A 50,626-nucleotide genomic window follows, 5' to 3' on the forward strand; every position below is an offset into this window, starting at 1 on the left:
CGTACTAGAGATCCCTCTGAGGCAATTCTTGTGCGTTTGGTCTCCACACCGCATGCACGCCCGCACGGGGGACATTTGTCGCTCTAGACACACAGTTCAGTGTGTATACCTCATTGCCAATTCACATTGAGGTCAATGAGGGCTCGTGAACATTTTCTGCCTTTCTCCCCTCTTCCCATCCTAAGATTCCTTTTCCTTCCCTAGATACACCTTTCCAACTTTCCTCCAGGCCCTTGCACTCTCCAAGTCGGGACTATTACATAGATACGTTGTCGGAGCTGAATACTGGCAAGACGAAAGTAAGGTAATTGTCTGACTTGACGGCCAATGAGCGTGCGGCACTAACGTTGTTACGTAACTGTCGATGTATATATATCCTTTTCTAACGAATGTATGCATCTTTTGATTCCTTCTTCGAGCCAATTTGTAATTATATGTACAGGCATGTGACTATAGTAAATACTGCGCTGTTTTTATGTGCCATTTTGTTAGTGTATGACGTGTCTATTTGTAAAATATCATTGATTCCAGTATCCATTTGCAGGCTCCCGTTGTTGACCGCAGGGTTCTATACAAAAAATCGTACTAGAGTTATAATGACTGGCTTATTGACATAGTTGTATTGCCGTAGAACTGCTTTCCTGAGGTCTAGAGTTTTATCCCGATTCAGAAAAGATTTGGGTTTTCTTCTCAATATGAGCGCAAAGGTGGAATTTTACTCCAAAAATATCGAAAAAATGTAGCCTAAACTTAACAAGAGGATAAAAACAAACCTCACGCCGTTATGCGGAAGGGTAGGCAGAGGTGCAACTAGGGCACCTATTTCTCGCCATAGGGGTCGAGCCGACGCCATATCGGGAAAAACTCGTCACTGCCCGACTCAAGATTCGAACTCCGAACTTCAAAGCGGTGTCACCGCACATTACAAACTACGCCATCGATATGCATGATAAAATTTGTGATCGCGAAAATGAAAGGCGCGGGTAAAAACTAATCCATAATTATAATCTATAGATATGAAATCGTATATGTTTGGAATTATCATCGGCCAGTTATTAATCGTTATGTGTGCGACGGGTCGCTTGTGTACAATGTTTCTCATTATATTTTTAGGTAAGTAAAAAGTATTTTTGTGAATTTGTGATTTTCTTACGTCGTGTTTTTACTTATATTGTTAAATATTTGTGTGAATGTAGTGTGAAATAAGGAAAAAGGCTTTGGTTCCTTTGCATCAAAGAATTTACGTTAGTTTTTTGACATATCGTTTAGTTAAGGTTTAGGTTATATTTACAGTGAAGATATTAAATATATGTATGCAAGTTAAAAGGACATAAATTATTTCCTTTTCTGTTAATTTAGTTTTAGGATACAATAAGGCTGGTATAATCTTGTGGATTTAAAACCTCTAAGCTAATTCATTAAATAAATATTGTAAAAAAAAGGTTATATTTTATATGTAAATTATTCATTATTACATGTTTCTAAGTGTTTTTCAGTTAATATTTCCGATAATCCCGATATAAATAAAGAAGGGATCATGATTTTTCGTTCTTTTTAATTAGTACCAACAATTTTTAAAATTTTGTTTTTAAAACTTAAGTAATTAACATATGACCTTGTAATACTGAGCCAGCGGTATGTAATGCTAAAATTATGTTTTAATTATTCAATTATATATGTAGATTCATATATGTATTTATGTTGGCACAAAAATGAACTAAAAGTAACCTTCATTATTGTTCTGCGTACCCTTTGTAATTGCGCATAATGATTCATTACTACGTCGCACATTGTTAAAAAAAAAAAGAATTTCGCGGGCTACATTTAAATAGAGAACACGTGCGCCATAGATTTGAAGTTATTATGTACGTAACAATTACATATAGACAAACTTGTGTCCGTATTAACAATTGTTAAAATAAATTTCAAAGGTTTTAATTAATTATAGAAAAAAAAATATTATATATATTTCGTTTAAATGTGTGGAAGTTTTTTGAAGTTTTTAATTTGTTCAGATATTTTTGTGGCTGTATATTTAAATTTCAAGTTTCGCCTCTCGGTGTTAAAACCTCACCCTGGCTCACAGGAATGGTGAGGATGGGAGTCTTCTAAAGCCGTCGTACTGTCTAATTTTGATAAGATCTGTGTATTTAACGCGATTTAACGTTTAGTTTGATATTTCAAATCATTGCTTAAGGCTATAATATTTTGTATTATAGGTATATCTTAACCATAGCGGTTAGCAATTAAGTATTGCTTCGCTTATGGAATATTAACTACATTACAAAAATGCTAAAACAATATAGTATTATTCAAATAATTCGTTTTTAATAACTTTTAATTCTGCTAAGTACCTTATACCTAAGGTATGCTATACACTTTGATTATATACCTACTTGTTTAGTATCAAAAATTATACGTACCGGTTGTCACGGAATTATAGACCTAATCGACACATCGCGTGGTAGGTAGATAATTGTTTACAATTAAACTGGTTTTGTGGATGTTGTACATTTTGTCACATTCAAGATTGTATTCTCTTTACAAAATAAAGGAGTGCAATATACCTATTGGTCAGTATAAAACTAGTTTGAAACAGATATGAATATAGCTTATTAACATCGTTTTAAAATCAAACACGTGATATTCACAACATTCTTTTTTTTAAATATTGCCAAGAGTTCAATGCGGTTCAATGACTAAGGTTTTTTTTTCAATCGGTTATTGAAGCTACGGTCATAATAATTATTATGCCTTAGCATAAAGTCAAATATATACATAAGTAAATAACAAATTACTGGCTTACTTTTACAAAATTAAAATCTATAAATTTGTAATCAAGCTAAAAGAGACAGAAAAAGGTTTCCTTTTCTTGTTAGATTTGTTTTGGGATACGATGAAGCTGGCATAATCTTGTGGATTAAAAGCCGTTAAGATTGTACAATTAAATAAATAAAAAAAGGAATTCCAACATAATCTTTTTAAATTTCTTTTTATGGATTGTAGAGTCCTTTGATATAGATTTTAGAAAATAGTCTGAACTATATCTGTGAAGGTCATATCTTTCTCACACATTTCTAAAAGTATTGTACTTTTTAAAGCCTTATAAAGCGTTAACTGTTATAATTAAGGCATTGAAAAATATATACAATTTAGTATATTTAGTAATATGTCCTCCTCCTTCTTGCATCGATTCCCCAATGCTGGGGGTCGTGAGTCATCAGGGAAACAGTCCTTCGCGCACGATGTTTTGCCATCTGGTTCGGTTTTTGGCGACACGAACCGCTTTAGCCACATTCATGTTGAGTGTGGTGCGGACCTGATCGGTCCAGCGCATTGGATTCCTGCCTCTCGACCTCTTGCCCTCCATTCGTCCAGTGATTATCAATTTTTGGAGGTTATCACCTGGTTTGCGGGCGATATGGCCAAAAAACTCAAGGATTTTCCTCAGGCAAATTTTGGAGAGCCTCGGTTTCTTGTCAAGCTTGAGTTCTTCTAAGATAGAGAGGTTGGTCCTGAATGCCGTCCACGGAATTTGGAGCATCTTCCTCCAGCACCACATTTCAAAGGCATCTACACGCCGGCGGTCTCTAGCTTTTAGTGTCCATGTCTCTGCCCCGTATATGAAGATAGAGAAGACTAGAGCACTCACCAGTGCCACTTTTGTCTTGTTGCTGATGCTCCGGTCCCTCCATATCCTGTCGAGCTGAGACATTGCAGCTTTAGCCATTCCAATTCTCCTGCGGACTTCACCTTCGCTAGATCCATTGTTACTAATGCTAGAGCCCAGGTAAATGAGGTGGTCAACGGTTTCTAGTTTGAGTAGCCCATTAAATTCCAGTTTAGAAGCACGATCCACTACCATGATCTTTGTTTTTGAGCGATTTATAGTCAGTCCCATCTCCAAGCTATGTTGCTCCATTTTATTCAACAGGTTGTACATTTCAGTTTCGTTGGATGCGAAAAGAACAGTGTCGTCGGCGTAGCGTAAATTTTGTATTTTTGTGCCGTTAACAGTTATTCCACCATTCCAATCTTCACAGATCTGACGTATGATATATTCTCCATAGATATTAAAAAGAATAGGGGACACGATGCATCCTTGGCGAACACCTTTGCCAAACGGGAAGGTTTTCGAAGTTTAATAACATGTAGCCAAGTTAATAATTAATTATGATAACTCCTATAGAATTCTTGTAAAAAAAATATTATAGAACACTGTTTAACACGTTGAAAAAGCGTTCGATGTGACCCCAAAGAATCCTACAATAATGTTATTTTTGAAAACCGAATACAGTATAGAGCACCTATCTACATTTTTTATTCAAATATTAAATATTTTGCTAGTGCTAGGATATATTTTATATCCGCCCGGATAGCGACCGTACACAAGGTATTAAAACCCGTCATAGTTGCCCAAGTGTGTCGCGTTCCGGGATCAGCCTGTATATATCCGGCTCTAACCGGCATAATTGTGTCGAGTGAGGGGTAATCATCTCTCGTCAGTCGACATTCTATTGGACTCAACTCGACTTACTATCGAGTGCAGTAAAGTCAATTTTTTTATTTTTTTTTTATTTATTTATTTGCATCATCACTTTTTACCGTGTACATATAAAAATAAAACATTTGGCCTCATTATAAGAAACTTAGAATTTGTATTCCAGTGCAAAACATTTCCTGAGTCTCAAAACATTAAAAAAAGTGTAAAAAATCAAATTCAAAACTGGTTCCATTGTTATATTTTTTTTACACGTAATTATGTTAATTGCAATGTTAATGTTTCTTTTTGCGTGTCGAAACTCACCATAAATGTTGATAAACAAAATCTTTAGTATTTTAAGTATTGCTAGCGGTTTCGACTTTGTTAGAACCATTTTCCAGTATAAAAGTCACCGTGTATATCCGGTTAATTTTGAAGTTTTCTACGTGTATTTTAAGTAGATACACAAGCAAATTTACATGAATTGGATCAGAACACATGCCTTGGATTATAGTCTAGTATATTTTTGAATTTGTATTTTTATGTTTTTCTTGGCTGTATTCTGTTTTTTCTTTAGTAGTAAATAATTAAATATGTACGAGCAGGAGCCTAGCTACCGTCGTATCAGTCGTATCAGTGGTACGTAGCCCCCGAGCTTTGGGACCCCTCTTGGCCCATACCTACTTTAAACTACGCGGGCGAACAAAACTTCGCACTGTCCCGAAGAGCCCCCAACAAATATAGATAGGGGCCTTCTATGGTAAGCTACGCTACTATGTACGAGCTTGATTTGTAAAAAAAATGTACGGCAGCTGGGACATATAGTAACTTATGTGTAATCCAGGTTATAAGCTGTCTGTGTGACAAATATCATCCAAATCCGTGCAGTTGTTTATGCGTTTACTTCTAACAAACATCCAAATATTTAAAGCACTTTCGTATTTATATTAGAAGTAGGGTACGATAGAAGACTAACACGATAGTCTAGTTGGAAGTGGAACGAGACGAATGTCCGCTGTTTGTATTCAAAGTCCAAACACAACTGACTCCGATGTTCCTTAGGTATCAATAATCGTTCGCTTTAACGGTGAAGGGAAACATGGTGAGGAAATCTACATACCAAATAATTCTTCTGGGGTGTAGGCCACTAATTGGCAAGCGCAGCGACGGACGTCCGCGGCGACAGATGACCTCATAAAAGACACAGGAAGCTGGATGGGGGCCGCTTCCAATAGGTTGATCTGGAGATCTTTGGGAGAGGCCCATGTTTAGTAGACATCCTGCGGCTGATGATGATGAAATAATTCTTCATAAGAGTTTTGAGGGTATATGAAGTCCTTACATTACAGCGTGGTGAACTAATTAACCGTTCACAGTAGAAGAGGCCCAGCAGTGAGACAGTATATAATATAGGGCTGATATTAAGATAAGAAGTCCAAGAGTCCGTCCCGTGACGATACTGTTAGCTCATTCTGCAAAGGTCGGACAATAGCAAAAAAATATTTTTTTTTGTAATTGTAAAATGTAGATAAACATTGCAAATGATTTTTCGGGTGACTAACACCCCAGTCCCCCGTGACCATGGAGGCTGTAGTCTTCGAAACCTCGGAAGAAAATATAAATAACCGCGATGAAATACTTCATCATAGGAATCCAAAGATTTCCAGACGGACGTGTCGAAAGCGGGCTGCATCCGTGTTTCTACGACCTTTATCCGTCTGTCCAACTTGCAGGTGGATGTCCAACGATAAAATACTTAAAATAGTTTCAATATCTAACATTCCGGTAAACATAATCATTAAGATAAAAAGATTAATAGGTATAATTGGTACTGACGAAGCGTTGATTCCTACTGGCTTCCCTTTTAAGTTAACATTTGTCCTTTTCTTTTTCTCTTTATTTATTTATAGAGGATTAAATCTTTACAGATTATGCCACCCTCATTATAACAGAAAGAAAGAAACACAGCTAACTAAGACTACTTCTTCGCTTTATACCTAAATTAACGAGTTTGTACAGTATCCTAGCGTTTCCGAAATAGGATTCGCAAGAATACTTACATTCTCCACTCTCATAAAATTTATTATGAATTCTTGTTTTCTGTCAAATTGGCCGCGATGTCAAAGGCAATTTTTAACGTCGAGTTTACGTAGTATTTGTATTCTCTTTGGTCGAGTTACCTTTTGAAAATATTCACCCTTCACCACTGTTAATTGGATAATCATTTAATTTCCAGGATGTCTCTTGCACACTCATTCTGTGTCAGCTTTATGGTCCTGCTCCCAAGACGCTGACTGCTCAAGCCTCGCTGGAAGCATCTGCAGTGATGGCAACTGTCTCTGCCCGCCCGGTACAGAATCTGTTCTTGGAGGAACATTGTGTGCTGAAGGTAAATATAAGTCTCTATAAGTCCTCTGCAAAGTCTTCGAAACGTCGGGAGACAACTAAAATATAAAAAACCGCGATAAAGTTCGAAAAATAGTTTTAATGTCTAACATTCGCGTAAACATAAGAAATCATTATACAATCCTATATATTTAAAAAACAAGGACTTTAAGGTTTAAAAGACTTACAATAGCACTTAACAAAGATTTTTACTTAAGAGGTTTATTTCAAAAGGACTTAAAATGAGGCTGACCATCTCATGTCTCAGGCGAGCGCAGTATACCAAACAATACTTTGTGATTCAAGGTTGGTGTTTCTACTGTTTATGAATCGTATCGCTTACTATCAGGTGAACGGCAAGCTCGTCTCCTCATTCAAAGCAATAAAAAATAATGAATCCTAGGATTACTTTATTGTCCGCCTGTCCGTCAAGACCCTTTTTCTCAGTTACATGCAGAGGTATCAAGTTGAAATTTATATCAAATACTCAAGACTACGGTCTCTTTCAGCTGTGAAAATATCAAACTTATAAATCAATGCTGTCAAAAGATATTACCGTTTATGTCACATATTTTGCGATTGCACAAAGAATCAAGACCTAGGGTACCTACTTCCCGTTGACTTAAAATCATGAAATTTGGCAAGTAGCAATGTCTTACAGCACCTGAGAAATCTTAAATCGTAAATATGTACTTTAATAACAAAAAAACGAAATATTTACGGTTGGTGTAATAACCGTGACCAGGGATTGAACGCCATTATTGTCAAGTTTGAGCTTATATACTACGTTTGAATTTCGAGTGTGTGTGAAGTCTGCCCGCACTACAGCGTGGCGGACTAAGGACTAATCCCTCTCAGTAGTAGAGGAGACCCGTGCAGCTGTAGAACAGTATATAATAGACTGATATTATCTATACTATCATATAAAGTTGTAGAGTTTTTACTAGTAGGAAGTTTCAAGATTTTTTCACTAATAGAAAGCTACTTTACTAAATAACTTTTCAGCCTTGCAGAAACGTAGACTGAAGCTAGTATACCGGGTCAGTTTGACATTGCGTCACTAAATGAAACCACATACTCGTCTTCACCTTTGCTGACATTGTGCCGAAAATCATCCAATAATAACTAATGTTTTCACCAAAGATTCTGGATTTAGTTTTCTGGTTTTTTTATCATTTTGTAGTATAGAGCGAATATGGCGTGTGTGCGAGTGTATTTCTGACTAAAAGTGTGATGTTGCCGCTGCAACGAATTCACTTAATATAGTAGTAGTGGCATTAGGGCGCGTAAAATTAAAATTACTTTTATTAATATTTATTTTGATTGTAACTTACACTTTTTTATTCTACATCTACGGCTCAAGTAACTTATTGTAGAATTATTTCGGCTCGTCGCCGCTGGCCGCAATGTCAAAATGAACCTGTATAGGTATACCTATTCAGAATATTCGTCCGAAATAGCGAATTAAAGTCCTTATTAATCGTATTCGGCTATTTCTAATTCCACACCTGCTTGATAAGATATGTTGTATCGGATTTACATTGTTTCATAAACGAGATAAGCATTTCATTGAATCATGGTTGCGTTTACTTTTCTTAGAACAATTTTGTTTCTCCCTCTCTCCTAGTGTATCGCGATGATACATAGGGACATAAACGTATGTTCGCGTGACGATGGAAATGCGTGCAAGTACTCACATCTGCCACTGCCACACGACGTCAGGAACCCGCCTTGGTTATGCTGTTGCACTCCGTCACGTTTGTCAGGACACACACACAGTACACACAATGTAAAGATTATGGGTCCTGGGAGATCTATACTTTCACAGTTATTGCATTAATTATGAAGCGCGCCGGGGAACGTGCCGCCATCGATGCACCGAACTTTCGTTACTGGCGTCATCTGCTGGATGGCGCGGGCGTGTGGCCTCCCAATGGCCAGCGGTATTGGTCGATTTAGTTGGCAGCAAATGCGTGCGAATTTGAATACCTTTCGCTCTCACACACATACCACCATCACGCGAATAATTATAGAATTAGTTTATTATTATAAACAACGGTTACGAAACACCTAGGTTGCCGTACCCTACAGAGTCCACGATTATGTAATATATAATTTGTAAAACCTATTTTAACAATTGTGGAGTGCTATAAATTGAATTGAGTATTATACGTTGTCACCACACCGTTTTTCCGGTGTAAAGTAACCTGTAAAACTTAGTAATGTAGCTTTTATTACTGAAAAAAAAAAAAAAAAACAAAAACTTCCTACTAGTAAAAACTCTTCAGCTTTATATAATTGTATAGATAATATCAGTCCTGCCGCGGTGGCGTAGTTGTATTGCATGACCGGTACAATAGCGCTCTGAGGTCCTGGGTTCGAATCCCGGGTCAGGCAAAGTGATATTTGGATTTTTTTGCTCTGTATCATCCCAGAGTTTGGAATTTGTGCCCGATATGGCGATAGGCTCGCCCCCTATCACATCATGGGATGTAACACACTTGGCGAAAAGTGGGTGTCCTGGTTATGCCTCTGCATACCCCTTCGGGGATTAATGCGTGATGTTATGTATGATATATATGTATGTAATATCAGTCCTATATTATATACTGTCCCACTGCACGGGCCTCCTCTACTACTGAGAGGGATTAGGCCTTAGTCCACCACGCTCCAGTGCGGGTAGATTTCACACACACTCAAAATTCTTTTTGAGAATTTCTCAGATATTCAGGTTTCCTAACGATGCCTTCCTTCATCCTTTCTCCTTCAAACCCTCGGCACAGTTATTTCACCAACCGTAAATAATTCGTTGTTTCTTGTTATTAAAGTACATATTTGTGGGTATATTTATATGACGTATCTTTTATATTTTTAATTGATTTCAGTCTTGTTTGTTAATGTTCTCTCCACTACCTTCTCTCGTTGTCTACATCTACCTCTTTAGTCTCTGCACCATCTAAAGGTTGACTGGTAGAGAATGCCTTCGGCACTAAGTCCGCATTTATTCTCTTTGTATATAAAGTTTAATAAATAAAATAAAATATTTACGATTTTTGGATTTTCTCATGAGCTGTAAGACATTTCTTCTTGACAAATTTCATGATTTTAGGTCAATAAGTAGTACCCTATAGGTTTTGATTTTGCTGTGAAATCCAATAGGATGTCGCCTGACGAGAGATGATTAGCCCTCGACAGTCGACACAATTATGCCTGTTGGGACCAGATATACACAGGCTGACCTCGGAACGCGACACTTACGTGGGTCACTATAATACCGTGCTAAGCACAAAAGCGGTATCTCAAAAAAAATCTAAATCTTGATTTTTATGTCGTCAGACAGCTTAAAGAAATACCCATCCAATGAACTTACCTAAATAACGGTATCTTGTTTAGAACTTGTTAAAACAAACCCTAAAATAGTTTCTCTATCTCAGTTTTACATAAAACTATATTTACAAAACTTCGATTATCTCGAAATAAGGTTGCCCTGACATACCGCTTTTGCGCTTAGCACGGCAGCATAGCAGTAAAAAACATATTTATTAAAATAATATTCATTAATAAACTTTTTTATTTCCAGTGGCCCCATACCACACGTCATTCTGTTTAGAAGATCACCAGTGTTCGAGGCTGATCACTTCGTTTGAATGCAGAAGAAGCGGGTTTGAAGGTAAGTTTTCAATAGGGTACCGGACTCATTTTTGTTCTTTACTATTATCAAATATTTACATAATGTAAATTATAACACAGAAGGAATTATTAAAATCCGGTAAAAAATCAACAAGTTATAAGTCTTTGAATTTCGATGGAACGAGTTAACAAGAAACAGAAAAGAGACAAAATATCCTATTGGCTAGGAAACAATTGAAAATTAACTTTAATTCCTCCATACAGTCAACAATTTTATATTTCTGCCGCCAAGCAGTGTGTATTCACCGTTGTGTTCCGGTTTGAGCATTGAAGCCAGTGTAACTATTGAACATAATAAGACTTCACATCTCATGTCTCAGGATAAACATATTTGTCATTCAAGGTGTTGATGTTTCTACTGTTTAGGGGTGGTCGTTTCGCTTACCATCTAGGTATTGCAATCCCGCAGCTCATTCAATCCCGTGGGATTGATATGCCGGACCGATCGATCCCGCGCGGATCCCGTGGGATCCTTAAGTTTTAAAACCGAAATAAATGAAACTCTAGGTTTTCTTTAAAAATCAACTTTTATTCAAAATGTATTACATTATGCAACATGGCATATTTCTTTCCTAACAAAAAAATAATAATTCAGTTCAAGTAATCAGTCTTCAATCAACGTTGCCATTAAAACTTTAATTTGCCCTTATTTCTATTCTAACAACAGTTTTATGATATTTTTAATTCACTCTTATTTATATGACTAATAAACAAATCACAATCTAGATGTTTTACTACCATGAGTAACCTATGGTGATAACTTATGAAAATACGCTCTAAAGAAACAAATGGCATTTATAGTCTCATCTCCTGCTTCTGAGTGAACTGCAAATATATCCTGATGCTGAAAATGCTCTCTCAGATTCTACGCTAGTAGGCTGAATCGTCACGATATATTCATAGGCGAGCGTCGGGTACTCTCCTCTAATACCATCGTAATCAAATGCCGCCATTTCTTTCTTAAAAAAAATCTCAAAATCCTTATTCTTGTTGTCTAGCTTTTTTAAATATTTCTTTTTCTTGTCGAAGCTGATTTTCTAATTCTTCTTTAAGCGTGAGCGTGAACCTATAATATTTGCTGGATCCGCGTTTTGAAGGTGCGGGATCTGGCAGACTAGTAAGTGCAGCGGGATCCCGCGGGATTGCGGGATTGCAATCCCTATTACTATCAGGCGAACGGCAAGCTCGTCCTGGAGTGTTTTAATTATAATTAAATACTCTCATGTACCTTGACTTATCATAAGTGAAACTATGTTCGCCTACGTGATGAATAAAGGAATTTAATTTCATTAACCGGCTTTAAAAAAGGAGGTACTCAATTCGACTGTATTTTTGTATGTATCATACCTCAGAACTCTTGACAGGTTGAACCGATTTTGATACTATTTTTATTTATTGATACTTAGCACTGATAAATATTAAAAATATTTTATTTATTTATTTATAACTAGCTTTAGCTCGCGGCTTCGCCCGCGTGAAGGAGTTTTCCGGGATAAAAGTCCCACTATATATTTTCCCGGGATAGTAGCCTATAACCTTCCCACGGTCTTATACTATCTCCATACCAAATTTTGCTTTCTTATACCAAGTCTTATGTCACGTCCCGTTCCTGTGGGAACGGGATAAAAAGTATCCTATGTCCGTCTCCTGGTTCTAAGCTTAGGTACCAATTTTCAGCTAAATCGGTTCAGCCGTTCTTGAGTTATAAATAGTGTAACTAACACAATTTTCTTTTTTATATATAGAATAGGACAACCAGAAGTTGTTACATTATAACTAGCTCCAATAAAAATATGACACTAATAATAGGCTTAAATGCACAACATTTTAAGGAGTCACAGCATGCATTGAGAAAAAAAATATAACATCTGTATTAATATTAACTATACATAAACTATTAAAGCTTTTTTTTCCTTCTAGGAGGCAACTGTTTCTGCCAACAAGGTTTCCATTACTACCGGGGTAGATGTTGGAACTCCATCGACTTCGGCGAAACGTGTTCGAGGAGTGAAGAGTGCATGTCGGTCCTCCGGAACCCTCACAGCCTCGTCTGTAATAGTACTTGCGAGTGTGCTGAGGGATACTACTTGAGACAGAGAGGAGAGTGCAGGAAGATTGGGTTCGGTGAGTAATTCTTTCTATTATTATTTAATTAAAATGCAAAGTTCGTTACGGTGCGAGGCTATATTTCTCAAAGGAAGAGACAAGAGGAAGACACAGATAAAAAAATCATAGACTTTAACAGATACAATTAAAATTCGATATCAACAGATTACACTTTCCTCTGGAAATCTCTAGTGGATTTTTTATTTTTTATGAGTAATTTTTCATCTGATATTGTCGATTAGCTGATGATTAGTTAACGATAGCCTAGTTGGGTGTGGAATGGACTGCTGAGACGAATGTCTGTAGGTTCAAAACTAAAACACACATCTGACTTTTATAAAATTATGTGTATACTTTGGGACTATGATATCATTTGTCTTTATTAAGATTACATAAATCTTTTTTATTTTTTGTTTCATGCCAGCGCGAGCTGGTTACTTTGTTTACTTTGAAGTGTTTCATTTATTTTATGTACAATATAAAATGTCTTTACTTATATAAGCGACTTCATTTAAGTAATTATTATATTCTCATGTTCCTTATCATAAGTGCAACTATGTTCGCCTACGTGATGAATAAAGCATTTTCTTTATTTTTTTATTAAATACGCCATTATTTATTTATTTATTTATTTGCACTTTATATACATAATAAGTATATCGGCGGACTTAATGCCAAAGACATTCTCTCCCAGTCAACCTAAGGGAGGTGCAGAGATAAATAAGGTAGGTGCATAAGGATATTTAATAATACATAAACATATATAAAATACAGATTATAAATACATAAATATATAATATGTACTCGTATATACTAATAATATAAAGTTTAGAATTAAAGTGACAACTCTTCTGCTTCTTTTAACAAAAGCTGCCGTACTCTCCTTTTGAAGGCAAGCCGAGAAGTATATTAATAATTTAATTCTTGAAAAAATGTCGTTTAGTCAAATTTGTCGGTTAATACATACTTCATTCCTCTCAGTAGTAGAGGAGGCTCGTGCTCAGCAGTGGGCAAGTATATCATACAGGGCTGATATTATTATTATTATATATTATACATACTTCATTGTTCATTGTTGCAGCTGTCGGTGATGGTTGCGTCCTGAATCAAGACTGCCAGTTCCCGAACGCTGCCTGCGACATCACCACGTTCAGATGCTACGACACTACTGCTGGTAAGGTCTATTTAGTCCTATAGTATTTTTTTTGGTTACAGACTAATCAGTGGCCGTCCTGAGCCGCCATGAGCCTTTAGAGGGTATATAAGGAAATACATAACTCCTAAGAAGAAAATTTATAAATTATTGGTAATATTATTTCATGACTAGTATATAATCAAAAAGATACAATTTATTAATTAAATTGAAGTAAGCCAGTGGTACTATAGTCGAGAGAGCTTCATCAACCGGTCGACAGCGCATCTTACCTTGTTCAAATATTAATAGGGTTGCTTTAGCATGGACATGAATTGCCTCTTCCTGTAGGATTATCAAGGAGGGATAAAGCCAGCACCCTAAGAATAGGCCACGAAAAACACGACAATGACGTCCATGTCTATTAAGAGGCCGTACAAGTATTACGTATTTACTAAAGGAGAGGGAAAAGTAGTGGGAGGCGAATTCTGTATTAAGGTTATAGCTTAAGGTCCATTTTTCATACATTTTGTTTCACCTTTAATCTGGGTAACTAAACAAGTATTGACAAGTAAAGAATTTAAATTCACGTCTAGTTAGTGATTAGTTCTCGCAGTTGAAAGAAAAACGTAAAAATAATTAATATGCATGGATATTTCGGCCTTTAAAATTTCGTCGTATTAAATTTCAATACTTGTTTAGTTATCCAGATTAAAGGTGAAACAAAATGTATGAAAAATGCACCTTAAGCTATAACCTTAAATAGCGGAACATCGCACGCCCTTTCACCCAATGCGACCCAAGTGTAACTTAAATATAGCGAAATTGTAACACCAATTATACAATCATTAGTAAAAGGATGAAAAAGAAAAAAGGAAGGCGGGTAAGGTAAGGGTGGGTGGCTTTAATCTTAAACACGTCTGTCCATTCTAGAAAAAGCCTTGCGTTTATAGAGGCTTTGGGTGATGCAGGCTTTGCGTTGAATTTGTGACTTTGCCACCATGTGCCCTTAAAAAATCAGTAGTAACGCAAAAAATGATCCACGCGATAGGATATTTGACTTCTTTTTTTTTTATTATTTAACAAAGGGCATAACACAGAACACAATCATTATAAAGAATACTTAAGCACTAAATTACATACAAGACTAGATTATATTCCTTAAACCTATGCCCTAATGGAAGAATGAAGAAATCATTGAAATTTGGTGAAAAATCCACAAGTTATAAGCTATTAAAATTAGGTAGTAGGGGTGAGTGTCAAAAAACAGAAAAGGGACGAAATACTTGCATGTGACGTCAGCTTGCATTACGATGCGTGAGAGAGAAAGAGATGGAGCGATATCCCCACTTCGCGTCCATCCTGCACGTAGCAATATTTGAAATTTGAACTACTGCCTCATTTCTTATTTAATTTTAATGATGTTTTCACAGATGGATTTCTTGTTTGAACGATTTGTTATTATTAAAAAAATGCATAAAATCAAACATAGTCAAATATTTTTCATATTCCAGGAACCCCAGCACCTGTAGCAGAGCCGTCTCTGATACTCCTTGCGGAGTTGGAGTCTTCATCACGGCAGCACGGCGCGGCGTGCTCAGGACAGTATCCTTGCCCGGCGCCGTTCGTGTGCAATGCTGGAGCTTGTATCTGCCCCGTGGGTTATTATGCAAGCCCTAATGGCACAGTGTGTTTTGCTGGTGAGTCATAAATGAAACTTTAAGTCGCTTGACTCATAGGATTTCTGAATAGTTATAGATTTTTTTTAAAAAACTTTATGTCGCTTGACTCAAAAAATTTTTGGTTAGTTAAGTATAGACTTTTATTAAAAACTTTAAGTCGCTTGACTCCATAGATTGTTGATTGTCGCTTAGACATGATTCAAGCGACGATATTTTGTTTTATGCATGCGTAATTTTTTCCTCCGTTCAACGGTTCGTTCGTTGTCAGGAGGGGGGACTAAATGATATCCAGTGACTTCCTATGACAGTTTATATCTATATCAATTTACTTTATTTATTTTATAATTTTTATTTTATAATCGGTCCGTCAATAACTAAAACAAATTTTAAATTTTGTATAATGTAAAATGTAGGTAGATAGTAACTTTGACTTCGTGGATGAGCAACATCTCAGTCCCTCTTTGACCAAGAAGGCTGCAGTCTTCGAAACATCAGGAAACAATTATAATATACTAGCGACCCGCCTCGGCTTCGCACGGGTGCAATGCTGACTATTTAATGGATGTTATTATTATACATATAAACCTTCTTCTTGAATCACTCTATTAAAAAAAACCGCATCAAAATCCGTTGCGTAGTTTTAAAGATTTAAGCACATATAGGGACAGAGAAAGCAACTTTGTTTTATACTATGTAGTGAAAAAAACCGCGAGAAAATACGTAAAATACTTTTATTTCAATAAAGCAAACCGTTTACAGTTAATTTTATTGAAAAAATATTAATAAGGATACAAAAGATTGAAGTCGATTTGAAATTGTGAATTATAACTCTTTTCTAGAACTGGGTTCCCCCTCCAGGCCGGAGCAGTGCGTGGGGCTGTTCGCAGAAGTGAGAGACGGCATCTGCACCTGCATGGCGAACTTCTTCTTTGAAGAGGATATGAGGAACTGTGTTAAAGGTAATACACTTTTTTTTTCTTTTTTTAATCTTCATTTATTTCATTTTATTCAGTATGGATATGCCAACCCCATTAGTAACTTATAACCTAAATATCGCTTATACTTTTTTATCTCACTTAATACACTTTCTATTTGATTAATTTCGTTGCGGTATAATGACAAGTGTTCCCTGAGACTTGAGCTTCACCGCTCTGTCATGCATGCCACTGCTGATCCTCACAGGAGTTGTAGTGTGAGGACGGGAAAGTCTCTAATACACTTTAAGTTTATAGTATTTTTTTTTATTTTTCCTTTATAATTTGAAGGCAAAGGATTCTGGCCCATGCAGCCTCGTCATCAATATGCTTTGAATGAGATTCAGTACAAGGCCTAAGCCAAGTCGTCATATTATTTCCTTGTTAATGTTATTTAAATAAGGCAGGTTATAGTTAAGTTGTTTATATTTATTTTTCTTTATCTTCTAGTATTGTCTATGTTTTATTTGAATTATAAGTTTTATTTATTTTTAACAAAAAGCGGTATCCTAGTTTTTGTGGAACGGACTGCCAAGATGAATGTCTGCAGGTTCAAAACCTAAACACACATCTGATTTTTCTAAGATTGTGTGTATTTGTGAATGCTTGCTTTAACGGTGAAGGAAAACATCGTGAGGAAACCAGCAACCTGAGACTTTCTCTATTGGAATTTTGAGGGTAAAGTCTGCCCGTACTATAGCGTGGTGGACTAAGGCCTAATCCCTCTCAGTAGTAGAGAAAGCCCGAACCCAGTATATAATAAAAGGCTGATATTATCTTCACTATTATATAAATCTGAAGAGATTTTATTAGTAGGAAGTTTCAAGATTTTTTTCACTAATTGAAGCTACATTATTGAACGGTATAAGCTACTTCCTCTCAGCAGTAGAGGCCCGTGCCGTAGGACAGTATAATACAGGGCTGATATTATTATATTATTAACTACTCTTATGTTTCTTCTCTATCAATTCCACCAACCCTGAATTCGTGTGTATTATTAACTACTCTTACGTTTTTTATTTCTATCAACCCATCTATTCCAACGATCACTTCGTGTGTTTTTTCAGCTGCGTTTATTTTTAATAACCCCCCCCCCCCTACAAATTATCATATTTTTTTATTTATAATTTCCCCCCCCCCAAATATTTTTTTGTTTTTTTTTTATTTTTTTAGCCACCCGTCGCATCACAGACTCGTGCGTGACGGACTCTAACTGCTTCACGTTCGGCGCGGCGGCTCGCTGCGGCGCCCCGCAGGAGCCCTGGTTCCTGAGGAACTGCGAGTGCGACCCCGAGCTTGCTGTGTGGGACGCGGCGAGGAACATGTGCCGTCTGTTTGTGGGTACGTTGTTTCTACTCGGGCCTATATGTTATTTTGCTAGTTTGTAATGAATCCCTCCTAGCCGAATTTCGGCCACGCCGGCTGATCTCAACGGAGATCACGCAGGAGATATTATAGTGCACAAGTGTGTGCGCAATACACAAGCACTCTCTGTTCCTTCACTCTCATAGTTCGGTGAAACGACAAGCCGATATGACCGGAGAGAGATCAGGCGCAGGACCAACAGCTTTACGTGCTTTCAAAGGCATGGGGGTATCACACCGCCAACTTCCTGACTCCGACCTGCGACTGAGTATTTTTTTAAGATGGAAAAACCCAGTCACAATTATTTTGGCCCGACCCGGGATTCGAACCCAGGACCTCAGCGCGGTAGTCGTACTTGTACCGTGTACACTTACAACTGCGCCACCGAGACAGTCACAGTTTATAATAAGCAAGTTACGTCACCAAAAAAAGTTGCTGAACTAAATAAAAGTTTGTTGATGTTAGTCATATGTGGAACTCCGCCTGGATAGGTACCACCGCAATGTCTATATCTGCCACCAAGCAGTGTGTAGTCACTGTTGAACTCCGGTTTGATTATAGCCAGTGTAACTACTGGACATAATAAGACTTAACATCTCATGTCTCAAGATGGCGAGCGCAGTGGAATACCAAACACTTTGTGATTCCAAGGTGTTGATGTTTCTACTGTTTATAGGTATCGCTTACCATCAGGCGAACGGCAAACTCGTCTCGTCATTTAAAGCAATAATAATCTTGTGTAATGTTTTTATCAGCTGTTGTAAGTATGTAAAACAAATTCCTATCATATCAACAGCTGATAAAAACAAAATCGAAGTTCAATTAAAGATTATAAATAAGTTATGTTGTCAAGGATGATTGCTTCGAAAGCGTTTTTGTGTGTGCATGACTACCACTCTAACATCTCGTGTTTGAGAATTGATAACAACCGCATTTTTTATAGCTTTGAATAGGGTAGTTTCCTATGTATGATTTAGTTTATTATTTTATATGTAATAGAAAATAATATGAAAAATAAATGCTGTGAAAAAACCATGAAAATTGGTTGAAAAATGAAACAGTTATGCGTATTTGAAATATTGTTGTGAGTAAAAGTGGTGTCGTGGTGGGGTTATCGCACTGTCCTTATCTCACTCACGCAGCGTTATGTCCGGTCGCACTGTGACGTCACATTTCACTATTACTGTAATTTGGCAGCTTCGTTTGCCACCAAATTTCAAATCTTTATAACTAACTTATTTATTATTGCATGGATTTTGAATTTTTTTTCCCGATAGATTTTGTATGAAATAGATTCTTGATAAATGTCTTTTAAAAAAAGTAGTCAACTACCTTATTATTAGGTGAACTTGCCGTTCGCCTGATAGTAAGATACGACCGTCCATAAACAGTAGAAACACAAACAAAGCACCTTGAATCACAAATTATTGTTTGATATTCCACTGCGCTCGCCAGCCTAAGACATGTCAAGCCTTATTATGTCCATTGCTGCCTTTTTTGAAGTCGGTTAATAATTAAAATTAAACTAACTTTCGGAATTTATCGGGGTTTATATATCATAATTGTCTCCCGACGTTCCGAAGACGCAGCCGTGGTTACGGAAGGACTGAGGTGTTGGTTATCCACAAAGTTGGTTAATAACAAAATATATTTCTAGGTATTGGTGAAGGATGCACTGCGGATTCCGACTGCCTGGCGGGTGGTATGGAGATCTTGTGCGTGAAGAACGCTCAGGGGGAGGGGATCTGCACGTGTCCCGAGGGACTGACGCCTGTGGACGGACTCTGTCTTACTACTGGACTGGGTGAGTGTAAAACCGGGGTTTAATTTTATTTTTATTTAAGTGGCGATAGCCTAGTTGGGTGTGGAACGGACTGTTAAGACGAATGTCCGCAGGTTCAAATCCCAAGGGCACACACCTCTGACTTCTCTGAAATCACGTGTGTATTCTTTATGAATTTATCGTTCGCTTTAACGGTGAAGGAAAACATCGTGAGGAAACCTGCACATCTGAGAAGTTGTCTATAGGAATTTCGAAGGTGTGTGAAGTCTACCAATCCGCACTACAGCGTGGTGGACTAAGGCCTAATCCCTCTCAGTAGTAGAGGAGGCCCGTGCCCAACAGTAGGATAGTATATAATACAGGGCTGATATTATTATTATTATTATTTGAGCAGCCAACAAAATATACACCATACATATTTATTTGTTACATGAAACAATAAGTAGTGGCTGCAGTGCTGTTTTAATTACAGTCTGTCACAGCATGAACATGTTATTACATAACAATAAATTAGCTGCACCATAAGTGCAGTATATTCTAAATATAAGACTGAATATAAAACTAGATTTTCAACAAGCGAGTTCAATATTTTCTTTTTGAAGATAGGAAGCGAGTAATTAATATATGTCAATACAATCAAATTTTTCTATAATTCGGTTATATAATCTGGATAAGCGAGGTTTGAAGTTGAGTTTGAAGGTCCTTCTCTGGTCTGTATAGCATCTTCAGAAATAACTAAACATAATTCAATGTCAAAGTCCTCTTTTCTGTCTGTCTGTATGTTATCAATTTTATCAAAATGTACTGCACGAATTTTTATGAAATTTGGTATGGAGATTGTTTAAGACCCTGGGAAGGTTATAAGCTTTCTGTCCCGGGGTAATATATAGCGGGACTTTTATCCCATAAAAATCCTTCACGCGGGCCCAACTGCCTCTTAGCCTATTTATTTACAAAATACCATTTCGATGCTTGAAAGGCAATCATGTCTAAGCGACAATCAGTAAATTTTTGAGTAGAGTGCTTTAAAGTTTTGATTTTAATATACAAATTCATAACAATTTAACTTTTTATTTTATAAAGATATAGTCTAATGTTGTTAAAATTGTTCTAGAACAAAACCCAGATCAAATGATGCACAAAAAAAAGGACTATTCAACATATTTACAAAAGTTAATTCATTTTATGTATGTTTGTCGCTTAGATATAATTGTCTGTCAAGCGTCCATTTATAATGCTGAAGTGACAATTGTAAACAATTTCGCATATTTCGTAGCTAAATAAATATTAATAAGTCGTTTGTCCCCAGCGCTGAACGACACGTGCCAAGCGACGCGCGAGTGTACCGCGACGCCGCACACCGTGTGTGCGGACGGGCGCTGCTCCTGCGAGCCGCGGTACGCACCCCTCAGCCGCGTCTGCGCACCGCGTGAGTACACGGGGCGGAGTACTGAACACTGGGGGGGGGGGGGGGGGGCTTTATACTATTATATAAAGCTGAAGAGTTTGTTTGTTTGTTTGAACGCGCTAATCTCAGGAACTACCGGTTCAAACTGAAAAATTCTTTTTGTGTTGGATAGCCGTTTGTTCGTGGAGTGCTATAAGCTATATATTATCACGCTATACCCAATAGGAGCGGAGCAGTAATGGAACATGTTGCAAAAACGGTGAAAATTTATTAGTTTTCAGAGCTTCCGTTGCGTGCGCTGCGTAAACGGTTAAAGTTTTGCAACAATGATGTATGACGAGATTGTTCCTCTTAAAAAGTTCTACAAAAATATACTATAAAACAAAGTCCCCCGCTGGATCTGTCTGCCTGAACATGTTAAACTCGAAAACTACCCAACGTATTAGGATAAAATTTGGTATGGAGACAGTTTGAGACCCTGTGAAGAACATAGGCTCCCGGGAAACTACTACTTTTATAACGGAAAACTTTAGCCTGAAAAACTTTATAACGCGGGCGGAGCCGCGGGCAAAAGCTAATTATTTAATATAAAGACAATTAAAGAGTATTTTTCAACATTATACCTATGTAAGTATGGCAGTGGAGGGTAAAAACTTTGCTTTTGCTGACAAGGAGGACTGGGAGGGGAAGGGGGATTGAAATATTATTAGGGAGGGGGGCCGTAATACTAAAATTCCGCTTAACTAATAATTGAACAGCTCTCAACACCTCGCCATTTTTTTTTAAATGTAAACTTCATCGGTAAGTGTACCCAAAGGGAGTAGCTAGCGGGAAACAAATATGTCAAATTTTACGAAATAAAACAATAATTTCACGCGCACGGTGCCGCGAGCAAAACCTAGTAGTTATCTACACTATAATAATATCGATGATTATATAATTAACTTTGTGACTAAGGCTTCCTTTAAGTCTTTGGGAGAGGACGTCACGAGGACAGATAATCTATTAAAAGTCGCAGATCACTGGATGCAGGCTTCCTCTACGTCTTTTGGGAGGCCCATGTTCAGCAGGAGACATCCTGATTGTAATGTTAGAGCAATAAAACAAAACTTGTAATTATAACACACAGTTTCTTTGGACATGGACGCTCAAGTGACAGCTTCACTTTACACAGTTATGCTTTGTGGTTTATAACAAATATGTTCACCATAGACACAACAGATGGCGCTATTAATTATTTTGGTACTGATCTAACACCCGCACTTACCAAAATAATATGGGCATACAACAATTAACAGTTTCTCAAAAAAAAATATTAAACATTTTTTACATTCTGTATACCTAACAACTGCATAAAATAATAATGCTTAGTGTTACCCAATCCCTTTGTAAAAAGGTCCGCTGGCATTTCAGCAGTTTCTAAATACTTAAGTTCTACAAACTTTCTAGTAACACATTCTTTACAAAAATGGTAGCGGACATCTATATGTTTAGTTCTTTTATTGAAGCAATTATTTGAGGTCAACTTAATTGCACCCTGATTATCATTAAATAAACTAATGGTGTATGACTCAACAGTTATTTCTTTTAACAAATTAATCAAATAAATTGCTTCCCTGCAAGCATCAGTTATGCCCATGTATTCAGCTTCTGTACTTGAGAGGGCAACTGTTTTTTGTTTCTTTGCCTCCCATGAAACTACACTACCTGCTAACATAAAACATAAACCTGTATAAATATATATATGATTAATATAATTATTCCTGATATAATTTTCTTGGCTTAATGTAACTGTGCCTTTAACTTTATCAATATTAACAGTCATTCCTAAACAATTTTTAACCTGACCTAAATCTTTTATTTTGAACTTTGAAGCCAATACCTTTTTTAAATTATTACATTCACTAATATCATTTGTAAACACAAAAAAGTCATCTACATACAAGGTTACTATTGTCTTTTTATGATCATTATTTTTTGTGTACAAACATGGTTCTAATTTAGATCGCTTATAACCAAGGCTAACAAGATAATCATCCACTTTCCTATACCAGGCCCTTGAGGACTGCTTAAGACCATATATAGCTCGGTTCAATTTAACTACCTTTTATTACAGTTATCTTTAGATTCTAGCAAACATTCAGGTGCTTCCATATAGATTGTTTCCTCAAGGTCCCCATTTAGGAATGCTGTAGTGACATCAAGGTGCATAACTTCTAACCCAAGTTTCACAGATAATGCAAACAATAACCTTAAGGTTGAATGCCTAACCACAGGTGAAAAAGTTTCTACATAGTCTACATTTTGCTTCTGCATATAGCCTTTGGCTACCAAACGAGCACGGTATCTAATGTTATTATCATTGTCTAGTTTTTTACGTAGCACCCACTTACACTTCACTACAGTTTCACCATTCTTTGGCTTATCCACTAGCTCCCATGCATTGCTGTCCTCAAAAGACTGAAGTTCATCCTTGACTGCCAATAGCCAATTTTCCTTTTCTGCTCCCTGTAATGCTTCTTCTAGGGATAGTCCATTTGCATCATCAAATGCTTCCTCAGATATACACATATTAGTCATTCGATACCGCTCTGGCTTCCTCTTGGTTCGGATGGGTCTTACCCGCTTCTCAGGTAAGTCATAACCATCTTCATGTTCACTGGGAACAAAGGGGTCATCTGGGTAATCTGATGGTTTACATACTGTATCACCTCCAATCACATCTTCTGATCTTGATGTGTCCTTGTCAGATATCTCCCGCACTGAAGATGAATTTTCTATATTTTCAATAATGGGTAAGCTAACATCAAGATTCTTCTCTTCTTCCATGACAATAACATCCCTGCTTATTATCACACGTTTTGTTCTAGGGTTGAATATTCGATAACCTTTGATGTCATCTGGATAGCCCACAAGAATGTGCTTTTCCGATTTTCTGTCCCATTTATGGCGCCTCTCTTTAGCAACATGGGCCATGACGGTGCTACCAAATATTCTGAGGTGACTTATATCAGGCTTACAGCCAGTCCAGACTTCATAAGGAGTTCTTTCATTTAAAGCAGGAAGCACAGTACGATTTTGTAAGTAAACAGCAGTATTAGTGGCTTCTGCCCAGAACTCTTTACCCATACCTGCATCAAACAGCAGACACCTGGCTTTCTCTACAATAGTACGATTATTGCGCTCTGATAAGCCATTTTGTTCAGGGGTATATGGGGTAGTTCTTTGATGAATTATACCCTCCTCTTTGAGAAATGAATCAAATTCCTTATTACAGTACTCACATCCATTGTCACTTCTTAGAATCTTTATTTTCTTATTACTTTGTTTTTCAACTTTAGCTTTAAATTCCTTGAAACATCTTAAAGCTTCATTTCTGTGTTTAATGAAATAAACAAACAACATACGACTATAGTCATCAATAAATAGTATAAAGTATCTGGAACCAGCAAGTGATTCATGCTCCATAGGTCCACAAATATCAGTATGGACTAAATGAAGCAATTCTTTGCTTCTGGAACCTTCATTTCCAAATGGTAAACGACACTGTTTGCCTTCACAACAGATTGTACATGTTGCCTTACCAAAATCTGCCTTTTCTTGAAGATTCATACCTTCAACAGCTATTTTCATCTTACTAAGATATTTGTCATTAAGATGTCCTAATGTGCGATGCCATATATTACTTGACACTGACAAATTTGCTGCAAAATTTTCAGGCACTTTTAATTTGTATACACCATTATTCAACATAGCTGTAGCGACCAGTTCGCCTTTTTTGTTGAAGACTTCACAACCATTCTTGGTAAATTTTACTGTATTACCGGTCTTTATTAACTGGCTCACTGACAGTAAGTTAGTAGTCAAACCTGGAGCACACAATACGTTCTTGACTGTAACTTCAAATTCACATTGATCAGTCTTTGTAACAATAGTCACATCGCCAGTACACAATACTTGCAATCTCTCACTGTTAGCGATACAAATGTCCTTTATCTTATGATACTTTGCATTCTCTACCCACTCTTCATTCGCCGTCAAATGCATACTTGCTCCTGAGTCAATATACCAGTCATATTTATTAAACTGAGCACTTAAAAACACTGTACTGAATACGTTACTGGGTTTGCGTTGCACTTCCATTTTAGATATGTTGATGTTAACATTATTTGGACACTGATTCTTATAATGTCCTGGTTCTTTGCAACGGTAACATTTGACATGACTCTTGGCGCCAACATTGACGTTTGGTTGCGATTGAGTTCTTTGCGCGGTGGCCATAGGTAATTTATTTTTCTTATGTTGCCATTTCTGCGTTCTACTTGCGAATGCACTGCTAACGTCGTTAGATTGGTTACTTCCACTCACTTCCGTTTCCATGTCCATGAGCTTGGTTCTAATGGCGTCCGTTGTAATTTGTATGCCGGAATGCTCGATCGCCATTATCATCGGCTTAAAATTCTCTGTCAATCCAGCCAACAACAAGCAACCGATCCATTCATCACTGATATTAAAACCTGTCCCACTCAGTTTCTGCCCCGTTTCGACTATTTGCGTTACGTATGACTGCATCGAGACACAATTTTCCAAACGAATTGAGATTAAATTACGTAAAAGTGATATTCTTCGTGTAAATCCCGAGTCATCAAATAATGTCTTTAGCTTATTCCATAGTTCCAAAGTACTTTTAACTTCTTTTATATGGACATATAACGCAGTATCTATAGTCATCACTAACTTTGCCTTAGTTCTCGCGTCATCTGCGGCTTCTATCTTTTTCCCGGTTTCTGGTCTGATGCAGTGCAGCATATCTTCCAGGACTAGAAAATTTTCCGCGGCGACCAGCCATTCGTTGTAGTTTTCCCGGCCTTTTAACTTGGGAACATTTACAATATAATTCAATGCCATTCTTGCAACTATTATTGTATAAAGTAACTAACATTTAACTATTATTGTATCAATGTTTCACCACTTATTAACTGAGAAACACAACTATTTAAAAGACAAACTAAGGATTCTGGGTCTGGGCCCATAACCTGTAATGTTAGAGCAATAAAACAAAACTTGTAATTATAACACACAGTTTCTTTGGACATGGACGCTCAAGTGACAGCTTCACTTTACACAGTTATGCTTTGTGGTTTATAACAAATATGTTCACCATAGACACAACAGATGGCGCTATTAATTATTTTGGTACTGATCTAACACTGATGATGTATGTTTGTTCCAGTTCTAAGCGGCACATGTCTCGAAGACTCGAATTGTGTAGTCGAAAACAGCGTGTGCCTGAACAACACTGATGGTCTCACATGCCAGTGCAGGGAGAACTTCATAGAGGAGAAGGACGCTTGCTGGCCAGGTCAGTATGAGCTGTCAGGATGCTCTCCAGCAATGTTTAACCGCATTTTCAGAAGCTATATACTCGAAATTTAAGCGATACGACCTATAAACAGTAGAAACACCAACACCTTGAATTACAAAGTGTTTGGTATTCCACTGCGCTCGCCATCTTGAGACATTTGATGTCACATTATGTCCAGTAGTTACACTGGCTGTAATCAAACCGGAACACAACAGTGACTACACAGCGCTGTAGAAATAGACATTGCGGTGGTACCTACCCAGGCGGACTCTGAGATATGAGAGAGCTACCACCAGTAGTTTACTGCATGCGCGGTACGGCAGCGCTCTGAGGTCCTGGGTTTGAATCCCGGGTCGATATTTGAGTTTTTCTGCTCAGTGTCAGTCTGGAGTCTGGAATAAGTGTCCAATATGGCGATAGACCCCTATCACATCATGGGTCGAAACACACTTGGCGAAAAGTTGATGCCATAGTTGCGTCTCTGTATACCCCTTCGGAGATAAATCGCACTCTTAATGAAATAATGACCCATTCCAAAATTGCGAATTTGTGGGAATCGTCAAACAACCAATTTATGTTTGCGACCTTTTAGTTTTTTCCCTTTTTTTCATGCTGTAGGTATCATTATTTACCTATCTTTAATAAGGTCTATTTTTTAGCAACTAGAGAAAAAAAGGTAGCAAACAAAAATTAGTTTTTCGACGACTGCCACAAATTAGCAATTTTGAAATAGGTCATTATTTTATCAAGTGCGGTATATGTGATGTAGTTTTGTTTGTTTGTATTATCTTAACTTTGGTATAATGATTTCTTATGTTTACGCGAATGTTAGACATTGAAATTAAACTAATTTTCGGATTCTATCGCGGTAATTAGTGTTTTATTTTTCTCCCGACGTTTCGAAGACTTTGCAGTCTTCATGGTCACGGGGGGGACTGAGGTGTTGTTCATCCGTAAAGTCAAAGTTACAATATCTACCTACATTTTACAATTATACAACTTTTTAAAATTTAGCTGTTGGTGGTCCGATCTACGCAGAATGAGCTCACAGTGTCTTGAAGTCTGGCAGCCGGTCTTTTGGGTTCCGATTTAATTAAATGTAGAACTGGATCCCATGCTTGTGCAAGCTTCCAACCATCTTCCCTATTGAAATTAGGATGTTTTTTTAATTTCAATAGCCTCGCGAATCATCCTGGGCAGGAATCGGTGTTCTTTGGCGAGGATTTGTGGCTTGTCTAGTCGCAGATAATGATGAGTGTCACATACCTCTACAAGAACCGGGAGTATACAAAATAGATTGCAACTGTGGCCTCTCTTATATCGGGCAAACAAAAAGAAATATAGGGACCCGCGTAAAAGAACATATAGCTGACGTGAAACACCGACGCTCGACGAAGTCTGCAGTCGCTGAACACTCTGAAGGAGGCACCAATCATTATCTGCGACTAGACAAGCCACAAATCCTCGCCAAAGAACACCGATTCCTGCCCAGGATGATTCGCGAGGCTATTGAATTTAAAAAACATCCTAATTTCAATAGGGAAGATGGTTGGAAGCTTGCACAAGCATGGGATCTACATTTAATTAAATCGGAACCCAAAAGACCGGCTGCAAGACTTCAAGACACTGTGAGCTCATTCTGCGTAGATCGGACCACCAACAGCTAAAAATTAAAAAAAAGTTGTATAATTGTAAAATGTAGGTAGATATTGTAACTTTGACTTTGCGGATGAACAACACCCCAGTCCCCCCCGTGACCATGAAGGCTGCAAAGTCTTCGAAACGTCGGGAGAAAATAAAACACTAATTACCGCGATAGAATCCGAAAATTAGTTTAATTTTAACTTTGGTAGTTAACATTTTTATAATGTGGATATTGCGGTCTGTTGGAACAAGATACACAGGCTCATCCCGGAACGCGACACACGTAGGCCTATGGCGTTAACACCCTGTTATCGCTATCCGAGATATAAATATATCCAAATATACCAGCAAAGGACGGTTACCGTCTGGCTACACTCGCGACGCGAATTGCGATACAATTTGGAAAACAAATGTAAAATGTAGGAAATTGTATAAAGCATGCCATTGTAGCCAGTGTAACTACTGGACATAATACTTAACATATGTCTCAGGATGGCGAGCGCAGTGGAATACCAAACACTTTGTTATTCAAGGTGTTGGTATTTCTACTGTTTATAAGTATCGTTTACCATCATAACGGCAAGCTCGTCTCGTCATTCAAAGCAATAAAAAAAATAAAGCCACAGCTACCGGCGACGCGGCGAGCACCGAGCGAACGAAGCAAAATATATTGTTTTCATGCGTTCCTAGTGAATTCATTCAGTAAAGCTGTAGCATAGCATCACATAGCGTTGCAACACCACGCCGCACGTCGCGCCGTGATTGTGACAGGGCCCTTAAAGGATATCTTTTCCAGAGGTATCTGGTTTCGAGTCGGAGTGTGTCGTCTCGGCGCAGTGCACGGAGGCTCTCGGAGTCAACAGCGTTTGCTTCAACGGCAGCTGCACGTGTGCGGACTCCTTCCACCATCGAGATGAAGGCTGCTGGCCGATGACAGGTGAGATGTAAATACATTTAAATTTGTCCCTTTTTAACTTTGATTTTCCGCTTTGCTGTGGAGGGAAGTGGACAATTAATGTTTCCAACTCCTTTTCTATTTGATTAATTTCGTTGATAATGCCAAGCGTTCCCTGAGACTTGAGCTTCACCGCTCTGTCATGCATGCCACTGCTGATCCTCACAGGAGTTGTGGTGGTGTGAGAGCGGGAAAGTGTCTTATTAACTTTCATTTTGCTAAAGTTATGGGGGACGTTCGTTAGTCTGAGATCACGAAATATCACTTGGGTGGTAATGAGATATCACGGTATTTATTTTTTGTTGATAGCTCGATTTTTAAACTAAAAAGCAGCGCGTGGGCTTTGCATCACTGTTGCCAAGCAACGATTTCCTCGTGCATCGCGACAACATTCATGTAGAATACGTGTTTACACCTTACTGTATTCTTTTTATGCGTCTAAAACAACCTGCAACGTGTTAATGTCTGAACATTTTTGTCAAGATTCTTAATTTTCGAAAATTTTATCGGATTATACTTGTATTTAAAGATTATTCTAAAAATTTCAATATACTTTGTACCGAAACCACGTGATTTTGGATAGAGGGGAGCGGTAGTCTAAAACCTCATCACGTATCACCAGGGGGGAAAAAAGTTACTAAAAACATCACATGATTAATGGACGAACCCCTGTGAGTATTTCTAATTATCGCTTGCTTTGACGATGAAAGCGGCGGCGATAGCCTAGTTGGTTGTGGAACGGACTGCCAAGACGAATGTCTGCAGGTTCAAATCCCAAACACACCTCGTGACTTTTCTAAAATCATGTGTGTGTTCTTTGTGAATTTATCGTTCGCTTTAACGGTGAAGGAAAACATCGTGAGGAAACCTGCACGTCTGAGAAGTTCTCTATAGGAGTTTCAAAGGTGTGTGAAGTCTACCAACCCGCACTAGGCCAGCGTGGTGGAGTCCTAGTCCCTCTCAGTAGTAGAGGGGGCCCGTGCAGCAGTGGGACAGTATTTTTTTCCACACGGGCAGTAAATACATGGGCTTATATTACATAAAGTACAATAGAGTACGAATTAATATAGTTGCTCTAATTTTACAGGATTATTTCAAGCTTGCACGCGTAGAAGCCAGTGTTATCTGTCCGACATATCGGAGCGAGTGACTTGCAGGAACAGCATATGTCAGTGCGACTTCAACTTCCCCTACTCTGAGGAATTAAACACGTGCGGTAAGTAGATTGAAAACAGCGCCCTCTGTTATCGTTAAATGCGAAATTTCATTGTTTTTAATGAATGTATTGACACTACAGCTGTTCAGCCAAAGGAATTTGAATTTAGAATTTTTGTGTAATTTTGAAAGCTGTCAGATTTCCCGCCTTATTTTTGCTCGTTTTAGTAGACTTGCAAAGGAATCTATAAACATACAGCTCGTTTTTTGTATTTTTATTTCGTTGTTTTGTCTATTATGCAAAAAGTAACTCAACACTTAATTTGCAAGAATCCTACGCAATAGCTTTTTTTCGATTCAATGTGTTTAAAGAAATATAGTCTTATAAAAATTTCGCAAAGCTATGCTTAATTAAAACACAAAATTACCCGATCAGCTGTAAGTCAAATTCCGCCATGTTGCCTCTTAAGTTTAAACTAAGTGATGTTTTTGTCAGCTATTTAAGCAATTCTTGACCACCTCTTAACGTTAAATGAAGTTTATAAGTGAGACAGACAATATCCTCAATTGATTTTATTAATATGTAAAAATATTGAGGGTCATTTAAGTAAGAAAGCAGTTAATTAACTTCTACTGTTATTTTCCAGTATCATCGGCCGGCTCGCTCCTGGCCAGTGCATCGATTCTGACAACCGCTTTAATATATTTGTACTCATTATGAACGTGATATTATTTATTTATTTATAGTAATAAAAATAATTTAATTAATTTGTGTTTTTATTTTTACAATATATTACCTATTGTCCCTCCATTCTTCTGATATTTTGATCGATTAATATTCCTGAGTTTGGAACAGATTTTTTTAGAAAATGTTATAAAAAATACCCTACAATGTGATGGCTGCATAGACATTTTGATGGAGCCACAAACTACTTTTTTTTTTTTATACTTGCAAGGCAAAGTGTACTCACTGCACCTGATGGTAAGAGTGGTGTCCAATAGAATGTCGACTGACGAGAGATGATTACCCCTCAGTCGACACAATTATGTCTGTTGGCACTGGATATACACAGGCTGATCCCGGAACGCGACTTACGTGGGCCACTATGGCGGGTTTTAATATTTGTGTACGGTCGCTATCCGGGCGAATATAAAATATGTATGTACTTCCAAATTAAATTAAATATGACCATGAATATTATAAATGAACAGAACATTTACAAACTATTTTATACAGGTATACCTGATCGGGAAAATAAAATTCCTCGCCATATATTTAGTAGTAAAATATGAAAAAAAAATATATATATTGACAACGTTAACTTTAAAACGAAAAGCAAACGCGGCGCCCCAACATAGTATTATGTTTTTATTTTCCTATTCAGACTATAAACTATTTTAAGCTGGTGCAGTCTTACTAAAATTTAAATCAGGCCAAGGTAATAAACCATTCTGCCTAAATTATATTTCTTATAGATTTTTTATGAAAATGAATTTAATAAAAACATTTGCATTGATTAATGGTCATTGAATGAAATTATCGGAATATTAGCATCTCTTAATTGATTTATAATTCACTTTTTTATTTAATGTTTTATGTTTGAGATTTTACTTGTGTATTGAATCTCTGCTAGCCCAATTTTGGTCATGGCGGCCATTCTCATCGGAGAACAGCCACAACATATTATAGTGCACAAGTGTGTGCAATACACAAGCATTCTCTGTTCCTTCTCATAATCCGGTGAGACGACATGACCGGAGAGAGATCAGCAGGAGATATTATAGTGCACGAGTGTGTGCAATACAGAAGCATTCTCTGTTCCTTCTTATAGTCCGGTGAGACGACATGACCTGAGAGATCAGCAGGACCAACGGCTTTACGTGCTTTCCGACGCACAGTAAGGCGTGGCACAAATTATACCGTACAAAACGTTAAAGTTTTGCTTTCTTTCGCCTTTCAATAATGAGATTAGCTCCACAGGTTTTTTATGAATGTTGCTGAATATCGCATTTCTAAACTCTTCATTTAAATAAAAATAAAAGGTAGGTATATAAATTTAATTTATTTTCCATCGATATATATGTACTGCGTACTAGATTTGGCGTTCCGAACATTCACTGTGTTCGACTGAATTGAACTGTTATCCATTCAAATTGTCTTAGTATAGTCAATATTGATGCTTGTGGTTGTGTACGGAGTGGCGCTTTAAAATAAAAACGCTAGTCTAAATGCAAACTTGGATGTGAATAAAAAATGATAGTCAAATAAGTAAAATTATTTGTTGTTCAAGTGAATAAATAGGTTATAACAGTGACGTTTTGCCATTTTATTTCAGATTTTGAACAAATAGTTTATATGGACGTTCGTGTCTATAGAATATACGTCGATGGTATTTTTTAAACCTATATATTTTGTAAATTTTCACAAGTATCTATTTTTCAATAAATACCGAATCACTAAAGATTATTATCTATCGCCGCTTTACTAAGGTTGGTACTTTTACAATACTCACAGCAACACTATTTAACACAGTACACAACAAAAAAAAATACTATTATATAAAGCTGAAGAGTGTTTGTTTGAACGCGCTAATCTCAGAAACTACTGGTTCGAATGGCAAAATCCTTTTAGTGTTGGATAGCCTATTTATCGAGGAAGGCTACGTAACCTCAAGCTATGACCAATAAACACCGGAGTATTTATGAAAATATTATGGGAAAGTGGAAAAAATATTCCTATTGGGAAATTCTGTTGAACTGCGAAAACATTTGCAAGCTATTTAACAATTAAGTATGATAGAATTGTTTCTCTTAAAAAATATTTTAGGTATAAAAGAAAATCCCCGTCGAATTGACAAGTTAGAGGTGTGTTTGGGTTTTGAACCTGCGGACATACGTCTCGGCAGTCCGTTCCACTCCTTTGGCGCACTTATATCTATACTATTATATAAAGCTGAAGAGTTTGTTTGTTTGTTTGTTTGTTTGTTTGAACGCGCTAATCTCAGGAACTACCGGTCCAAACTGAAAAATTCTTTTTGCGTTGGATAGCCCTATGTTCGTGGAGTGCTATAGGCTATATATCATCACGCTATACCCAATAGGAGCGGAGCAGTAATGCCTAATCTCAGGAACTACCGGTCCAAACTGAAAAATTCTTTTTGCGTTGGATAGCCCTATGTTCGTGGAGTGCTATAGGCTATATATCATCACGCTATACCCAATAGGAGCGGAGCAGTAATGCCTAATCTTAGGAACTATCGGTCCAAACTGAAAAATTCTTTTTGCGTTGGATAGCCCTATGTTTGTGGAGTGCTATAGGCTATATATCATCACGCTATACCTAATAGGAGCGGAGCAGTAATGCCTAATCTCAGGAACTACCGGTCCGAACTGAAAAATTCTTTTTGCGTTGGATAGCCCTTTGTTCGTGGAGTGCTATAGGCTATATATCATCACGCTATACCCAATAGGAGCGGAGCAGTAATGGCTAATCTCAGGAACTACCGGACCAAACTGAAAAATTCTTTTTGCATTGGATAGCCTTTTGTTGGTGGAGTGCTATAGGCTATATATCATCACGCTATACCCAATAGGAGCAGAGCAGTAATGGCTAATCTCAGGAACTACCGGTTCGAACTAAAAAATTCATTTTGTATTGGATAGCCCTTTGTTCGTGAAGTGCTATAGGCTATATATCATCACGCTATGGCCAATAGGAGCAGAGCAGTAATGGCTAATCTCAGAAACTAGGAGTTTGAACTGAATAATTATTTTTGTGTTGGGTAGCCCTTTGTTCCTGGAATGCTATAGGCTATATATATCATCACGCTATGACCAATAGGAGCGGAGCAGTAATCGCTAATCTCAGGAACTACCGGTTCGAACTGAAAAAATAATTTTGTGTTGGATAGCCCTTTGTTCCTGGAGTGCTATAGGTTATATATTGTCACGCTATGACCAATAGGAGCGGAGCAGTAATGAAACATGATGCAAAAACGGGGACAATTTATTAGTTTTGAGAGCTTCTGTTGCGTGCGCTGCGTAAACGGTTAAAGTTATGCAACAATAATGTATGACGGGATTGTTCCTCTTAAAAGTTCTACAAAAATATATCATAAAACAAAAGTCCCCCGCTGCATCGGTCTGCCCGAACGTGTTAAACTCAAAAACTACCCAACGTATTAGGATAAAATTTGGTATGGAGACAGTTTGAGACCCTGTGAAGAACATAGGCTCCCGGGAAAATATATAGCGTGACTTTTATAACGGAAAACTTTAGCCCGAAAAACTTTATAACGCGGGCGGAGCCGCGGGCAAAAGCTATATCACTATAAAATTAACAAATTCTTACAAAACAAAAGTGCCTACGTAGTACTTTAATATTTAATTTCTATGCAGTAAATATTCAACAATTTCACGTTAATGCAAAATATAAATTATTTAAATTCACAGCTAATAGATTTTTGATGGGTTGAATTTAAATTTATGAACATTTGTTCATGGCGCTTTAATTGACTTTTTATTATGAAAGTAGAAAATTGATTGAACACAGAGTTTTAAGAGTATATAGAGCGGACATTGGGAAGATTGTCATACAAAAATATTGCGCTTTTTAGAGACTTTCCCGCCCTCACACCCACCACTACAACTTCTGTAAGCCAGGATCAGCAGTGGCACGCATTTTATGACAACGAGCACTGAAGCTCGGCGAGTCTCAGGGAAAACAAATTTGTCAGTATCCCGCAACGAAATTAATCAAAAAGAAAGATAGGGAGGATTTGGAAATATTAATTGTCCACTTCCCTCCAGAGCAATGCGGGTGACAAAATCATGATGTAAGGAGGCGATTTAACCTCAAGGATAGGGACGTTTACAACTAGATAAGCTAGTTATAAGGCACCATGGGTAAAATTAAAAGAAAGGGTCCTATCACATGAGCTGTTAGATTTGATTACAATAGGCAAAAACGCCGGAAAGCACGGAAATTCTGTCTAGTCTCTAGAAGGTCCATGTAGTATATTGTAATATTGCGCTAATGTGATGGTTCAATCTACTGTGAAATAGCAAAACACCAATGTAAAATACTTAATTGTTTCCATATCATGATTTGTACGTTTTTAATACGAATATTAGCATATTTTCTGTAAATATGTTTTGTATTAATATCTAAGGACGCTGTGACATCTTGTCACAGGGGCATTTCAAATCCAATTAGTAATAACTTTTGGAGCAAAGTTTTGGCCCTGATGTCCAGTCTATAATTAACTATACAGTTTAATGTGTTTGACTGAACGTAATAATTTGTAAAGTTCCGTACCCTAGAAACCTTTATAGAAATCCAATAGCGGACCCTGCTCCCCCACCTCACTCTTTAGTAATCACTAAAAGAAACCACTATTGAAACACAAATAAATATAAGAGAAACACAAAAAAGAAAAAAAAACCTTTATAGCAAGGCTGTCTAATCTCAGGCCTGCGGATCACGCTGTGGCCCTCCAACGCATTTGCCAGCTAAGAGTAGTCTGCTGTTCTTCTGTTCTTAACCTTATTTCGAGATAATCGAAGTTTTGTAAATATACTTAGTTTTGTGTAAAACTGAGATAGAGAGACGCTTTTAAGGTTTTTCAGAAGTTCTAAACAAGATACCGTTATTTAGGTACGTTCATAGGATGGGTATTTCTTTAAGCTATCTGACGTCTGAAAATCATGATTTTGTTTTTTTTTGAGATACCGCTTTTGAACTTAGCACGGCAATATAAAGGTCTCCCTAGTTAACATTTTTGTTATCAAATTAATCAAGCTGTGTGGATTAAAGCATATATAGTTCAAAATATATTTTATTTCATACCATTATGACAATAAATATACCCACTGAAATAGCCCGCAGGCGGTCTTGGCTGCAAAATTTGTGCCCACTTCCAATATTGGTTGTACAGCTTTGCTTTATATGATCATTTTGTTGGCTGTTTGTCAAGAACCCTTTGCTTGCAGCGACGATTTCGCAGCTACCGTTCACCGGTCTGTGACAGTGAAGGAACAGAGAGTGCTCTGTATTGCTCTCTTGTTCACTATAATATCTCTTGATTTGCTGATCTCTGTTGAGATTGGCAGCCGTGGTCGAAAATTCGGCTAGAAGCATTCCCTCATTTATTCATTCATACCATTTAAGAATAGGAACCGTCGGAATGCCGCGGCTGGTCAAGCAAGCATCTGCTTTGATGATTTTCTCCTTTCATAAAGAAACGCAACCATTTCCTTTACAGCGGCGTCTATCTACTAGCCGATACAAAAAATTCGTTGTTTCTATATTTCTGAGTTAGAAACAGACTTCGTTATAAATTTTGTAGCGTGGTTTTGATTCGTGCGACGTACCAATAAAAAGGTCCATTGTTTTAGATTTAATTTGTGTTATGATTTACAAATGTAACTTACACCAAATCTATGTTTGTAAGGAATTATAGGTTTAGAATTCTTGGATAAATAAAAAGTTCTAAGATTATATAGAGGGGACATTGGGAAAATTGTTATACAAAAAATTTGCGCTCATGCGATGAATCAATCTACTGTGAAATAGCAAAACATCAATATAAAACACATCATTTTTCCATATCATTGCACGTTTTTACTGCGCATATAAGCATATTTTCTGTAAATTTGTTTTGTATTAATATCTAAGGACGCTGTGACATCTTGACGGACATTTCAAATAAGACAGCGACTTATTACCAATTGCTAATAACATTTGGAGCACAGGTCCTGATGTCCAGTCTATAATTAACTATAATGTTTAATGTCTTTGGATAAATATGAAGAGCTATGGAGGTATAGATTTAAGTGGTCTACAAAATTTCGTCATATTAAATTTTAAAGGCCGAAATATCCATGCATATTAATTATTTTTACGTTTTTATTTCAACTGCGAGAACTAATCACTAACTATACGAGAATTTAAATTCTTTACTTGTCAATACTTGTTTAGTTACCCAGATTAAAGGTGAAACAAAATGTATGAAAATGGACCTTAAGCTATAACCTTAAGTAAACTTGCCACTAAATTTTTTTTTAACTCCTTTGAGGATAGGCTATAAGTCTTTCGACCAAACTGCCTAGTTTTAGGTATAACTTTTATTTTTTAAAATCATAAGGTTTCCTTTTTTCCCTGATGGAATAGACAAAAGAATCGATGAACATTCTGCCAGACTACTTTTATTAACACAAAACAAAACAGTCTTGTGAACAAATTATTCAGGTTTGTTTTTCTCGTTAAGTATTTAAAAAGAGCACTGGCTGATTGGCGTCGGCACCGAATTCCAAATTCAAATTAACAGCAAAGGGCGAACACGCACGTAACAAGGCCGATAAAAAAATAAGGAATATATCTTTACGATCACCTTTACTTAATATTCAACCTTAACACTATAGAGAAAAAGATTAGTTTAAATTTGTTACATCCGATTTGAAAATACAAGGAAAACGTTTATAGGAACTTAAGTAATTGATTTTCGACTTTTCTCAATTATAATAGAGTCGGAAGTCCGATGAATATTACATTTTCATCCCCTAGACAAGAAACATTTAAATATCGACTGTAACGTATTACATTAAGGTGGAAATTACATAATGTATAAAAATAAGTTTTTTTAAACAAAAGCGCCCGAGGCGAAGGAACTAACGTGTTATGCCAAAGGTCAAATAGCTAAACACGTCGCCCTTTGTGTTGGATTTATTGGAAAATTTTGTTTTTCGTGTATGATACACTTTTACATTTGTTGAATATAAACACTTACAAAGTTACCGTTTGGTGGCAGAACAGGCGCTTACATTGTAAACTCCTATGCATTTCGCTGGACCTGCAGAACCCCCTTGCAATTCCTTTTAAATTCAAAGTAATTTGGATGTCCCTTAGCATCAACCACTTAACGGTAAAAACAAACAAAGATAGACGGCGGTTTTATTGTTCTATTTTTAAATAACACGAATTTAAATTAATTAGTCCATTGACTGGCTCTTTAAAAAAAGAACACAATTCCGAACGGATATTAAAAAACAAGCAAAACATGCGTCACTTTCGTCTGTTCCTTGTAATGTATATGTCAAATGTGGGTAATAAGCTCGGAACATGACAGTTGTCAGTTCTGCATTAAACGTGATACGTAACGGTCGATATTGCATCCTTCCCGAGTTGGCAACAGACCGATGTCGGAAATATTACATTGGCGACGAGTTCGATTCTACGTGAGTGAAATTGGCTATATTGATTTAAAAAAAATTAATATATATTATATATAAATATGGCACCTGTAGGCATGAGCCGTTCGATTTGAACGCGGACAACTGGGAGTTGTACATAGAGAGGTTGGAACAATATTTTATTGTTAATCAAATCGGAGAAGCGCATAAGGTAGCTACATTAATTACAGTCATGGGAGGAGCCAGTTATGAATTGCTAGTTACGTTATGTACGCCAGACAAACCAGCAACTAAGTCTTTTAAAGAACAAGTTTCTATAATGAAGGATCATCTTCGTCCGAAACCGAGCATTTTGGCAGAGAGATACGTATACAGACAACGCAAGCAAAAACAAGAAGAGACGGTAGCGGAGTACGTAGCAGAACTCAAAAAACTGTCAAAAGGTTGCGAGTTCGGAAAATGGTTGGAGGAGAGTTTGAGAGACCAATTGGTGTGTGGACTCAGAAGTGAAGTGGTCCGGCAACGGTTATTTACCGAGGAGAACTTGACATTCGAAAAAGCATTGGCATTAGCGATCGCAATAGAAGCGGCCGAGAAGAACGCGGCGATAGTTGACGGTAGAAATATCGCGCGACACAGTGCCATGTACGGAGGAGGCACAGTGTTACATAATGTCCGCGGCGCGAGCGAGACGGGGCATGACGTCATGCGGGCGACAAGGAGCGTCATATTGGTCGGTTGCGCGTGGAGCGGGACAGCGACAGGCGGCGCCGGCGGTGGCAGGTCGCAGCGGCGGCACACCGTTTCAACTAGACGGAAAGCAGAATCGCGGTGGTTTAGAACAGCAGACACAGTGCAATGTTTGTGGCGGACGGCATGCATCATCGAGATGCAAATTTAGTAATTATGTTTGTAAAGTGTGTTATAGAACAGGACATCTTAAAAAGATGTGCCCTAGGTTGAGAGTTTCTTCAGAAGCTTCGGTATATAATAGCAGTATACGAGAATGTACGGAACCGGGAATATCTGAGTTAAACGAGCAGGTAAATTATAATATGTATAGTGTATGTAGCCCAGCTGATTGTAAACCGTATATTTTGCCTGTCTTGGTTGAAAATAGATGTATAGATATGGAAGTGGACACAGGTTCAGCGATATCGTGTATCAGTTATGAGTATTATACAAAGTATTTAGCGCATTTGCAATTAAGAGATAGTAACATTGTTATGTCATATTATACCGGTGAGCGAATTGTACCTGTGGGAAAAATATTCCCAACAGTGAAATATAAATTAATAACAAAAAAATTGGAATTGTATATTATAGATAAAGGAAGGAAACTATTGTTAGGTAGGCATTGGCTTAATCAGTTAGGATTTAAGTTGTGTGAGGTTAATTTTATAAATAAAAATGGGGACAGTTCATCATTTAATTTAACGGACGTGATTTCCAGATATGGTGAGGTGTTTTCGGACGGGCTTGGGCGATATACCGGTGGCGAAGTTACTCTGCACGTCCGGCCAGAGGCCAGGCCAGTATTCATGCGAGCGCGACCCCTCGCATATTCACTGCGGGCACCCGTGGATCAGGCGTTGGACAAACTGATCGCGGACGGCATTATAACAGCAGTGGAGACATCGGACTGGGCTACGCCGATTGTACCCGTGGTGAAGACGGACGGAACGATACGGATTTGTGGTGATTATAAATTGACACTCAATAAGTGCCTAGAGGTAGACCGTTTTCCTCTGCCCCGAGTAGAAGATTTATTAGTTAAGTTGAATGGGGGGGTTAAATTTACAAAAATTGATTTATCACAGGCTTATGCTCAATTTCCCTTAAGTGAAGCATCAAAAAAATATACAGTAATAAACACACATAGGGGATTGTTTCAGTACAATAGATTGATTTATGGGTTATCGTCAAGTCCGGGCATTTTTCAGCGTAAATTAGAGGAGATGTTTGCAGATTTGCCTCAAGTAGGGGTTTTCCTAGATGACGTTATTTTAACAGGGGTCAACGACAAAAAACATTTAGAGACATTACATACAGTCTTAGACCGGTTAAGTAAGTTTGGATTGAAAGTTGAGAAAAAAAAGTGTAACTTTTTCGTTAACTCTGTAACATATTTAGGTTACATGATCGATAAAGAAGGCATACATACAAATAGAGAGAAAGTAGAGGCTATTCAGCGGGTCCCTTTACCCACCACTGTGTCAGCAGTACGAGCTTTTATTGGAATGGTGATGTATTATGGAAAATTTATTAAAAACATTAGTACGATTTTGTCACCATTATATGCATTATTGAAAAAAGGTGCCAAATTTTTGTGGTCATCAGAATGCGATACGGCTTTTGTAACTGTAAAAAATAAATTAATGTCTAGTGAGGTATTAGTGCATTACAACCCAGAGTTACCACTCATTTTGACAACAGACGCTAGTAATGTGGGTATCGGAGCGGTCATTTCCCATGAGATGCCAGACGGCCGTGAGCGCCCCATCGCGTTTGCCTCGAGAGTTCTCAACACGGCAGAGCGGGCTTACTCTCAAATAGATAAAGAAGCTCTTAGCATAATTTATGGAGTAAAGAAATTCCATCAATATTTATTTGGTCGCAAATTTATACTTCGTACGGATCATAAGCCATTAGTAACGATTTTTGGGCCCAAGAGGGGCATACCGACGATGGCAGCATCGCGGTTACAAAGATGGGCGGTAATACTAGCTGCTTACAGATATGACATCGAGCATGTGACCACATTTAGAAACGGGGCAGATGCGCTATCACGCTTACCTAGTGGTGGACAACTTAGAGAGGAAGCCGAGAGCCGAGGTTACATATGTCAATTTCATTAAAGATTTTTTACCTATAACTGACAAAACTTTAAGAGAGGAGTTAGCAAAAGACCTATTGTTGCGTAAAGTAGTATTATATTTACAGTCAGGATGGCCCCCTCAGTGTCCGGAAGCTAATATTAAGCCGTATTATGTTAGAAAAGACGAGCTGTATTTAGACTCAGGTTTAATTATGTGGGGATATAGAACCGTTATACCTCAAACATTGCGCGGAAAATTTTACAGGAATTGCATACGGGGCACATGGGAATAGTTAAAATGAAGGTGAAGGCGCGGGGTTACGTATGGTGGCCGGGGATTGATGCAGATATAGAAAGAAATTGTAAAGAGTGTGGCACGTGCATAAGCGAAGCGTCGGCTCCACCCCGTGCACCGCCAAAGCCGTGGAAATATCCGCTTGAGCCTTGGAGTAGATTACATATAGAATTTTTGGGTCCCATACAAGGTAAACGATTTTTAGTTATCATAGATGCTACTACCAAATGGATTGAGGCTTTTCAAATGTCGGATACTACGGCAGAGTCAGTACTTTCAAAATTAAGGGAAACCTTTGCTAGGTTTGGGTTACCGCAAGAGGTAGTGTCCGATAATGGACCTCCATTTACAAGTGTGAGAATAGCAGACTTCATGAAATATAATGGCATAGTCCATACTTTTACTGCCGTATATCACCCAGCATCTAATGGTGCTGCAGAGGGAGCAGTTAAACTTTGTAAGCGGGCTATTAAAAAAGCCATAAGGGATAAAGTAGATGTTAATATAGCTTTGCAAACATATTTAATGGCTTACAGAAACACGGTACACAGTACAACGGGTGAGGCACCGGCAATGTTACTATTAAAACGTAACTTAAAATCCAGATTAGATCTTTAACGTACGGGCCGAGATCTTCCACAAAAAATCAAGCGAGCACAGGACATACAGGTTAGAAATGTAGGAGGTAAACTACGCAATTTTAACGTAGGAGACCCAGTATGGACACGTGATTTTAGTGCAGAGGGTGAGTGGGTACCCGGTAGGATAAATAGAGTTTTAGGGAGTCGTAACGTTTTGGTAGATAGAGAAGATGGTCTACCTATGCAAATGAAAAGGCACATTGATCAGGTCCGGTCAAATAAGTCCACTTCGCTGTTGGCGTACCCCAGTTCGATGAATGGTCCAGCTTCCGTAGATGGGGATATTCTCCCATCGCCAGCGGTGTCACAAAACCGGCCCAGAAGAAACACTAAACCTATTGAGCGTTATGGGGATCCCATTATGTATTAACCGATTTTATTGTAATTGTTATTGTTGTTTAATATTATGTATTCTAGAATAATTATGGGGGTGTAATGTATATGTCAAATGTGGGCAATAAACTCGGAACATGACAGTTGTCAGTTCTGCATTAAACGTGATACGTAACGGTCGATATTGTTTTGTTGTGCATCCTTCCCGAGTTGGCAACAGACCGACGTCGGAAATATTACAAATTTTCGGAAATATTTAAAATTACAATTCAATGAAGTCATTCTAAATTTTAAAAAATGACGCCATCTTTGTAATTAAAGTACTCTGGTCACTATAAATTGCTTGCCTCGTAAAAAAACAAGCATATAACTTCTGCAATAAAAATAATGGATAAATAATGCACCAGTCATCGCCTTTTATCGCAAAATCAAAATGGCGGGTAGAATACGGAACGCTATTCAATCAAATGAAAGTGTTTTGAAAAAGAAATGTTTGAATTGATTGTTGATTACTTTATTGTAGTTGTACGAATGGATTGTGTTTTTACTTTATGCCGATTTAGTGCCAAGAGTTTTACTTATGTTGCTATAAGTTTATCATATTTCGGTAATAGGTACGTGCGAATTACTTCAAATTATGTCTATAATTGCTCGCGGTTTCAACCGACAAAGTTTTTGGAGGATAAGAGTCCCGCTTTATATATTTTCGGGATAAAAAGTAGCCTATATCCTTTGCAAGGTCTCAAAGTATATAGATACCAAATTTCATCGATATCTATAAAAAAAAAAAAAAAAAAAAAAATCTATTTGATAATTATTGAGTTTATCGTATTCAGACAGACTGACGAAGGGGGGGGGAGGGGGATTTTGTTTTATAATATGTAAAGAATAAGGATTATTTAAACAATCTATATCACTACATAGTATAAAACAAAGTCGCTTTCTCTGTCCCTATGTGTGCTTAAATCTTTAAAACTACGCAACGGATTTTGATGCGGTTTTTTTTAATAGATAGAGTGATTCAAGAGAAAGGTTTATATGTATAATAATAACATCCATTAAATAGTCAGCATTGCACCCGTGCGAAGCCGGGGCGGGTCGCTAGTGTATTATAAAACAAAGTCCCCTTTTCCGTCTGTGTGTATGTTATCGATTTTCTTGAAATCTACTGAACGGATTTTTATGAAATTTGGTATGGAGATAGTTTAAGACACTGGGAAGGTTATATATAGGTTTTCTATCCCGGGAACATATATAGCGGGAATTTTATCTTGGAAAACTCCTTTACGCGAACGAAATCGCGAGCAAAAGCTAGTTGTTTTTATTGCTTTGAATGACGAGACGAGCTTCCCGTACATCTGATGGTAAGCGATACGAATCAATTAATCAGATTTTAGGTATCTTAAGATATTGTAAAAATAAATAAATAAGCATTTCAACTGTTTGTAATGTCACTGAGATATTGAGGCAGACTTATTATAAGTAATAACTTGCGCCCAGGGCCCTTATTCTGTATGATAGTGTAAACGTGTAAAGCGGCCGTGTCATGTTATCTTCGAGAAATGTGTGTGGAATGGTATACTGTAAGCCAAATTTCTATAGTCCTAAACATGACGCGTTGTGTTACGTGCTTGTTACACACTGTCAAAATAACGTGCGGGATAGAGAATAAGGCCCCAGCAGCGAAAAAATAAACAGGACTAACATTATTAATAATATATTTGTTTAAAACGGCGATAGCCTAGTTGGGTGTGGAACAGACTGCCGAGACGAATGTCCGCAGGTTCAAATCCCAAGGGCACACACCTATGATTTTTCTAAAATAATTATGTGTGTATTCTTTGTGAATTATCGCTTGCTTTAACGGTGAAGAAAAACATCGTGAGGAAACCTGCATATCTGAGAAATTCTCTATAGGAATTTTGAGGGTGTGTGAAGTCTACCAATCCGCATTAGGCCGGCGTGGTAGACTAAGGCCTAATCCCTCTTAGTAGTTAGAGGAGGTCCGTGCAGCAGTGCGACAATATATAATACAGGGCTGTGATTATTATTATTTGTTTATATTTTTGACACTGGTCAGTGTAATACAGTATTCTTTGGTTACAGCGAAGCGTCAAGTTGCGTAGAAGGATTGCATGTCGGTAATAACTTTCTTACTATATATTACTTGGGTTGGTGCGACGCGTGTTTTGGCGGGAAACGTTTAGAACATGGCAAAGAAAACAATTTGTGATTGTGATCGGTTGAGATTGACACGTGACTGACGTATTGCTCTCTCGACCAATCACAATCATCGAAATTAAATATCGAATTGCGAGGCGTTTTTTAAAGACATTTTAAGGAGGGATATTACGACATCTATATCTATCTATCTATATCTATCTATACTTATAATAAATCTGTAGAGAGGTCAATTCTGTACATGAAATATATTTCTAAAATAACTGTCAGGGGGTGATTAGAGATCGATACTGATGCCAAAATGCAATTAGTAAAATTTTTGTCTGTCTGTCTGTCTGTATAACCGTTATAGAAACAAAAACTACTCGACGGATTTTAACGAAACTTGGTACAATCATTTGTCATACTCCTGTGCTGGTTATAGTATACTTTTCATCACGCTACAATTAATAGGAGCAGAGCAGTGAAGGGAAATGTTGGGAAAACGGCAGAAGTTACTCCATTTTTTAAGCTTCCGTCGCGTGTGCAACCTTAATGGTTAAAAGTTCCTTCGATTTCACCAGGATTCCATCATCAGACCCTGACCGGACAATCGGACCACCTGCATACCACCATACATTACAAAAACATCCCGACAAATTGAGCACCTCCTCCATTTTTGAAGTCCGAAATCCACGCGGGCGAAGCTGCGGGTGGAAGCTATTATTAATTTAAATGGATTACTGATGAACACTGGAGCTCTAATATATGTGTGTAATGCCAGCGTTACCTACAATGGTGTAAATTTTCAGACGTTCAACCATTGTGGTGACACCGAAGCTAGAATCTTCGAGGCATTCTTATTTCACTTTGTTTAACTGGTAGGTCTCTCATATGTGAAAGTCCGCCTGGGTAGGTACCACCGCAATGTCTATTTCTACCACCAAGCAGCAGTGTGTAGGCACTCTTGTGTTCCGGTTTGAACATTGTAGCCAGTGTAACTACTGGACATAATAATTAACATCTCATGTCTCAATGCGAGCGCAGTGGAATACCAAACACTACTTTGTACTTCAGTGTAGGTGTTTCTACTGTTTACGGTCGTCTTACCATCAGGCGAAATGCATGCTCGTCTCGTCATTCAAAGCCATAAAAAAACAATATACAATAATATAAGAAATATTATTATTATTTTTGATTAATATATAAAAATGAATCCCTATTTCCCTTGGTCACGCCATCACGCGTGAACGACTGGACCGATTTCACTATTTCTTTTTTTGTTGTGTTTGTTATTGTCAGTAGAAGGTTCTTATGAAAGAAAAAATTCAAAAAATTGCGCTGTATATTAGAAAATTTAAGAAAACTTAACGACAATATTAATTTTACATTACTGTCAGTGGTTTGAAATAACTGTCAGCGTGCATACATAGGTAAGACAGGACAACGTCTGTCGGGTCAGCTAGTACAATTAAATAAGCTATAAGTAACCCTTGCGTGAGTAACTGCCCGCTGTATCTGACGGCATACCCCAAGAAACCTATTAAATTTTTGCTTAGCGCCCGAGGTATAAAATATTACGTTCATTCGTGTTATTTATAGCGTAGCCGTGCATTATAAGTGTGTTGGAGTTAATGTGTCAAATCAACTGTTTTGCAGAAGGGCTAATTGGTCTCCATATTTTTTTTAAATTTTTATTTAATGTATAAGCATAATAATATCAGTCCTGTATTATATACTGTCCGACTACTGGGCACGGGCCTCCTCTACTATTGAGAGGGATTAAGCCTTAGTCCACCACGCTGGCCTAGTACGGATTGGTAGACTTCACACACCTTCGAAATCCCTATAGAGAACTTGTCAGATGTACAAGTTTCGTCGCGATGTTTTCCTTCACCGTTAAAGCGAACGATAATTCACAAAGAATACACACAAAACTTGGAGAGGTAATGATTTTTCGCTCAGACTTTTCGCGAAACACCCAACGACTCGCAACACGTTTGACCTCCGTCAATCTTTGGTTTATTTACACCGAGCTTACTTTGAATAAAATGGCCTCCATCTTGGACACGTCAGCATGACGTTCGTGGCTTTTATTAACTATAGATATACTGGAGGTAGGTATAATTATGACGTCATTTGGCACTCTTTAATTAGATGTACCATATCAGAGGCCTGTGACAAGATGCCCGGAGATTCCAGGCTGATATTGAGTAGAAAAATCCTTGCCTGAAACAGGGACTCAATCTGAAACTCCAACACATAGGTGGTGCGGTTTAGAAATCTACAAGAATATAGTCTATTTCTTTCTCGTAAGCGTGATAACGCAATGATTCCTCTAGCATTGGTTTATGCGGAGTCAATAACCATTAGGTGAACTATTTGCTCGTTCGTCACTCCAAAAAAGTTATTGCGTATTGTTAATCTTCCCCTAAAAAATAACATTATATAATAATATTAGCCCTATATATATAGTTCCACTGCACGGGCCTCCTCTACTACTGAGAGGGATTAGTCCTTAGTCCATCACGCTGGCCTAGTGCGGATTGGTAGACGTCATAATTCATATACCATCAAAATTCCTATAGAAAACTTGACAGGTATGCAGGTTTCCTTACGATATTTTCCGTCATCGTTAAAGCAAGCGATAATTCACAAATACACACATATTTTTTGAAAAATTTAACGTGCCCTTGGGTTATGAACCTGTGGACTTTCGTCTCGGCAGTCCGTTCCATAACCAACTAGGCTATCGCCGGTTAACACTACTGCCAAGAATCTTTAAAGAACTTATAACTGTATAAGACAATATCTTGAAGATATAAATACTTGGGATTAAGTTCCTCTGATTGATGTTCATTATTTTATTCATATTTTTTTATGTTTACGCGAATATTAGACATTGAAATAAAACTATGTTTAGAATTTTATTGCAGTCACGGGGGATCCATGAATGCAAAATCTTCGAAACTTCATGATAAAAATATAATATAAAAAAACCGCGATGTAATCCGCAAAATAGTTTCATTTCAATATTATATATGTTTTATAAATAATGTCCTATATTTTGAAAAATATATATCCAAATTCAATCTATATCTTAAGAATTCTCCTAGCAATATTATATATTATACTACATCTAATTTTTAATAAAACTAATTATGCAGAGAAAATCTAAATACCTAGAGTTGCGTAATTCAAGTGACAGTGGGCAGGTCACATAGCTCATAGAATTGGCTGTTGGAGCGGAAAAGTTCTGGAGTGGCGACAACGAACCGGGAGACGCAGCGTAGACAGGCTCCCCACAAGATGGATTGATTCCCGGCTGAAATGATGAATTATGTAATAAGGCCTGCATCAAAAAAGAAAGAGTGGTCCCCTTATTCATAGACGTTATTTATCTAAGGACGGAGTATCGCTGTGACAACAAGTCTGTTTCTCAGTGCTAACGGCATGGCAGCCTTCGCAGTGCGTAGACATAGGGCCGTTGTGATTGGCTTATATTGAGATAGAACTTGAATCTAGTTGACTGTCAGATAAACGAAGCTGAACAAACAGCAAACTGTCAGATAAACAAAGCTGAGAAACAGACTTATCACAGCAATGTTCCGTCCTTAAATAAATAATGTTTATCAATAAAGGGGCAGGTGTACTGTAGGCAACTAAGATTTGGATCTTTACACGCTTGTCTAGTGCCAAGACCATAGGATATAAATTCAAATGTAAAAAAAGATGTGTTCATCATCAGCCTACAGCTGTCCATTGCTGAACAAAGCGTGCCAAACAAACTTCTCCCCTAAAGCGCGCCACGCTGCTCGGTCCTCCGCTCTCCTCATCCAGCGTCCACCGGCGATTCTACGTATATCGTCGGACCAGCGGGTCGGAGGTCGTCCTACGCTACGCTTACCGCGATGCGGTCTCCACTCCACCCGTCTGCTCCAGCCGCCATCGGTCCTACGACAGATATGGCCAGCCCACTGCCACTTCAGCTTGCTTATCCTTAACCTCGAAATAAATTAAAAATATTAAATGCTGAAATTGAACTTTTGTTTTCCTCTCACCTTCACTTTTGACAGGTTACAAATCTCTGCTTAAGATGGAGAGGAGAGACATCCACGATTATGAAAAGATATCGTGAAATATTATTTGAAAAATAAAAATTGAGTTTATTTATAAATATCATAATACTAGCCAAGAGCGTCGCCAGCCGATGGCCCAGGGGGCTCAGCTTAAAATGGGGAATGAGAAAAGTATGAATTGTAGGTAAAGTCGAGAGCACATGTTCCTCCCTCACTCCCTCTTTTTTTTTTTTTTTTTTTTTTTTTTTTTTTTTTTTTTTTACGTAGGTAAATCGTCAGTTGACTATCTCCCGCCTTGGGATGGGCGGGAGGGCGTGTCAGACTTTTACCGACTAAGAACCTACGGTGTTCCCATCCTTTGCCTATGTGCCTAGGTCCAAGATCCGGTGGCATTGAGACCTAGGCAGGCACCGGCCCTAAAGGGCCCCGCAAATTATACTGACACTGCTCTTCGAGGCGCGCGTGGAACACTACGCGCCGAACACACGGGCCGTTAGGGGGTATCGGGCGACGGAGCTGCCCAATGCTCGTCACCCGACGGTCCGCGCCTACGGAGGCCGACGATCCTCAGCAGACGTTCGACGCCCGCGTCTTGTGCGTCTGCCGTGGCGGATGGGACGTTGGGCGCTTTGGCGCCGTGTCCGCTCCGCCACCTCCTTTGCGAGCATCACGTCCTCGCAGAAGGAGGTGACTGCGTCCCACTCTCTCGCCCCGGAGCATGGCTTCTACCAGGCCCCGACGCGAGAGGTCTCCGCCACCGATGGCCGTTGTGAGAACACGGCGGTGCTCAGCCCAAGCTGGGCACACCTCCACCGTATGCTCCACCGTGTCCTCCGGCCAATCACTCCCCCTTTCCCGGTTTAACAATAACATAGAGCAGAGCGTAATAGAGCGTACGGGAATGATCGATTAAGCAAGTCAAGTCAAAGACTTAGGACTTATTGGCTCCAAGCATTTTGGTGTCCATAGCCGTACATACACATTAATTATTATACGAGTAAAATCGCATCCCCGAAGGGGTATGCACAGACGCAACCAGGGCACCTACTTCGCCAAGTGTGTTCCGTCCCATGATGTGATAGGGGGCGAGCGTATCATATCGGGCACGAATTCTAGACTCCAGTCTGATACGCCGAAAACCCAAAACATCACTACCCGACCCGGGATTCGAACCCAGGACCTCAGAGCGCTGACGTACCGCTTGCAGTAAACCACGCCACCGAGGCCGTGACCGATTTTACCAACCCCACCAACCCTACAAATAGACTTCCAAAATTCGTGAGATGCTCTACAAACTGTCAAAGTCACGTTTCAACCCATCAACCCCATAGTAGGATCCTGGTGGGATGCCCTAAATCAGTGTGACCTTAAGTCCAGTAAGGACGCATGGAACAGTTTCCCTTGGCCGCGGTTATAATATATTAGGGGGTGGGGTGGCTACCCCTAATTTTATTGTTATATACAGCGTGTTTGGAAAATGCTTTCTTTATTTATTCATTTATTTTAAGGACAAACATTGGTTATTACATTAAATCAACTGAACCTTACAAATGTCTAATAATATTTTTAATGCATTACCTTTAGTTGCCACGGCATGTATTGATATGTTGGAAAAAACAATTAAAAGATATTACAATTAATGTTAGTGTTCTTTGGTAAGTTCCAGATATCTTATAGTTTGTTTTGATGATTTAAAGAATAACGTCTATACATATAAAACAAAGTCTCCTGACTATCTGTATGTTATCGATTTTCTCAAAATCTACTGAACGGATTTTTATGGAATTTGGTATGGAGATAGTTTAAGACCCTGGCAAGGTTAGAGCCTAGTTGGGAGTGGTACGGACTGTGGGGCGAAAGTCCGCAGATTCAAAACCCAAACACACCTCAGACTTTTCGAAAAAATGTGTCTATTGCTATATAATTATCGTTCGCTTAAACGAATTAAAACATCGTGAGTAAACCTACATATCTATCTGAGAA

General features: G+C 38.0%; 2 protein-coding genes across 2 annotated transcripts; both read left to right on the top strand.

The window, feature by feature from the left end:
- The first annotated feature begins 964 nt into the window (after positions 1–964).
- LOC115451327 (tenascin-X-like) lies at positions 965–30,895 on the top strand. The gene is made up of 14 exons (XM_037445764.1): positions 965–1,113; positions 6,720–6,872; positions 10,449–10,538; positions 12,479–12,682; positions 13,746–13,838; positions 15,311–15,496; positions 16,318–16,437; positions 17,626–17,793; positions 19,475–19,621; positions 20,910–21,029; positions 26,242–26,370; positions 28,814–28,954; positions 30,060–30,188; positions 30,775–30,895. The coding sequence occupies exons 1-14, from the start codon at positions 1,017–1,019 to the stop codon at positions 30,846–30,848; spliced, it is 1,851 nt and encodes a 616-aa protein (XP_037301661.1). The 5' UTR covers positions 965–1,016; the 3' UTR covers positions 30,849–30,895.
- A 7,354-nt stretch (positions 30,896–38,249) lies between these two features.
- LOC115455850 (retrovirus-related Pol polyprotein from transposon 297) lies at positions 38,250–42,584 on the top strand. Its single transcript, XM_030184603.2, has 2 exons — positions 38,250–39,360; positions 39,771–42,584. The coding sequence occupies exon 2, from the start codon at positions 39,859–39,861 to the stop codon at positions 41,173–41,175; it is 1,317 nt and encodes a 438-aa protein (XP_030040463.2). The 5' UTR covers positions 38,250–39,360; positions 39,771–39,858; the 3' UTR covers positions 41,176–42,584.
- The last annotated feature ends 8,042 nt before the right edge of the window (positions 42,585–50,626 follow it).

The sequence above is a fragment of the Manduca sexta genome, chromosome 1 (assembly GCF_014839805.1).
Source record: "Manduca sexta isolate Smith_Timp_Sample1 chromosome 1, JHU_Msex_v1.0, whole genome shotgun sequence".
Classification (NCBI taxonomy): domain Eukaryota; kingdom Metazoa; phylum Arthropoda; class Insecta; order Lepidoptera; family Sphingidae; genus Manduca; species Manduca sexta.

Coding starts and splice junctions, on each gene's coding strand:
- LOC115451327 (XM_037445764.1), top strand. CDS start 1,017: ATGAAATCGTATATGTTTGGAATTATCATCGGCCAGTTATTAATCGTT. Junction 16,438..17,625: donor TATGAGGAACTGTGTTAAAG/GTAATACACTTT, acceptor TTATTTTTTTAG/CCACCCGTCGCATCACAGAC. Junction 30,189..30,774: donor TGAGGAATTAAACACGTGCG/GTAAGTAGATTG, acceptor GTTATTTTCCAG/TATCATCGGCCGGCTCGCTC.
- LOC115455850 (XM_030184603.2), top strand. CDS start 39,859: ATGCGAGCGCGACCCCTCGCATATTCACTGCGGGCACCCGTGGATCAG.